At 38.1% G+C, this 72089-nt stretch overlaps 4 protein-coding genes across 7 annotated transcripts in view; 3 read left to right on the top strand and 1 right to left on the bottom strand.

Annotated features, from left to right (window-relative positions):
• LOC107816231 (ubiquitin-like-specific protease ESD4) overlaps nucleotides 1-5802 on the top strand; it is an 11338-nt gene extending 5536 nt beyond the window's left edge. For 3 of the 4 annotated variants that reach the window (XR_012711568.1, XM_075257138.1, XM_075257136.1), the window contains 2 exons: nucleotides 4259-4331; nucleotides 5261-5802. Coding sequence is in view for 3 of the 4 variants with exons in the window: in XM_075257138.1 (XP_075113239.1) it covers nucleotides 4259-4331; nucleotides 5261-5323 (136 nt within the window). In the remaining variant the exon portion in view is untranslated. The remainder of the gene's footprint in view (nucleotides 1-4258; nucleotides 4332-5260) is intronic. The other variant, XM_075257137.1, reaches the window with a different exon arrangement.
• Nucleotides 5803-35709: 29907 nt separating this feature from the next.
• On the top strand, nucleotides 35710-37663 carry LOC107793454 (small ribosomal subunit protein eS21). Its single transcript, XM_016615817.2, has 4 exons — nucleotides 35710-35847; nucleotides 36354-36445; nucleotides 36550-36685; nucleotides 37450-37663. The coding sequence occupies exons 2-4, from the start codon at nucleotides 36396-36398 to the stop codon at nucleotides 37513-37515; spliced, it is 252 nt and encodes an 83-aa protein (XP_016471303.1). The 5' UTR covers nucleotides 35710-35847; nucleotides 36354-36395; the 3' UTR covers nucleotides 37516-37663.
• Nucleotides 37664-41688: 4025 nt separating this feature from the next.
• LOC107793440 (WAT1-related protein At3g30340-like) lies at nucleotides 41689-43918 on the top strand. The gene is made up of 6 exons (XM_016615795.2): nucleotides 41689-41998; nucleotides 42099-42161; nucleotides 42279-42395; nucleotides 42504-42912; nucleotides 43393-43544; nucleotides 43649-43918. The coding sequence occupies exons 1-6, from the start codon at nucleotides 41817-41819 to the stop codon at nucleotides 43803-43805; spliced, it is 1080 nt and encodes a 359-aa protein (XP_016471281.2). The 5' UTR covers nucleotides 41689-41816; the 3' UTR covers nucleotides 43806-43918.
• A 637-nt stretch (nucleotides 43919-44555) lies between these two features.
• On the bottom strand, nucleotides 44556-45032 carry LOC107793446 (uncharacterized). Its single transcript, XM_016615807.2, has one exon. The coding sequence runs from the start codon at nucleotides 45030-45032 to the stop codon at nucleotides 44556-44558; it is 477 nt and encodes a 158-aa protein (XP_016471293.2).
• Between the last annotated feature and the right edge of the window lie 27057 nt (nucleotides 45033-72089).

The raw sequence follows: 72089 nt of genomic DNA, 5'->3' as shown, positions 1-72089 counted from the left end.
AAACTGGTAGTGAAGAAGGTATGGGAAAATAGTAAGGAAAGCATAGCAAAGCATTTGAAAAAAAGGGAGCAGTAACAACAAAATAATAAGATAACCGAAGCACATGAAACAATAGGTAGTAATAGGAATTGAAGAATAAGACAATACGAAAATAGTACTAGTACTACTGGTATGAAAGGAGAAGCAAAAGATGAGCTCCAAACTAGCACCAAGCCTCTCCCACTGTAAAGTGAGACAACGCTCGACTACCTACTAACCTTATACCCTAATTCGCGAAGTCCATCTCCTCCTATCTAAGGTCATTTACTCAGTAAGCTGGAGATGCACCATGTCCTGCCTAATCACCTCTCCCCTATACTTCGGCCTACCTCTACCTCCCGGTAGACCCACCATTGTCAACCTCTCACACCTCCTCACTGGTGCATTTGTGCTTCTCCTCTTTCACATGCCCGGATCATCTTAGTCTCGCTTCCCGTATCTTGTCCACCACGGAGGCCACTCCCACTTTGTCCCAGATATCTTCATTCCTAATCATATCTCTCCTAGTATGCCCACACATCCATCTCAACATTCTCATTTCTGCAACTTTCATCTTCTGAACATGAGAGTTCTTGACTGGACAACACTCCGTCCCACACAACATAGGTCTAACAACCACTCTGTAAAACTTACCTTTAAGTCTTGGTGGCACATTCTTATCACACAAGACACCGGATGCGAGCCTCTACTTCACCCACCTGCTCCAGTACGATGTGTAACATCATCGTCAATCTCTCCACTTCCTTGAAATAGACCCAAGATACTGGAAACTTCCTCTCTTGGGGATAACTCGTGTATCAAGCCTCACTTACACATCAGCCTCATGTATTTTGTCCTGCTAAGCTTGAAACCCTTAGATTCAAGAGCTTGTCTCCAAACCTCCAGCTTCTCGTTAACACCGGTTCGCGTCTCATCAATTAGAATTATGTCATCAGCGAATAGCATACACCATGGCACATCCCCTTGAATGTGATGTGTTAACGCATCCATCACCAGGGCGAATAGGAACGGACTGAGCGCAGAACCTTGGTGTAACCCCATACCCTTAGATTCTACTGATAGCTATTTGAACTTTGTTAGCTCCCTAGTACTAAGCTGATTTTTTTGCCTTTTTGTATTGGAGCTGGCAATTTTCATTACTTTTGTAACTATTTTGCATCTTCTTGATGCCATCAATGAAACCAATTACTTCATCAAAAAAAGAGCTGATTCCTGGTGCAACCCCATTACGACTGAAAAGCGTTCCGAGTCTTCTCCCACTGTTCTTACTCGGGTCTTGGCTCCATTGTACATTTCCTTAATCGTCCTAATGTATGCCACCTGACATATGTTGAAAATGTGCTTATTGAACACATGCTTGGCAGTCAATCAAAATACTTAAACCTACGAGTTTCACACATTTGACATAAAAAATGTAGCCAATATGAAATAGACATGTTGGAAAAAGGAGTGATGTGTCAACTGAGTCCCATTCTACCCCATCCCCTTCTGTTCTCGTTCCATCCCACCGTCATTTTCTTCTCCCCGTCTCTTTCTCTCTCTCCAGACACTCCAATTGCTCATCTTCTCCGATCCTTCAATCTTTTTTCCCTTTTCACATTTGTCTCTGGAAAACCATAAGCTTCGTGGGAGGAGGGTTATCGGAAGTTGGTAGGGAAACTAAGTGACAGAAAGTTAAAAGAACTTGATCGGGAAAATTCAACTCACAGGCGGAATCTCTTTTACAAAGAGAAACTTTAGGATTGTTTTGATTCTTTTATTGCGCTTGATGGCGTGAAAGATTGCGAGTACTCCGAGGCGGGCATGATTTTGTGTCTTTGGATGAAATGGGTGATCGCAATTTTGTGGTGGTGGTAGTGAAGGAAGCTGTGGTGATGTTGGTGATGGTGGATTGCAGCAATTATTCATTAGTTCTACTTTTTTTTGGCCTTTATGGACGTCTGTTGGCCATGGAGAACAGCAGTGTTTTGAGTGCAATAACAATTGTGGTCGTGGTGGTGGATTCTATTCTATTAACCGCAGATGATAAACTTTTGAGCTAATTGAGTTTAGTTCCTTTCGGCACTTCAATCGGCCCTTTTCTCTATCTACATAGGTGAGCCAGGCGTTTTAATTCTATAGCCCAGACTTGAGACCTATGAGATGTTGACCCGACAAAAATTGCAAAAAGTTCTTTTATCTTTGCAATGTGCACACTCAATTTTATCATCTATGGATCTTGCATGTAGATTGAGTTTCGGCCATATTTCTGGCAAGATAACTCTTTTCTATTTCCGGTCAAAATTGTCTCTCCATATTTAGGTTTTCAGTAGTGATATTTTTTTGTTCCTATATAGAGGCTCATTTGAAGGCGACGGGGGATGATGTTGTGGAGGTGGTGCGGTGGTAGTAGGAGGATGGAGTTGCAGCGGGAGAGTTGAGAGGTTGATTTGTGTGGAAACATGAAATTTCTCATTCGTTCTCAAGCTCGATTTTGGAAGTGAAACAAGCTCTATGCCATGTCAGCACTACATGTTTAATATGCACATTTTCAACATAGGTCAGGTGTTCAATAGGTCACACCTTTAGTTGACGTGTCTAAATATAATTTCTTGGCAAGTTCAAGGGGCCATCAAAGTGTTCAGCCTTTAAGTAAAGATGGTCCTTGTATTTCTATTAGAATAACATGTTATTTATGGCAGATTGGTTTTATTTTTTATGCTATTGAGTGGACTTCCTATTGATAGCCCGTAGCCGTATTTGTGATGTCTCTTTTAAAGTCATGAATAGTTCTCGTTCTGCTAATACTTCTTTTTTTGGGGATGAAATCTCATTCGGCTAATACTTTGCGACTCCTTTATCCCAAGTAAGCATCACAATGATGCCCGTCTAAGTAAAGATGGTCATTTGGCTTAAGCCTGCTTTAGATGAAACTTAACTTGTCCAAAGTATGAATAGTTTGTGCTACAAAGGTGCTTCTTTGTAGCAGTAGCTGTATTCTACACTTAAGACACTTGGATGAGAAATGTACCATGTCTTGTCTGGTGTAAATATACATAAGAAGTTCTATGCTATAACACTAGTGGTTCTTCTGGCGTAATTAGTTTTAGTGGATTTGATGCACTTTAGAGTGCATGACTTTAAATAAAATTTTCTTCATTTGCTCATTATTTTTCATATAGATCAGATACACCATTTTATTCTGTGCCCTATATTTTATTAACAGTTCCTTATTTATTGAAGTCGAACATATTTCTTTTCTTAGCTCATGTTCCAAACAGTTCCCAGTTAATAGTATACAGACTTAACCCGAGTGGTTCCTTTAATTTTTTTTCTCTATGGCATGATGTGGTTTGAGATGACCACAATATCTTTGCTGCTAGTACAAATTGTTGCTTCTTGCCCTGTTCTGCTTTGTGCAGTAATCCTCTTTGAATCTCGTTATGCTAACTGAGTTGCTTTTTCTTGTGCATAATTTTGCAACCAACCAGAAAATATTTCGAAGTATCTGAATTTAAATTTTAGGGTCAATTACCTAGACATCTTTAACAATATTCGATGGACCTCCCTTTTCCAGTTTGAGAATTAACTAACACCGTCCTCCTTAATGGATAAGTTGATGGTGTCAAATTGTTAGTAATTTGACCAAAATATGCTCCTTAAAAATGTTAATGCACCAACAAAAAAGAAAAAGGAAAAAGAAAAGGAAAATAAGGAGAGGAGCAGGCCTATGGGGCTGTGGGATGTATATTTAGCCTTTACATAAACCATATCTCTCACGACGAGTGTTCTTTCTGATGTGTGTCTATCAGCAAAGCTAGGGAAGGGAGAGGCTACGCTCGAAGGGGAACGAGCATGGCCATGAAAAACTCTCTCTCTCTCTCTCTAATATAGCTCTATGTTTTTTGTTAAATACGCTACTGTTAGAGGGCAAATGGTTGAGAACTTAAATTTTTGTGCTTTTAATGTTCTAATAGCAGAGGCTAATGGAAAGAGAAAGGATCTAATGAAACATCAAACTAGAGGGGTAGATGTATTAAGTTTTGTTAAACTAGTGTGAAGGTCTAATTAACTGACTCTAAATTTCATTTCCATGGTTTTGCCAAACTAGTTTTCAGCTGGTTCGGGTTACCAGAAATATGAATCAACTTTTGATTTCTATCAGTGCTTAATTTATTACTGCTTTCTGTTCATTAAGTTTGTTTTCTGGTCATACTGATAAAAACTGCACTATGAACAGGTTTGATTGTGGTATGTTCATGATCAAATATGCTGATTTCTACAGCAGAGATATAGGACTCCGTTTTAGTCAGGTAAACTGATGTGCTGCAATACTCATGGCAGCTTTGGATGAAATTATGAAAAGTGACGAGGCCAACCGGTTTCTGAGTAGGAAGGGAATATAATATTATCATTATGTATACGCACACACACAGAGAAAAACACATTATGTGTGTGCAGAGGCGGAGCTAGAATTTCAAGCTTATGGGTTCAATATTCTAAGCCTTTTAAGTTACTGAGTTCTAAATTATTAATTTATAACTAATTAATGAATTTTTCAAGACAAATACAGGGCTTGAACCAAAGCTACTGGGCTCGCCGAATCCGGAGCCCCAATGCTGGCTCCGCCCCTGTGTGTGTGAGTATTGGGGGTTGTTATACTAAAACTTGTCACTTAGGGTTTCATGATAGAAAAAATGTGACTTTTGATCTTCCTGTGCTATCTGTGTTAGAATGCAAAAAACTCTCCAGGAACTGTGTATTGTTCACTGCTTCTCTTCTCTATCTCTTTTATCCCCCTGAAAACCTTCTATGTTTGTTTCCATGTTTTTGAAGTTCACCAATTTCTTGGCCATGAACAACTCTGTAGCTTGCCTATTCCGTCCTACATGTTAGTACTTCTTTTCGGTTATAAAGAATTCCATCTCTACCATTCAGATGAAGGGGGCTGTATTTTTTTCCTGGCAAGTGTTTGCAAAAAGCAGTTGGAATGTCCTAGTTTTTTGAAGCTTAGTTTTCTTACTTTTGGAATCTGATATCTTTGTTTTTCTAGTATTTATTTGAAAGATATCTGGGGACCTGGATTGTTACCTTTCTCAACAAAAAAAAAAAGATTCCACCTGGGTGGGGCTGCGGGTGGGGGTGGGGGTGGGGGAGTTTAATATACTAGCTATTGTGACACATTTTCTGCAAGAAAACATGCACGTTGAAACTGTAAACAAATCTTGTCCTTTTCTTGTAGGAACATATGCCGTATTTTAGGTTAAGGACTGCCAAGGAGATCTTAAGGTTGAAAGCAGAGTAAAAAGTCCTGAACATGCTCTTTGCTGCAATGTTAAATATCCTGTGTCAGCAAAGGACGACTACGTAATTCGTTGGATTGATTGATGCATTGCTAACAATTCCTTGAAGGCCTTGTCCGATTTGTTTATTTGGTGGTTTGAGATCCTAGCAAGCTAGTTACTGTCTGATGAAGGCGCGATTTTGTAGGTTGAGGTTGAAAGTGCTTTAGTTTTTTTTTCCCCTTTCCTTTTTGTGTAGGTCTTTACAGTTCTCACATATAGTATCTGAAATCAACTTTCTTTTGGAGAAGTCTCAGAAGTTGTAATCATGAGATTTTATCTATTTTCATTAAAGAAATGAAAATTCAAGATTTCGTTTTCATCTGTTATTTAGGTATGTATAGGCATGTCCAGCACGCGTTTGGTTTGCATTGTATTTGCTCTGACAAAAAATTCTTGTCATCTGAAATCAACTGGTGTTAATTTTGTACTTGGCACTCAAGTTTTGGTGTCTACAAATGTGCTTATTCAGTTGATGTTTCGGGTTAGCCTGTAACTATGCCAAGGGCCGGAACTAGCAAGCCTGCATTCTTGGTTAGGATCACTTTCTAGGTGTTCGGCCTTTTAGAGATTTATATGTTTAGCAAACACAATAAAATTTAATACTTTTTATTTGTACATTTGTAAAGGTTACAACATTAATGTATTTTCTTTCCTCACGAATGCAAAGATGCATATTCTTCAATTGATCAATTAATTATATTCTTTTCGCTAGGAATTGACATACTTCAATATTAGCAGCGAGTGGGTTGCTCAGACACTCTGAAAATGTTAGTGCGTGTTGGATCCTCCAAAAGTAGTGCACTTTTTGAGGATCCGACACGAGGTACGACAGCAGTTTTGAAGAGTCCACACAACATAACCTGCCACCATGATGCCGTGCTATTATAAAGGATCATAGAGCAGTTGAAGTGATTGATAAACTACAGGACTGCTAATATTGTACATGCGGCAGCATACAGAACTATGAAATGAAATTGGATCTGTCGAAAGTCAAAACTCAAGGGAAGACAAACAGTATGGAAATGCTAAGCTCACAGTAGATATTAATCACAGCTGTTTTATACACAGTATTCAACTCCATTGTTGTAAGAAACATTTCAAGCTTTTCCTTTCAGTTGCAATAAACATCTAATATCCCACAAAACCACTAAAACTTTGGGCAATATAGCACAAGTTGGAATAATACATTCTTGATAATTTGCAGTAGCATATGCGGATCAGTGTCCAATTCTCAGCCAAGTCCATGTCTGACCACAACCATTTACAACTCAAAACTGCTCCGTCGCCAGACTGCCAGAGAATAAAAAAAGTCTCTTTAACCCGTAATAGGAGCAGCATGGTACAAAAGCAATGTTATATCTGTTGTTTTGTTAGTGCAAGCTCGGAAGAGGCCATCAGTTTTTTTCTCTTTAAGTGAACTTGCTCAATGATACTTCTGCTTGATGGTTTATGTACACAATTTGGGCAAGAGAGGAATAAGATATATCTTGAAAGAATCACAAAAGGGCAAGTAAAAACAAGGTAGAAAATGTTGCCAGTCTGATTGTAGCCATGAACTTGTTGCCTAGCGTGGTATCCTCTTTCTACTGAGTATTTCCTGCTCTTTCAGATGATGCTGGAACCTGGCAGGCGCGCCTGGAGGCTGACCAGACTTGCTGCTTTGCGAGAGAGCATAAAGCTCAGTTGTGTCACATAATTGTCGATTAGAGTACCAGGTTGATCAACTTCAGCTAACAGTTTCATTTCCTATAACAAAAGGTAAAATACGTTAATCATCTCAAGCACATAGCTAACAGTCTCTGTTTTTGCTTTCCCAGGTCTAAACATTTTCTTTTTTTGATTGTTTTTGTCAATAGGTAATTCAGGAGGGCATAATAGAACATTCATAAAGTATAACTATCTCCTCTGAAAATATCACTCCCAGACAAAGAGAGAGAAGAAAAAGTTAAGATGGATGAGAATTTGAGAATATGGACATTCAAGATCAATGTTAAAGAATCTCTGAATTTCTATTTGCGACAAGTAGAACTAAAAAGGAGAACTAATAAGTGAAATATTCCTACTACTATCTTCTTCATATGCACTAATAAAGCATAGCACAAAAAAAACATGGGAAGTTTGTAGTAATACTCAGAAAAATGGGCGAGAAAGGATTTTAACATTTCAACCAAGCACGGAATTCATATAGACATGGGTGTGTTCTGTGTTGTTTCACAGAAGCATCAAACTCTTAGCTAAATGGGTATTGCCATGTAAGGGAATTACCAAAGGAGATTCTCCATTGTATCTTCAATTTCATTTCTATGGGCAGCTATCAGAGTCTCTTCTTCCTTCACACAGAATGAGAGAGTTTCTTTTCTGTTGGATTGGGCCGTCGACCTCGGCATAATGTGCACATTATATCTATGTGAAATCTTATTCATGACTTGCTTTGTTAAATGTTTTGAAATGTAAATGGCTAAATGTGATGTTATTAAAGACATGACTTATTACTTCTTGCTACAAACTGTTATTTATTTGTGACTTCCATGCTTAGCATAACACTTTATTATATTATTTGATTCTAGTAAGTATCAAGTCGACCTCTCGTCTCTACTTCTTCGAGATTAGACGGGATACTTACTAGGTACATATTGTTTATGTACTCATACTACGCTTCTGTACTTAATTGTACAGGATCTGAGATAGGTACATCTGGCTATCAGTCTGGTGCGCATCCCTAATCATAGTCCGAGACTTCCACGGTGAGCTGCTCCCTTCCCGTGTCGTTCTGCAGCTTGATGGAATCTCTCTCTATTTTTGGTTGTCTATTCTATTTCGGACAGTAGGATAGATTTATTCTTTTGTATATTCTACTAGTTGCCCACAACTTGTGACACCGGGTCTTGGCATACATATTAGTAGATTATTCTTTTGGGAACTGTATAATTATTTTGGGTACATTACTGATTATCACTTGTTTTAACTTCAAGTTTAGAAATTGTAGTACTTATTTTGGTAAAGTAAAATGAATACTTATTTATATTTCCGCGTTGGCTTGCCTGACAATGGTGTTGTGCGACATCATAACCTACAATGGAAATGGATCGTGACAATTCCCTTCATTAGTAGTCTTATAATATGATTTGTATCAACTTAAAAAATAGTTTTACTTCTCTGATAAATTTTAAAAAAAATTAAATGTATCTGTGAGTTATTCAATTCAAATATTTAATTATTTGTTCTTAGTATTTAAACAAAATAATTTATTATTTGTTGATTTAAATTCTTAATATTCACTTATACCAAATTTTAAACATGTAAATAAAATTTACTTTTATTCAATAAAAAATTTATGTTTTTAAAGAATTGAAATTTGTATTTTATTTTTGTAGAAGCTATCAATTTGGTTGAGAGACAATGTAACACTCTTTGACTATTAATATGATTATATCACGGAAGCTAAAGCCCTCGATGGGAACTATCTTACTACTATTAGTTTATCCGTATCTTGGATGCAAAATAAGACACAAGAGAGTAAGATTTATATTAGGTAGATTCTTTATGATTCCAAAATTTTAAGTATTAGGAGTTTCATATACTTAAAACAAGGAAATATTTAATAATTAAAATTTTAATCGATTTCAAACTCCTAAATAATAGAACTATAATTAAATGACTATCATGTCCTCTATTTTTAAAGGTAGAATTGGGATTCGCCCGGAGCTCGCTCCGAGGTGGAGCACTCGTAAACGCCATTGGGCTTATGTGTGAGGCTTATATCCGTGAGACTTATGCCTCGGACATGCCTAATAGAACTTTATGCAATTCTATGTAACTAACCTTTTAAATCCTCAAATTTTCTTAATAAATCGTTGACTATTCAAATTACTTTTTTCTTAATCATAAATCATTAAGTTGAGAGTATTTTATGTTATAATTAAAATAAAAATCATTGCACGTTATCCACTAAGACTGCTATGATCGTTGTTTTTAAATAAATCTTTCATTTAAAAGATATTTATTTATTAACTTTTGTTATGTCTTTATTATATAATAGTCCATAATTTTTTATAATTATTTTTTTTAAATATTTTTTTCACATTTACGAGATACAATATTTATTAATTTAATAGCTCAATATTAGCGAGTTTAAATATTTATGAATAATTAGTTATCATGGTATTGTATGGTACATTATGTATCATTTTATTAACTTGTTGAAACTTAAAAATAAATGATGCTAGAGAATCATATTTAAATTGTGAATACGTTTTTATATAAACTCTCTTTCAAATAGAAAGCATATTAAATAAAAGGAGTATTTTAAGAAAAATATCAAATTATAATATCGAAATTCTTTCAAAATTCATTACTCCTTAAGAGATACATATAAGATTTCGTATCGAATACATTACTTTTGATGTTTGAGTTGTAACGACGTTGCAACTAATTTGCATATTATGATATATGACATACTTTTCGTATTATTCATAGTTGAATTATAATTTATAAATATTTTAAATAGATTATTTATTATAATTTTGTGATTTTAATGTAATTTTTTATAATTATTTTTTTATTTTATACTATCTTAAAATTCTTGAAATTAGTAAAATTTAAAGATCTGTGGGACTTACGCCCCATGTCTCAGGGCTTACGCACCATGTCTCAGGGCTTACGCCTTGCCTCGTCAGAGATAAAACGCTTCGCCTCACGCTCCTGCCTTTTAAAACATTTATCATGTCTAATGTGAACTCTATTTTCAAAAGATAAAAAAGGCGAACAATATTTCGCTAAGAAGCTTCATGCGTTTAATATAGTATAGATAATAGATTAGATAATAAAGTATGATGGAAAATATTTTTTAGTTTAATAATTTGACAATGACATGCATTTAGCAAGTAACAAGATGAAGCTCTCAGAGAAATTGATTGTCAAAATGTAGTTACAAACACCTATTTATCTTTTTGATTTACCATTTTTTCATACATAAATAGAAGTTGTGTAATCATTTGAGTTTTGTCCTAATGGATCAATATTACATCTTAACTAGCATTAGGCTCCAGGGAAATGATATCAAAGTTGTAAACATGTAATTTTTGACCCGCGCATTAGAATTATCTTTAATAGTTCTAGTATTTTTAGAATATTACTTGAGCTTATTTCTATATGATTTCACTTTGTTATTAATTTTTATTCTATTTTTAAAGGCACAAAAATACAAAAATATTTTCATCTTTTTTATTTAATTCAGGTATTAGGTATTTTTAGAAAGATGATTACTTTTAACTTATTTTATTTTTAATATAATCATTAACAAATACAAAAAAATAGTTTCCACTTTGGTTTTTAGTTTTATTTTAATATAATAGTTTATTAAAATCAATTAAGAGTTATTTTATATATTTTATATATAGGTATTTTATATTACTTTAGAAGTAAATTAATTTTTCAATTTTTCTTAGCCTAATTTTTATAGAATTTTAAAGCCTAATTTAAATCTAGCCCAAAAATTAACAACCCAATTCCCTAGCCCAAATCGGACCACCCTTGAGCCCAATCCCACTAACCCATCATCCCTTTAAAATAAGGATTAAATCTCAGCCATTCACCTTCCTTAATCCAATGACCCAGATCTTTTTCCCTAACCAAATATAAACCATATTATAACTCCCAAAATCCTAAAGACTTAACTAACCAAACGCTCCCCCCCCCCTTCACATCTGCCCGCCGCTAAGCCGCCCAAGACCCACCGGAAAAGTCATTTTTCCGGCCTTTCACGTCATCACTGGCCCCCTATGGTCCCCTCTTCTCTTCTCTCCTTCTTTCACGTCACACACTCCGTACAAAACCTCATTATTTTCACGCATTTTCTTGCTCTCCAAGTTCAAATCGAATCAATGGGGGTCGTAGATTTAATGAATGTCAATCTAGACCCTCCATTTGTTTGATTTCGAACTATAAAGGAGAGAAATCGGAGTATTTTCGGGAGAGAAAAAATCGGAAAAAAAGAGAGGATTTTCGGACAGGAATTTTAGGAAATTGAAAAATTTAATGAAAAAAAACTAGGGTTTGATTTTCAGAGATCTTCTTTTCCTTTTCTTGGTTTTCTTCTGTTTTTTTTTTTGCTTTCATTTCAAAAAGTCAAGAAAAAAATCAAAAAAAAATTTATAAAATATTTCTGTTGCTTTTTTCTGTTTCGATATTTTATTTCAATATGGAGTTCGATTGAGGTCTGATTGGGCTCAAGCTTTCTGGTGTCGTTTGTGTTTTCGGTGATGGTTCGCTGTCTTCTTTTGAGGCCCTGTATTTGCTTCATCCTTTTAACAATATACTGAAAAACATCTATTTCGGGTTTACTCCTTCTCTTTTACTCGATGTTTGGTGGTCGAAATATGATAAGAGCCGTAGGGAATTCACTTCTATAGTGGTAGATATTTGATCAAATTTTAGGAGAGTTTGTGTTTGAAATCGGCTTCTAGTTGCGGTTCATGCTCTAAAGAAATATTCGTTGATCTGTTCTAGTTGCCTGATGCGCTATCTTGTTGTTCAATGTGTTTGAATACGAGTAATTGAAAAATAAAACGTTTAGATTATATTTGAGTTTCCAGATTAGATCCGTTTGTCTTTGGCTTATTGACATGTGATCCATTCACATTTCTTCTTGATAATTTGTACTTTGCTTTAAAGTTGATTGACGACCGGTGGAATTTAGAGTTTAAATTTAAGCGTCGCGAATTCTGTTTCGGTCATTCTTTAAGTTCAACTTGGTTTTATTTTGCAGTCGTGAAATTTGTTCTGATCAAGTGGTTTAAAGCTCTCAAAATAGAATACCTAACTTGACATCTCTTTTCCTTAATCGTATTTTAAATGTTTCTTTTCTCATAATGATTAGTTGAAGAAATCCCCTGTTCCTTCAAATACATGTTAATCCTAGGTCGTATGTTTTGAAAGAATATTTCCGTTGTTAAATTTCAGCAAATGCATTATTCTTTCATGACTAATAATCTAGTGCGGTAATTATGTGAGTAAGAATCCAGCTTCTTTACGGTTAATCTACTGAATTGGTATGTCAAATCTTTCTGATTTGCGGCAAGATTTTCCATGTCTTAAACTTTAATTAAATGGAATTAAAATTATTTAGTGTGTGACGGGGTACTTTGTTCATTTGAAAACTGATTTGTTGTTGTTTGTTTCTGAAGTCGATAGCTTCAGTTTGTCTTATTTTTCGTATTGTCGCCTCATTTGATTTATGTTTGTTCTATTTGCTTGGTTATCTATTTTACATGTTATGTGTGAATGATTGGATTGAAATATTTTTGATGACTGAGTCGAGCCGCGTGGGTGGGGAAAAAGTCAAAGCCCATTAGTAATTAATTTATTTCCATGCTTTAGGTATATAGCTTGGTATAATAAAAATGAAAGGTTAGAAACAAAACATGAGTACGAATTAAATTGTTCTTTTATTTAGTTCTTTTCTTTATTTTCTTTATCGATCATATTATTCGTTAGGAGCATGTTTAGGCCGATCGTACTTGGGTAGGCAATATTAGGACGTTTTGTTAACTTTAGGTGAGAGGTTGCCCCCTTAAGTTAAATTCATCCGGGGAATACCTCATAAACTCTGTAAATATTTTTATCAGGAGAATACCCCGAAGTGAAAGTAAAAGAAGATCGTGGTATCATCATTGGAGTCGTAATATAGGATAGTTAAATTTATTTATTTTCATTTAGGTGGGGACGACCTCGAGCCTCTTTTGTGTTTATTTTTCTTTTATGTGTGTTTTTACCTCAACTTGAATATTTTAAAAGCCAACTAGATCGGGTACGCAAGCGTACTAGTTATGGAACTTGGGGAGTGCCTAATACTTTCTTCCCGAGTCAAATAAACCCTCTTACCCGAATCTCTGGTGCAGACTTAGTTTTAGAGTTCAAAGTGTTTTAAAAGAAAAAATTATTTTTAAAAAAACGGTGACTTAGCACACCGAAACCAATGTTAGGTGGCGACTCTGAATAAATCCTTTTGAACACAATTCTTTGTCACTTTTGAATTTGAAAACCCTTTTTGAACTTCAAAATCTTTTTGTTTATTTAAGAGGGTTCAGTGAGGTAAAAAAAAGAGGTGTGACAGTTTTGGCGACTCTGCTGGGGAGTTGCAGGTTCGACTTGTACTTGATCTTGTTAGCTTTTTAGAATATTCGGTTGATGTTTTATTTTATTTGTTTGCTTTGTTTGATCTTTATTTTGTTTATTTGTTTTATTATTTGCTAGTTGTTTATGTTTCCCTTTATGTTTTACCGCTTTATAACTGTCATCATTTGCATAACCATGGGTCTTCTTTCTGCAACAAGTCTCGGAGTACGCATCGCATACACGAACTCTTTGTAGAGTCATACTCATTTTAGGAGGGGGGCCGTCGGACGTATGGAGTGGGTGGAAAGCTTGAGCAGCCACTATCGACCATACGCTCCCCGAATTGCCTTGTTAGTGAACCCCAAGCTTAGGTCAGCCTTTAGGCCATTCTTATTTGCATCATGTCATTTAGACCTAGTAGGGCTCGGTCCCAGGTACCGTGTCCTTTTGTAGGAGGCCTATCCAAATTTTGTCAAAATGTGCCCGTGGCCTAAAAAGACATTCAATCATTCCTATGTGATACATGTTGCATCTTTGAGGGTAGAAAGATCATTTGGCAGACTGATGCTCGGGAAAGAGGGTGAAGTATAAAGAAGAAGCAAGTAGGGCCCAATTATATTTTTCTTTCACAACTTTTTCAACAAAAGACAAAAAAAATGAAAATAAAAAATCCAAAAAGATTTTGCACTTTCCCATCATTTTCCAGGAAAATTAAAAAAGAGAGAGAAAAAAGAAAATCCAAAAAGATTTTACATTTTCCATCATTTTTCAAAAAGACAAAAATACAGTTTTTCTAAAATTAGTTGCATTTTTTTAAAAGGCTTTCTCCCATGTCCAATCTGCCCGAACTACGCATACCTGATTCTCGTCTTTCGGGGCGTGATACGTAGGTAGCCCACATAGGGTCCGGTCTTCCTCCTCTTCCTAGTAAGTCTTAGGTTTTTGGATTCGCGGGGTCTTAGCCAAATCTTGCATATATAGCCACTTTTGGGCCACGCAGGCCGTTTTGCCAAAATAGCCTCAATCATGTCTTGCATCGCCCAATTGGAAGTATTATGATCTCACATGTGTCTTGAGTCACTAACTCTATTTGATCTTATTTTTCCCATGAAGGTATGGATCAATTTGCTAGAGTTTGAGCATGACAGATACCCCAGCACCATTCTAGTCAAGACCATTGCATACACGAGCTGCTTGAGGAAACTTTTTATTTTTTAGTCTATTTTATGTTATCTTTTAATTTTTAGTCTTATACAGTAGTATCGAGTCTGTCCATCTAGTTAAAATTGTCGAGTCTTTTGTTATAGTACTTCCTGTTTTATATCTGAAAAACCAAAAAAAAAGTTATAAATGGAAAATCCAAAAAGATTTGTTTTAGTTTATTTTGCCCATTATTTTTTCAGAACTACACTTGATCTGATTCATGAGGGACATGATACGTAGGCAACCTATATAGAGTTCGATTGAATTATTTTTAAATTAAAAGAAAAAAAGAAAAAAGAAAAGAAGAAGAAGATGAAATTATGGGATGTGAGAAATGAGAGGAAAGAAAAGAGTGATAATTAGAAAAAAAGAGGAAGGAAAATGAAGAGGAAAACGGCGCAAGAAGAGTGAAATTGGGATGATGCCACATGACCTTCGTACCCTCAAAGTCATTTTAGAATCGATAACTGTGACTGGATGCATTGCACATAAAGTGAGCTTATCTTATGTTAAATGCCCTAACGCTAACATGATGACTTCATTTTGTTCCTCTTTGTTATCTTCATTATAGCAGAAGGATGGTTGATTTGTGGTTCTTAAAATGGTAACTCTTCTTTACAATATAAAGTCGAAAGGCAATGGCAGACAACAACAGAATTGAGTTGGTTGATACAGGTGCCCAAAAACAATTGGTTGAACAGGACAATGGGTTGGTTGAAGAGGTAAGGATGTTAAGACAACACATGACGGACATGTATCGGTCTTGGATGACTGGGAAGGCACCACCCCCGCCACCACCTAGCTTCCTAGATGCTACCCTTATCCAAACTCCGGTCATAGTGCCAGATGATCCACCATACTCTCCAGATTTTCCCGCTCATCACAACTTTCCCAACCACCCTAGTAGCTCCATCACTCGTCCTCCAACTACCTTTCCTAAAAGTTGCCCTCCTGTCATATCCACTATCCTCACGATCACAACTTCTCAGCAATATTTCCTTCATAGATCCAACAACGAACACCCACTCAAAATCCATGATGCCCAATACTATCCCTCAGAGGTTGCCCACAAGGTACTTGACTCATACAATCATAGCTTTCGGAATGAGCCTCATGTTGAAAATGAAAAGTTCACAGGAAAAGAAGGGCAAGATGAGATATCTAGGAAGCTGAAAGGTATAGAACAGTCCTTAAAGAGCATGCAAGGGATGTGAAATCAGATTAATATGTATTACAATGACTTGTGTATGTTCACTGATGTTCATCTACCTGCGAGGTTTAAAATGCCAAAGTTTAACTTGTATGATGGGCGTGGAGATCTAGTAGCCCATCTGAGGGGTTATTGCAGTGAAATGAGAAGTGTTGGCGGGAAAGATGATTTGTTGATGGCGTATTTCAGTGAGGGCTTGACTGGGGCAGCCTTGGAATGGTATACTCGTCAAGATGTCAATAAGTTGTATGCATGGGATGACATGGCTCAAGATTTTGTTCGACATTTTCAGTACAATCTAGACATTATCCCAGACCGCTCCTCCCTATCTAAGATGAAAAAGAAACCCGAGGAAAATTTTAGGGAGTTTGGGCTCAGATGGAGGGAACACGCTGCTCGGGTCAGTCCCACGATTGGTGAAGAAGAAATGGTTGAGCTTTTCCTACAAGCCCAGGGTCCCACCTACTTCAGTCATTTGATCCCGGCCTTGGGTAAACCTTTCAACGATGTGGTAAAAATGGGGGAAATGGTAGAGAAAGGAATCAAGTCAGGCAAAATCATGAGTTATTCTGCATTAAAAGATACTACAGAAGACATGCACAACATCTCAGTAAGTTTGGGTGGAAGAAAGATAAATAGAAAAGATGTTGTTGAGTCCCGCCAACGACAGGATCCAGTGGACATTCCTGCTCAACGCTTTCAGCCTCAATATCGACCCCATGAATATCCTCGTACTCCAGATAATCCTCCCCAATGCTACTTCTCTCCACAAAATCTCCAAAGTCATATTTCAACTTCCCAGTACTCTATCCACAATGCACAACCATATGTTCCACACCCGCAAGACCCACAATGGCCTGCACTGCCTCCACAAATGTCTTACCTGCCTCATCAAGCATATCAACCACCTACCCACAAAAGGTTCCAACCGAGGCCAGAGTACAAAATGAAAAGGCAACAGGAAAAAGAAAAAACTTTCACTCCTATTGGAGAATCATATGCTAGTTTGTTTCAAAGGTTGAGGCAATTGGACATGTTAAAGCCGATTCAGATAAAAATGTCGAACCCTCTTCCAAAGAATTTTGATTATTCTCAAAGGTGTGCATATTGCTTTAATGCCCCGGGTCACAACATAGAAAAGTGTTGGCATCTGAAAAGAGCAGTTCAGAAGCTTATTGATGCAGGTGACATTGTCGTGCAAAATAAAGATATAGTAGACACTAGCCAAAGTTCATTGCTTGTTCATAATGAGACGCATATGGTGGGTATGATTTGTGTTGAAAAGGAATATGAGAACTCTTCTGAGATACTCAGAGGGCCACTTGTCGCAAAGCTTTTAGCACTATTAGTCTCGGTTCCGAAAGTTGATCTTAAGAACGAGCTGGCAAAAGGGACCCAAAAGCAATTTGCTAAGGTCAATGTGATGGCGACTTGTGAAGGTCCTAGTAATATTGATGCGGAACTCAGTGGCTAAGATGTTGAGCCTGGTGATTGGAAAGATGCTCCTTTCTTGGCTAGCCGGGAAGGAGTCTTGGTGGTTTATTTTGTAATCATTTCTGTTGTTCGGGTTATTTCAAGGTTGTAATTCGAATATTGTTTTGTGACTCAAACCCTTCTATCCTTTTATTTTTCCTAGTTCGTTTAGTCGTAGTAACTTGTCTAGTGTTATCTAAGATTGTTCCAAGGTTGTAACCCAAGTTTTGTTATGCGTGTTTCACTGTTCAAACCCTTTCACCTTATGTCTAGTGCAATTTCCTATTTTCTGTTATTTCTAATCCATATTTGTTTAGTTCTCTTTTCTTTTATAGTTCTTTTCATCCTGACTCTAGTGACATGACTTGCACGTGCAATTCTCAGCCTGGTCTTGAAATTTAGTCTAATCATGAAATAATGAAACAAGTTATGTAGATGACATAGACATTTGAGGGAAATAAGTAAAGATCTGGACATTTTGAGATCATTTAAAGCCCAAATTGTGTGAAACTGGGGCAGAGGGTTTGGGAAGTTAATAGGACGCCTAGAGTTTGTTACAAGAGAGTACGTCCCAAACAACTTCAAACAAGCAACTTTGAGTTCAAGTGCATCTCAAGTTACAAGATAAAGCTAAAAGAGTTTGCTCCAAACTGGCGAAGCACATCCATTTTGAAGAAGAAATCACCCAACAAGAGCTCTGTACTTGACAAGGCACTAAAGAAAGGTGGAAGGCGTATCTGTGATACCAATGCTGATGCTGCAAAAGAAATGTTATGCATGATATTCATTTTTCATCTTCAAGTTGCATGTGTTATACTTGGTATTCTTAGAGATTGGGAGGCCCTCTTTCAGCTACCCAAACACTTTGTACCCTTTGGTACCCTTTTGAGCATGTGCTAATTTCCTTGACCTCCCCTCTTTTGGAATCAAGTTAGAAAAAATGTTCATGTCTGCATAGGTTTGTTTTAGAAAGTTCATTCCAAAAACAATAGCAATAAAGAATTGGTACGAACTACGTTCGACCTAATTCTTGTCACCACAAGATACATAGGCAGCCTTACGGTTCGGTCGCACCAAATAAAATATTTCACAATCCTACAAAGTCAAGAGTGGGGCAGTTTTTCTTAGAAATTCCATCTAAAAAAAAGTGAGAGAATCAAATTCTCTTGTTTTATAAATTGGGGCAAAGTTTTGAAATGGATTCCAAAAGTTGTAAATAAATTAACCCTATTATCTTAGTTATTTTGAGCCTTTATGATATCCTTTCTTTTTAACCCTGTCCAAAAGCCACATTACAGTCCCAAAAAGACCTCCCAGATAATCTTTGAGAGTGCTGAGTTAGCCATGGCCGGAGCATATGATATTTTTACCAGGGTTAATGCCTTGTCATCTGCCGAATCAGAGGAAATAAGAAGAAAAGAACAAAATGAGAGAGTCTTATTGGTGAAAACCTTCACAGGTACCATAAGACGACGATGACTTGAGAGAAAGAACAAAATGAGAGAGGCTTGATAGTGAAAACCCTTTGGGCACTATAAGTCGAACAAGGACCATGAATCAGATAGAATAATCAGAGCATTGAAGCATAGTTTCACGGCTTAGAGATATAACAAGAGTTGAACATTAGACTTGCTTGACAAATTAGGCCACTTAATCCAAAATGCATATCACGATCATTAGAGTTGGTATCCACATATGATAAGTTTCTACTCGGTGATTCTCTTGTTAGATATCATCTCTTTCCGTTGTCCCCTTAACTCTGTTCTTCTTGCTTTGTTTAAGTCCTCTTGAGTCTGTTTTGCCAGAACAAGTAAGAAATGGCTTCAAAATTTACTACCAGCTTTCCAATTGCACAAAACGAAGTCTGGCTAGTACATCAAAGTGGTTTAAGTCAGGAAAGAGTAGTATACACACTGGGTTGGTGACAATTGATGTGCTTTGGGATTCATGTGAAATGCAAAAGTTCGGTATATGTCAATTCATGAGCACAATGCAACAGATAGAGGGTATTGGGTTTGAACGGATCAGAGGTATTTTCTGTGATAAGGGTGATAAAGAAAGTGGTTAGTCAATAAACAAGCAAGGTCTTTCAAGTTGAAATCAAAGTTATCATGGCAAGTGAAGGAGCAATCACCATCAACGTCAAGGCCAAAAATCAACCACCATGTTTAAACTCACAAGTTTTCTTTGTTTGAAACAGGGACGAAGACTATGTCCAAATCAAAGCTTGGAAGCTTGAATTTTCAAGTGCAGTGCCCAAATTTTTCAGCACAAAGGTTGTTTGAGAAGGTTTTTACCTCCTACACATTTTTCCTAGGTGAGAAGAACTGTACCTCATTGGCATTCTCCCTAGCCGGAAGAGTTTTTAGTTTTTCCTTAAGTTCAGGAGTTCCTCCTGCAGAATAGGGTTAGTTTTAGTTTCCTTAAATTATTAATATTTAGCATTCCTTGAGTTCAGAGGTACCGCCTGGAGAATAGGGTTAGTTTTTAATTTCCTTAAATTGTTAGTATTTAGTTTTCCTTTAGTTTAGGTGTCCCTCGTGGAGAATAGGGTCAACTTTTAGTTTTCTTAAGTCGTTAATCTTTAGCATTCCTTTAGTTCAGGGGTCCCGCCTGGAGAATAGGGTCAGCTTTTAGTTTGCTTAAGTTATTAGTCTTTAGTGTTACTTGAGTTTAGGGGTTCCTCCTGTAAAATAGGGTCAATTCTAGTTTTCTTAAATTGTTAATCTTTAGTTTTCCTAGAGTTTAGGGGTCTCCCCTGGAGAATAGAGACAGTTTTTAGTTTAATCAAGCTCAGTTTATAGTTTTCCATAAGCTCAATATTATAGGAGACACACATCCTAGTCGAGTCTTTAAATTTACTCTCATCATTGCATCTTTTATCAATAGCATAGTTGATTTACAGTTTTGCTAACAACTCACAGATCCTCCTAGTGCAAACTGAGGTAGGAAATTTTGTTTGTTTTGCTGTCATTGATTGCATGCACCCACATGGAGAACAAGGGGCAATGTTTTAAAAATAAGTTTACAATTCCAAGTCAGAGAGGCATCAGGAGCTGCCTGAAGAACAAGGTAAACTTTCAATTTTCAAGTTCAAGAAGCATCAGGAGAATCCCGCCTGAAGAACATGGTCAACTTTCGGTTTACAAGTTCAAGTCAAAGAGGCATCAGGAGCCCACCTGAAGAACAGGGTCAGTGTTCAGGTTTCAATTTCAAGTTCAAGAGGCATCAGGAGAATCCCGCCTGAAGAACAGGGTCAACTTTCAGTTTACAATTTCAAGTCAGAGAGGCACCAGGAGCCCGCCTGAAGAACAAGGTCAACTTTCAATTTCCAAGTTCAAGAAGCATCAGGAGGATCCCGCCTGAAGAACATGGTCAATTTCAGTTTAAAGTTTTAAGTCAGAAGCAGCAGGAATCCGCCTGAAGAATAGGGTCAACCTCCAGTCTTTAAGACAAATCGGAAGGAGCACGAGCTGCTTGAAGGACAAGGTTTGCAAGCTCAAGTCTACTCCAAGTTCAAGCTTATTTCAAGTGCAAGCAGCAGGATGCCCGGCTGAAGAACATGGTCAACTTCCAGTTTTCTTCAAATTCAAGTCAGCAGGATGCCCACCTGAAGAATAGGGTGAATTTTCAGTTTTATGTTGAAGGAGCAAGTGGAGATTCAAAGAAGATTCAAGACAAGAAGTAGATAGGATCTTGTATTTTTCTTTTATTTTTGCTGTAATTTTTCCTGTTATTTTGATGTAATGGCAGGAACCATGGACCGGAACCTCGACGGCACTTCACTCAACTATCCACCTCGGTACTTCATCGCTTTTCCTACTTCTGAACTACATGTGGTCTGATTCCTTTAAGCCAAGGATATGTAGGCAGCTCAGATACCAGGGCTCGGTTACATTCTCTTTTCTTTTAGTTTTGGTCTCTCTAAATAAGGGTCGGTCAAAAACATGTCTTGTTGTTCTTTGTCTGGAAACACTTCGTGCTTCCCGTCAAAGAGGGGCAGATGTAGACATGTAATTTTTGACTCGCGTATTAGAATTACCCTTAATAGTCCTATAATTTTTAGAATATTACTTGAGCTTATTTCTATATGATTTCACTTTGTTATTAATTTTAATTCTATTTTTAAAGACAAAAAATAATAATAAAAATAATAAAAAAAATTTAATCTTTTCTATTTAATTTAGGTATTAGGTATTTTTAGAAAGATGTATTACTTTTAACTTATTTTTATTTTAATATAATCTTTAAAAAATACAAAAAATAGTTTCAACTATGATTTTTAGTTTTATTTTAATATAATATTTTATTAAAATCAATTAAGAGTTATTTCATATATTTTATATATAGGTATTTTATATTACTTTAGAAGTAAATTAAACTTTCAGTGTTTCTTAGCCCAATTTTTATAGAATTTTAAAGCCTAATTCAAATCTGGCCCAAAATTTAACAACCCAATTCCCTAGCCCAAATCGGACCACCCTTGAGCCCAATCCCACTAACCCATCAGCCCTTTAAAATAAGGATTAAATCTCCCTATTCATCTTCCTTAATCCAATGGCCCAGATCTTTTTCCCTAACCAAATATAAACCATATTATAACTCCCAAAACCCTAAAGACTTAACTAACCAAACGGCACCCCCCCCCCCCCTCTTCACCTGTGCCCGCCGCTAAGCCGCCCAAGATCCTCCGAAAAAGTCATTTTTCCGGCCTTCCACGTCATCACTGGTCCCCTATGGTCCCCTCTTCTCTTCTCTCCTTCTTCCACGTCATACACTCCGTACAAAGCCTCATCATTTCCATGTGTTTTCTTGCTCTCCAAGTTTAAATCGAATCAATGGGGGTCATAGATTGAATGAATGTCAATCTAGACCCTCCATTTGTTCGATTTCGAACTATAAAAGAGAGAAATCGGAGGATTTTTGGGAGAGAAAAAATTGGAGAAAAAGAGAGAGGATTTTCGGACAACAATTTTGGGAAATTGGAAAATTTAGTGAAAAAAACTGGGATTTGATTTTCAGAGATCTTCTTTTCCTTTTCTTGGTTTTCTTCTGTTTTTTTTTTGCTTTCATTTCAAAAAGTCAGGAAAAAAATCAGAAAAAAATATACAAAATATTTCTATTGCTTCTTTCCGTTTCGATTTTTGATTTCAATATGGAGTTCGATTGAGGTCTGATTGGGCTCGATCTTTCTGTTGTCATTCGTGTTTCCGGTGGTGGTTTGTTGTCTTCGTTTGAGGCCCTGTATCTACTTCATCCTTTTAACAATATACTGAAGAACATCTATTTCAGGTTTATTCCTTCTCTTTCACTCTATGTTTGATGGTCGAAATATGATAAGAGCCGTAAGGAATTCACTTCTATAGTGGTAGATATTCGATCAAATTTTAGGAGAGTTTGTATTTGGAATCGGCTTCTAGTTGTAGTTCGTGCTCAAAAGAAATATTCGTTGATCAGTTCTTGTTGCCCGATGCGCTATCTTGTTGTTCGATGTGTTTGAATACGAGTAATTGAAAAATGAAACGTTTAGATTATATTTGATTTTCCAGATTAGATTCATTTGTCTTTGGTTTATTGACATGTGATCCATTCACATCTGTTGATTTCTTCTTGATGAGTAATATGTACTTTGCTTGAAAGTTGATTGACGGCCGGTGGAATTTAGAGTTTAAATTTAAGCGCCGTGAATTCTATTTCGGTCATTCTTTAAGTTCAACTTGGTTTTATTTTGCAGTCGTGAAATTTTCTGATCAAGTGGTTTAAAGCTCTCAAAATAGAATACCTAGCTTGACATCTCTTTTCCTTAATCGTGTTTTAAATGTTTCTTTTCTCATAATGATTAGTTGAAGAAATCCCTGTTCCTTCAACTACATGTTAATCCTAGGTCGTATGTTCTGAAAGAATATTTCCGTTGTTAAATTCCAACAAATGCATTATTCTTTCATGACTAATAATCTAGTGCAGTAATTATGTGAGTAAGAATTCGGCTTCTTTGCGGTTAATCTACTGAATTGGTATGTCAAATCTTTTTGATCTGCGACAAGATTTTCCATGTTTTAAGCTTTAATTAAATGGAATTAAAATTATTTAGTGTGTGATGGGGTACTTTGTTCATTTGAAAACTGATTTGTTGTTGTTTGTTTCTGAAGTCGATAGCTTCATTTTGTCTTATTTTTCGTACTGTCGCCTCCTTTGAATTATGTTTGTTTTATTTGCTTGGTTGTCTATTTTACACGTTATGTGTGAATGATTGGATTGAAATATTTCTGATGACTAAGTCGAGCCGCGGGGGTGGGGAAAAGCCAAAGTCCATTAGTAATTAATTTATTTTCATGCTTTAGGTATATAGCTTGGTATAATAAAAATGAAAGGTTAGAAACAAAACATGAGTACGAATTGAATTGTTCTTTTATTTAGTTCTTTTCTTTATTGATCATATTATTCGTTAGGAGCATGTTTAGGCCGACCGCATGTCACAACCCGGATTTTCCACCCTTAGGAGTCGTGACGGCGCCTACTAGTGAAAGCTAGACAAGCCAACCTTTTGAATTATTTACCTTTTTCCCATTTTTAATCCTTTAACAATTTGGAACCAACATTATATAAACAGTGAAAATTTAAAAGCGGAAGACTGAAACGTAATATATTAATAAAGGTGCCAATATCAATCCATACATAAACTACCCAAGACTGGTGTCACAATTTCACAGACTGTCTAGGAGTACTACAAATAATGGTCCGAAAGAATTATTACAACATTGTCTCTGAAATACATGAAATAAATAGAATAAAAGGATAGAAGGAGACGCCAAGGCCTTCGGACGCCGGCAGGACTACCGCGGATCTCTGGATGGATTGAAGGCAGCAACCCCAAAGCTAAGGTCAAAAAGCTGCTACACGGGGATCTGCACACAGCGCAAAGTATAGTATTAGCACAACCGACCACATGTGCTGGTAAGTACCTAGCTTAACCTCGGCGAAGTAGTGACGAGGTTAGGACTAGACTACCAAATAAACCTGTGCAATTAAATCATATACAGCAGAAAATAAAAGCAGGAATGTATAGTTAAGAATGGGAGGGGGAAACATGCTATGGGAAAAACATCAAATGATAACAGAAGGATAGCAGGTAAATATAAGGAGCACCATAACTCAATTATCAACAGGAATCAGAAATCAAACAAGTGCACGGCATCACCCTTTGTGCTTTTACTCTTGTCCTCACCATAAAAATTAATATAATCGGCACAGAATTGTACATCGTGCGGCACGGCATCACCTTTTGTGCTTTTACACTCTTCCTCACAAAATTATACACGACATCACCCTTTGTGCATTAACACTCTTCCTCACCCAAACAACAATCACAAGCAATAAGGGGCAAGGAAATAAATAAAATCACAATGAAATCCCGACAAGGGAACAATAGTACAACAATCAAATTCCGGCAAGGGAACAATGTCGAAGGCATCAACATCCCGGTAAGGGAGATATCATTAAAAGCAATAACATCCCGGCAAGGAAGACAATATAATAACCCTCTTCTCTTTTTCACATTTGCTTCACAACTTGAGCCAATGCTCTATAAGGTTCAATTACCAATTATACTTCCACAACTCATTTTACAACTTGAGCCAACACTCTTCAATATTCAAATACCAATAGTACTTCCCCAAGCTTTGCTCGACAATAAAATCATCACATAAGGCATGAACAATACAAACGAAGTCACATTAATCATAGTATAAGACTCACGAGGATGCTTGACACCAACGTATAGATACTCGTCACCATACCTATACGTCGTACTCAACAAATAACACATAGCAAATAGGACACAACTCCTAATCCCTCAAGCTAAGGTTAGACCAAACACTTACCTCGATGTCACGAACACAATTCAAGTCTCAACTATCGCTTTACCTCTTGATTCTACCACCAATTCGCTTGTATCTAGCCACAAGTTACTTAATTATATCAATAAATGCTAAATGAGTCAATTCTAATGCATGAAAATAAGTTTTTCAATGTTTTTCCCAAAAAGTCAAAAATCGATCCCGGGCCCACATGGTCAAAACCCAAGTTCGAACCAAAACCCGATTACCCATTCCCCCACGAATGCAAATATATAATTTGTTTTGAAATCGGACCTCAAATCGAGGTCCAAATCCCCAAAATTTGAAAAACCTAGGTTCTACCCAAAACACTTAATTTTCCCATGAAAACCCTTGATTTTGAGTTGAAATCATGCGAAAAGATGTTAAAGATTGAAGAAATCGAGTTAGAAATGACTTACAATTGATTTGGAGAAGAACTTTTCTTTGGAAAATCGCCCAAGAGAGTTTATATTTTGAAAGGGTTTGAAAAATGAAAGATTTTCGGCTAAGTCATGAATTTGCAGGTCGTAGATGTCGCAATTGCGAACCCTTTAGAACCTGGTAATCTCGCATTTGCGATCACTGTTCGCAATTGCGAACTCGCATTTGTGATCACTGTTCGCAATTGCGAACTCGCATTGCGATGGGAGAGTCGCATTTGCGACAATGGGGATTTCTGGGCCTTTTCGCATTTGCGAAGAAATGATCCTATTTGCGATCAGGCCTTCTCTCGCATTTGCGATGGTTTATTCACATTTGCGATCTCGTATTTGCGATGCGAAGCCTGCAGACCTGCAACATACCAGTAATTCCTAAGTGCAAATTTCACTCCAAGGCCTATCCAAAATACACCCGAGCCCTCGGGGCTCTAAACCAAACATGCACACTAACCTAAAAATATCATACAGACTTGCTCATGTAATCAAATCACCAAAATAACATCAACAACTATGAATTTAGCATCAAAATCAAGGAAAATCTCAAGAACTTTTAAAGTTTCAAATTTTACAACTAAAGTTTCGAATCACGTCATATGACCTCCGTTTCTTACTAAATTTTACAGGCTCGACTTAAATCACATATAAGGCCTGTACTGGGCTCCGGAACCAAAATACGGGCCCGATACATCAAATTTCAAATACATTTCATTTCCAATAACTTATATATATATATTCCAGAAAACAATTTTCTTTAAAATTTTATTTCTCGGGCTTGGGACCTCGGAACTCGATTCCGGACATCCGCCCAAGTCCCATATTTTCCTATGGACCCTCCGGGACCATCAAATCACGAGTTCGGCTTCGTTTACCCAAAATATTGATCGAAGTCAACTTAAATTTATTTTAAAGGCAAAATTTATCATTTTTCACAGATTTTCACGTAATAGCTTTTTGGATACATGCCTGGACTGCGCACGCAAATCGAGGTGAGACAGAAAGAGGTTTTTAAGGCCTTGGAACATAGAATTTATTTCTAAAACAAGTGATGATCTTTTGGGTCATCACATTCTCCACCTCTAAAACAACCGTTCGTCCTCGAACGGACATAAGAAGGAAGTACCTGAGTCGGAGAAAAAATGGGGATAACGGTTCCGCATATCGGACTCAGACTCCAAGGTCGATGCCTCAATAGGCTGACCGCTCCACTGAACACGAACAGAAGGGAAACTCTTCGATCTCAACTGACGAACCTGTCGGTCTAGAATAGCTACCGGCTCTTCCTCATAGGACAAGTCCTTGTCCAACTGGATAGTGCTGAAATCTAACACGTGGGATGGATCGACGTGATACTTTCGAAGCATGGACACATGAAACACTGGATGCACAGCTGATAAGCTCGGCGGCAATGCAAGTCTTTAAGCCACCTCTCCCACTCGATCAAGAATCTCAAATGGGCCAATAAACCTAGGGCTAAGCTTGCCCCTCTTCCCAAATCTCATCACGCCCTTCATAGGCGAAACCCCAAGTAACACCCGCTCGCCGACCATGAATGCCAAATCACGAACCTTACGGTTAGCATAACTCTTTTGCCTGGATTGAGCTGTACGAAGCCTATCCTGAATGATCCTGACCTTGTCCAAGGCATCGTGTACTAGATCTGTACCTAACAACCGAGCCTCTCCTGGCTCAAACCATCCAACCGGCGACCGATATCGCCTACCATATAAAGCCTCATGAGGAGCCATCTGGATTCTCGACTGGTAGCTGTTGTTGTAGGCAAACTCTTCTAAAGGCAAAAACTGATCCCACGGGCCTCCAAAGTCAATGACCCAAGCTCGGAGCATATCCTCCAAAATCTGAATAGTCCGCTCGGACTGCCCGTCCGTCTGAGGATGAAATGCTATGCTCAACTCAACCCATGGCCCAACTCCCACTAAACTGCTCTCTAGAAATGCGAGGTAAAGTGCATACCTTGGTCCGAAATGATAGACACTGGCACACCATGAAGACGAACAATCTCCCAGATATAGATCTCAGCTAACCTCTTGGAAGAATAGGAACTGCTACCAGAATGAAATGTGCTAACTTGGTCAGCCTATAAACAATAACCCACACTACGTCGAACTTCCTCTGAGTCCGTGGGAGTCCAATAACAAAGTCCATAGTGATACGCTCCCACTTCCACTCAGGAATCTCAATCTTGTGGAACAAACCACCAGGTCTCTGATGCTCGTACTTAACCTGCTGACAATTCAAACACCGAGCCACATATGCAATAATATCCTTCTTCATTCTCCTCCACCAATAATGCTACCGCAAATCCTGATACATCTTAGCGGTGCCCGGATGAATAGAGTACCGGGAACTATGGGCCTCCTCTAAAATCAACTCTCGAAGCCCATCTACATTAGGCATACAACTCTACCCTGCAGCCTCAAAACTCTATCATCTCCCAATGTTACATGCGTGGCACCACCATGTTGCACCGTGTCCCTAAGGACACATAAATGAGGATCATCATACTGCCGATCTTGGATACGCTCCAATAAAGAAGAACGGGCGACTGTGCAAGTTAATACACGGATGGGCTCAGAAATATCCAACCTCACAAACTGATTGGCCAAAGCCTGAACATCCAAAGCAAGCGGTCTCAAACCAACCGGAATATATGCTAAACTGCCCATACTGGCTGACTTCCTACTCAAAGTATCGGCTACCACATTGGCCTTTCCCGGATGATATAAGATGGTGATATCATAGTCTTTCAACAGATCCAACCACCTTCTTTGCCTTAAATTTAGCTCCTTCTGCTTGAACAAGTACTGCAGACTCTTGTGATCCGTAAACACCTCACATGGCACGCCATATAGATAATGCCTCCAAATCTTCAGTGCGTGAACAATGCCTGCTAACTCCAAATCATGAACCAGATAGTTCTTCTCATGAATCTTCAACTGATGCGAAGCATAAGCAATGACCTTGCCATCCTGCATCAACACTGCACCTAGTCCAATACAAGATGCATCACAATAAACTGTATATGGCCCTAAACCTGTGGGCAGAACCAACACCAGCACCGTAGTCAAAGCTGTCTTGAGCTTCTGAAAGCTCGCCTCACATTCGTCCGACCACCTGAACTGGGCACCCTTCTGGGTCAACCTAGTCATCGGGGCTGCAATAGATGAAACCCCCTCCACAAACCGACGATAATAGCCTGCCAGACCCAAGAAACTCCGGATCTCTATAGCTGATGCTGGTCTAGGCTAGTTCTTGACTGCCTCTATCTTCTTCGGATCCACCTGAATACCCTTTGCTGATACAACATGACCCAAGAATGAAACTGAACTCAACCAGAACTCACACTTCGAAAACTTAGCATACAACTGACTGTCTCTCAAAGTCTGAAGAACCACTCTCAAATGCTGCTCATGCTCCTCCCGGCTGCCGGAATAGATCAAAATATCATCAATGAAGACTATCACGAACAAATCCAAGTAAGGCCTGAACACTCGGTTCATCAAAGCCATAAAAGTTGTTGGGGCATTTGTCAACCCAAATGGCATCACCAAGAACTCATAATGCCTGTACCGAGTGCGAAAAGCTGTCTTAGGGACATCGGATGCCCTAATCCTTAATTGATGGTAGCCAGATCTCAAGTCAATCTTCAAAAATATCTTGGCACCCTGAAGCTGATCAAACAAATCATCAATCCTCGATAATGGATACTTATTCTTGATTGTAACCTTGTTCAACTGCCAGTAATCTATACATATCCTCATCGATCCGTCATTCTTCTTAACAAACAACACCGACGCACCCCAAGGCGAGACACTGGGTCTAATGAAGCCTTTTTCAAGTAAGTCTTACAACTTCTCTTTCAACTCTTTCAACTCAGGCGGGGCCATACGATACAGCGGGATAGAAATGGGTTGGGTGCCCGGAGCCAAATCAATGCAAAAGTCAATATCCCTGTCGGGTGGCACACCCGGCAGGTCTAAAGGAAATACCTCAGGAAACTCACGAACAACAGGCATGGAATCCATAGAAGGAACCTCAGCACTAGAATCACGAACATATGCTAAATAGGCCAAACACCCTTTCTCGACCATACGCCGAGCCTTCACATATGAGATAACACTACGGGTAGAATGACTAGGAGTCCCTCTCCACTCTAAATGAGGTAAACCCGGCAAGGCTAAGGTCACAGTCTTGGCATGTCAGTCCAATATAGCGTGGTAAGGTGATAACCAGTCCATCCCCAATATGACATCAAAATCAACCATGTCCAAAAGTAACAAATCTACACGAGTCTCAAGACCCCCAATCACAACTACATGAACGATGGACACGATCTACCACAATAGAATCACCCACCGGTGTAGACACATATATAGGAGCACTCAAAGAATCACTAGGCATGACTAGATATGGTGCAAAATAAGATGACACATAGGAGTACGTAGATCTTGGATCAAATAGAACTGAAGCATCTCTACTACAAACCAGAACAGTACCTGTGATAACTGCATCGGAAGCCTCAGCCTCAGGCCTAGCTGGAAGAGCATAATATCGGGGCTGGGGCCCACCACTCTGAACTACATCTCTAGGATGGCCTACTGCTGGCTGGCCTCCACCTCTAGTGGCCTGACCTCCACCTCTAATACCTCTACCTCCACCTCTAGCACCTCTACCTCCGCCTCTAGTTGGATGAACAAGCTATGGAACACTCGGTGCCTGAACCATGGCATGGGAACCCTGATGCTGAGAGCTGCTCGATGCTCGAGGGCAAAATCTAGCAATGTGCCCCATATCGCCACAAGTATAACAAGCCCTCGGCTATTAAGACTGCTGACCCTGACGACCTGAATGACCACCCCGAGAACTCTAGAGTGGTGGTGCACTGTATGACTGTTGATCAGAATACTGTATATGAGAACCACGACTACCTGAAGCACCGTGAGAAACTTGAAATGCCGACTGAAAAAGCCTAAGAGGATGGCCTCTACCATACGAATCCCTACCTCCAGATGAGGCGCCACTGAATCTGCCTGAATGACGAGGCCTCTTGTCAGACCCCTGACCACCTCCCTGCGATAGAACCATCTCAACTCTCTTAGCCACATTGGCCGCCTCCTGAAAAGAAATCTCACTCCCCGCCTCCTTAGCCATTTGAAGTCGAATAGGCTGAATGAGTCCCTCAATGAACCTCATCACTCTCTCTCTCTCTCAGTGGGAAGTATAAGTAGAGCATGACGGGCCAAATAAATAAATCTGGTCTTGTATTGAGTAACAGTAATAGAACCCTGCTGAAGACGCTCAAACTATCTCCGATAGATCTCTCTCTGAGTGACAGGAAGAAACTTCTCCAAAAACAACTGAGAAAACTGATCCCAAGTCAAAGCTGGTGACCCAAGTGGTCTGGCCAAACAATAATCCCTCCACCAAGTCTTGGCGGATCCAGATAAGTGAAAAGTAGCAAAGTTGACCCCATTCGTCTCCACTATCCCTATGTTCCTGAGAACCTCATGACAGCTGTCTAAATAATCATAGGGATCCTCAGAAGATGCACCGCTGAAAGTGGTAGGGAAGGGCTTGGTAAACCTGTCCAATCTCCACAAGGCATCGGCAGACATAGATGCTCCCTCACCGGGCTGAGCTACCACACCGGCTGAATTGCTCCAAATGGCTGAGCTGCTGGAGTCTGAAACTGGGGAGCCATCTTCTTCGGAGTGCGAGTAGCAGGAGTCTGGGCTCCTCTTTCAGCCTGATAGATGGTTGGTAATACGGGAAACAAGCCTGCCCGGGTGACACTCTCCATAAGGCCCACTAGATGGATCAGAGCATCCTGGAGTACTAGGGTAGAAATGAACCCCTCTGGGACCTAACTGGGCACACCGGAACTGCCTAGGCCGGAACCTCATCATCAGACTCAACCTGAGGCTCCGCCACTGGTGCTGCTGCTCTGGGATGAGCTCTGCCCCTGCCTCGGCCTCTAACACGGCCTTGGCCTCGCCCTCTGCCCCTCGTGAGAGCTGCTGCTGGGGGCTCGGGCTGCTGATCAGTGGATGAGAAAGCGCGTGTTCTCGCCATCTGCGAAAGAACAGAGTAGAAATTCAATAAGCATTGAGAAACCAAACCGCATGACAGGAAAGAATAGATGTGAAGTTTTTCCTAACTTTGTAGCCTCTAGGGATAAATACAGATGTCTCTGTACCGATCCCTTAGACTCTACTAAGCTTGTCTGTGAATTGTGAGACTTAAGTAACCTAGAGCTCTAATACCAACTTGTCACGACCCGGATTTCCCATCCTCGGGAGTCGTGATGGCGCCTACTAGTGAAAGCTAGGCAAGCCGACCTTTTGAATTATTTACCTTTTTCCCATTTTTAATCATTTAACAATTTGGAGCCAACATTATATAAACAGCGGAAATTTAAAAGCGGAAGACTGAAACATAATATATTAATAAAGGTGCCAATATCAATCCATACATAAACTACCCAAGACTGGTGTCACAATTTCACAAACTGTCTAAGAGTACTACAAATAATGGTCAGAAAGAATTATTACAAACAATGTCTTGAAATACATGAAAGAAACAGAATAAAAGGATAGAAGCAGGCGCCAAGTCCTGCAGACGCCGGCAGGACTACCTCGGATCTCCGAATGGACTGAAGGCAGCAACCCCAAAGCTAAGGTCCAAAAGTTGCTGCACCGGGATCTACACACAGTGCATAGTGTAGTATCAGCACATCCGACCATATGTATTGGTAAGTACCTAGCCTAACCTCGGCGAAGTAGTGACGAGACTAGGACCAGACTACCAAATAAACCTATGCCGATAAATCATATACAGCAGAAAATAAAAGCAGGAATGTATAGTTAAGAATGGGATGGGGAAACATGCTACGGGAAAAACATCAAATGATAATAGAAGGATAGCATGTAAATATAAGGAGCACCATAACTCAATTATCAACAAGAATCAGAAATCAAACAAGTACACGGCATCACCCGTCGTGCTTTTACTCTCGTCCTTACCATAAAAATCAATATAATCGGCACGGAATTGTACATCGTGCGGCACAACATCACCTTTCGTGCTTTTACACTCTTCCTCACAAAATTATACATGACATCACCCTTTATGCTTTAACACCCTTCCTCACCCAAACAACAATCACAAGCAATAAGGGGCAAGGAAATAAATAAAATCACAATGAAATCCCGGCAAGGGAACAATAGTACAACAATCAAATTCCGGCAAGGGAACAATGTCGAAGGCATCAACATCCCGGTAAGGGAGATATCATTAAAAGCAATAACATCCCGGCAAGGAAGACAATATAATAACCCTCTTCTCTTTTTCACATTTGCTTCACAACTTGAGCCAATGCTCTATAAGGTTCAATTACCAATTATACTTCCACAACTCATTTTACAACTTGAGCCAACACTCTTCAATATTCAAATACCAATAGTACTTCCCCAAGCTTTGCTCAACAATAAAATCATCACATAAGGCATGAACAATACAAACGGAGTCACATTAATCATAGTATAAGACTCACGGGGATGCTTGACACCAACGTATAGATACTCGTCACCATGTCTATACGTCGTACTCAACAAATAACACATAGCAAATAGGACACAACTCCTAATCCCTCAAGCTAAGGTTAGACCAAACACTTACCTCGATGCCACGAACACAATTCGAGTCTCAACTATCGCTTTACCTCTTGATTCCACTACCAATTCGCTTGTATCTAGCCACAAGTTACTTAATTATATCAATAAATGCTAAATGAGTCAATTCTAATGCATGAAAATAAGTTTTTCAATGTTTTTCCCAAAAAGTCAAAAATCGATCCCGGGCCCACATGGTCAAAACCCAAGTTCGAACCAAAACCCGATTACCCATTCCCCCACGAATGCAAATATATAATTTGTTTTGAAATCGGACCTCAAATCGAGGTCCAAATCCCCAAAATTTGAAAAACCTAGGTTCTACCCAAAACACTTAATTTTCCCATGAAAACCCTTGATTTTGAGTTGAAATCATGCGAAAAGATGTTAAAGATTGAAGAAATCGAGTTAGAAATGACTTACAATTGATTTGGAGAAGAACTTTTCTTTGGAAAATCGCCCAAGAAAGTTTATGTTTTGAAAGGGTTTGAAAAATGAAAGATTTTCGGCTAAGTCATGAATTTGCAGGTCGCAGATGTCGCATTTGCGATCACTATTCGCAATTGCGAACTTGCATTTGCGATGGTAGAGTCGCATTTGCGACAATGGGGATTTCTGGGCCTCTTCGCATTTGCGAAGAAATGATCGCATTTGCGATCAGGCTTGCCCAGGCCTTCTCTCGCATTTGCTATGCGAAGCCTGCAGACCTGCAACATACCAACAATTCCTAAGTGCAAAATTCACTCTGTGGCCTATGCAAAACTCACCCGAGCCCTCGGGGCTCCAAACCAAACATGCACACTAACCTAAAAACATCATACGAACTTGCTCGTGCAATCAAATCACCAAAATAACATCAACAACTATGAATTTAGCATCAAATTCAAGGAAAATCTCAAGAACTTTCAAAGTTTCAAATTTTACAACTAAAGTTCCGAATCACGCCATATGACCTTTGTTTCTTACCAAATTTTACAGGCTCGACTTAAATCATATATAAGACCTGTACCGGGCTCCGGAACCAAAATACGAGCCCGATACCATCAAATTCCAAACACATTTCATTTCCAAAAACTTACATATATTCCAGAAAATAATTTTCTTTAAAAATTCATTTCTCGGGCTTGGGACCTCGAAATTCGATTTCGGGTATACGCCCAAGTCCCATATTTTCCTACGGACCCTCCGGGACTGTCAAATCACGGGTCCGGGTGCGTTTACCCAAAATGTTGACCAAAGTCGACTTAAATTCATTTTAAAGGCAAAGTTTATCATTTTTCACAGATTTTCACATAATGGCTTTTCGGATACGCGTCCGGACTCATGCAAATCGAGATGAGGTAGAAAGAGGTTTTTAAGGCCTCAGAACACAGAATTTATTTCTAAAACAAGTGATGACCTTTTGTGTCATCACACCGCACTTGGGTAGGCAATATTATGACGTTTTGTTAACTTTGAGGTGAGAGGTTGCCCCCTTTAGTTAAATTCATCCGGGGAATGCCCCATAAAATCTGTAAATATTTTTATCAGGGGAATGCCCCGAAGTGAATGTAAAAGAAGACCGTGGTATCATCATTGGAGTCGTAATATAGGATAGTTACATTTATTTATTTTCGTTTATGTAGGGACGACCTCGAGCCTCTTTGTGTTTATTTTTCTTTTATGTGTGTTTTTACCTCAACTTGAATATTTTAAAAGCCAACTAGATCGGGTATGCAACCGTACTAGTTACGGGACTTGGGGAGTGCCTAACACCTTCTCCCCGAGTCAAATGAACCCCCTTACCCGAATCTCTAGTGCAAACTTAGTTTTAGAGTTCAAAGTGTTTTAAATGGAAAAATCATTTTTAAAAAAAATGGTGACCTGGCACACCGAAACAAGGTGACGACTCTAAATAAATCCTTTTAAACACAATTTTTTGTCACTTTCGAATTTGAAAACCCTTTTTGAACTTCAATTTTTTTTTATTTAATAGGGTTAAGTGAGGTAAAAAAAAAGGGGTGTGACATCAACAAGACTTAAGATAGTGATTTCTAACTTGCCAGCGTCAAAACTATATATAATGGATAATTTTAATTCGATTTATATTAATTAATTAAAAAGTACTTCTAGGAAGAGTGCATATGCATAAGTAGGGTGAGGGTTCAAATTTTAGTACTCGATCACAAGTGAGGGCAGGGTGAATATTTTATAAAGAATTGACAATAAATAAATAAATAAATAAATAAATAAATAATTAGTAGTAGAAATATCAATCGTTCTATTCAGTTGGTTATGTTATATCCTACTATTTTCATTTTTAACAATTCTGATTTCGATCATTCTTTTCTTGGCCTCCCACAGGGTCATTGGGCCTATAAGCCCAATAAGTAAGCCCATTAGGGTAACGCTCACATTAGGGTTTCTCATCTGCTTAAATCGTGGCTTTGTGTCACTTCTTCACACTTTGCCCCTTGAAGAGCTCTCCCTTCATCTCAGGTATGATACTTATCGTTTCTTTTCTCATGTTAGTTCTACAAGATTCGTGGGTCTGTTCATCAGTTTAACTTCTGTAAATTCTCTCATAGAAATGGTCAAAAAGAAAAGAAAAAAAGAAGAAGGGTTGAACGTGTTTCGTTTTGGGTAACAGAATTCTTGCCTTTTTGGATATAGACAACTCTAATTCTTATGGGTTTAGAAAAATGTGTTCTTGTTAATCGCTATGACCTTTTTATGTGACAAATGTGATTTAAGTTATTGAAGCTGAATACTGTAATTTTGTAGAACAGTAATTGAGGATTTTTCTGTTTTAACCTGAAAGATTCTATTTTGTTGTGAAATTTTTTGTTCATGCTAATGTCAACGGCTATTTTATTTTATGAATGTGCATTTTTGTAGAAGCTGAATCATGTAGAATAGAAAAAAAGTGTTTGATATTAGATTTGTCAAAACCAGAAAGGTATTAAACTTGTTTAATGCTGATTTGGTTTTGTGGGTTAAAAAAGGTTGTTAAAGCTTGATCGGAGTATTCAGAAACACTAGCCAAGATGCAGAACGAAGAGGGACAAAACGTTGATCTTTACATCCCCAGGAAATGGTATGCCCTAATTCTTTGCTTTTATTTTGGTTTCACATTGATTTTACTTAGTGTTTGTATGTCTGAATGTTGTAATAATAGCTAACATGTGCCCTCAATTGCAGCTCTGCTACCAACAGGGTGATCACTTCAAAGGATCATGCCTCTGTTCAACTTAATGTTGGCCATTTGGATGATAAGGGCTTGTATATCCCTGGCAGTTTCACCACTTTTGCTCTCTGTGGTTTCATCCGTGCTCAGGTACTCTTTCCTTTGATAGTACCTGTTTAACGTTTGCGGGTGAAATTGATGGCGCTGTCTGTTTTCCCATGACATCTTAGAGGTTTTAGTTTTAATAATTCATTTGATGAACTTGTACAATAGGGATATTGCGTAGATTGTTAATTTTTGGAGGTTTGATGTTAATCTATACCTTATAAGTGATACCATCTGGGCGTATCATCTATAAATATTTTGAGCTACCTAGAAAAGGTCAAATGCAGTTTCCATGCAAATTAATATGGGGGGAGTTGGGTAGAGTCACCATGTGCAAAAGTAGTCTAGTGTAGATTGGTTTATCACTTCTATTTCTGTTATCGATCTGCCAAGAAATAGATGTGAGAGCCATACCAAAAGTGTAATGCTGAAGCTAGTTTCATTAACAGAAATATAAAATTTTGTAACCTTTTAGTAGCTTACAGAAGTTAAAATGCCCAAAGCAGAGTAAGAACCTCAACTATATGCCTGAGACGAAGCCTAAAGATTTAGAATACTCAATTAAACTTCAGAAAATCAAGAATAACACATCTTTCTGCTGTTTTCTCTATGTGATGGAGGTATTATTATGTGCCGGGGGAGTTTTGGTTCATATCCAGAAAGCTTGGGATGTTCAATTTTAACCAGTCTTTTCTGCATCCAAGTTCATTTTTAGTATTTGAATAGGCCATTTAGCTTCCCTTTGTGTTTTGGCGTTGCTGATAGTTTAAGTTTAAACAAGTTCAATTTTGTTCTTTTCATCTTCGTAGGGTGATGCTGACAGCGCACTGGATCGCCTCTGGCAGAAGAAGAAAGTTGAAGCGAGACAACAGTAGAAAGATAGATTTGCAATTTGAGATTATTATCTTATGATGGAGGATTTATGATAACTATTTGAATTTCATCTGAGTTTGACACTGTTTTCCCTGCTACGTATGGGATAGCTTATCTTTGGATATTTCACTTGGCTTCATGGTTTTGATCTCCTTTTCTGTTAAGTTTTAAAATGACTTGTTATATTCCTGTGCTTGTGTTGCTGAATCTTATTTCCCAACTGCGGAGAGGGGTGAGTGTTAATGTTAGTTCAAGATCTAATGTGAGAATAAACTATTCATTAGAGTAGTATGTCCCATCAAGTTGCTTCCTTTATCCCATAGTACTGCTATTATGAGGCATGGAAGCTGAATCCGGAGTTTATGATTTTCTGTTCGCTTATTGTTTTAATAGAATAGAGTTTACTCTACAAATATGTCTTGAGCTTTATTTACAGGTTTTGCTATTCTTTTTGCTAATCTTCAATGAAAAGGGATTATATAATTATAGAAACATATGCAAGGGACTGTAAGATCAAGTTTCTTCTGCTCTAACTATAGACTGTGGAGAATGCCAAAATGAGACCTCATCTAATACTCAATGTTATCTCCAAGTTTTTCCAAGAAGTCGATTAGTCTTGTGTGGAGTATGTACAAAGCAAAACGCTAAGTGAACTTTTGAAACAGCAAAAAAGATGTTCCTCTCCCTGTAATGTTCTAAATAGGATAGCACTGGATCATGCTTCTGGCTAATGTTAGTGTATGCCCTGAAGATTAATCTAAAGGAAATAGTAAATAGGAAAAAGACAACATTATAATCAAAGAAATACCGTTTTTTCTCCTTTCTGGTCAGTCATCACAGACACATTCAAGCATATGTTGTAATTGCTACAGGTGTGTTGGTTCAATATGTTTACTCTAGCTTTTGGGTACTTCACAGAGAAGTACACCACATTATAATCTTGGACACCACATTTTCACCGGACAAGATGGAGGTCAACCTGAAGTGATAATGGTCTCTTTACCCACCCTGATATACTCCATTACCTTAGTTTTTGTTGGAAAACGACCCGAAAATATTCTTAACATGGTGTGATATTGTCTGCTTTGGGTTACGCTCCCACGATTTCCGCAAAGGACCTCACACCATTAAAAGTATTCAACTCCTTACAAGTAGCTTCCTTTTTCTTTTCTACTTTCCAGTGGGACAATTGGATAATACCAAGAGGGTAAGACTTTTTTTCAGTCGCCTTCTTTATTTGTTTCAGATTTCTCAAATCCATGCAAAGAGGGGAATGATTAAAATTTTTTCCACAAGGGGGACATAATGTTAAACCTTCATACTCGCATAGTTCATTGCATAAGGATATAGTAGTTCGCTGTGGCATAATGCCACAAGCACCAAGTAGTAGCACTAGATAACTGTAAGCAAAGATTTCGTAAAGTCAGCAGATTGATATGAAAAGGATATTGGGGTTCACTGTGGCAGATGCCTTAAGCAGTAGCACTAGAAAACAGTTAGGATATTGTGTTTCCTTGTTGCCTTGTGTATTATGTATCATCAAGAATGCATTTGATGCAGGATTGAAGTTCATCTTTCGATTAAAAGAAAGCTAAAATTGGTGTGTTGATATATCTGTGTACATTTTAATATACCTTGTACAGTGAATTTTGACGAGATCATGTTCATATAAACCCATTAACATGTTTCAACAAGAAGAAACTATAATGAACATTACAAGCAAAGGATGTGGTGGGCGATGGGTGAGATCCTTTTACTCTTAACTAGAGGTCTCATGTTGGGGCATGGAAATGGAAAACCTATCGGTATAAAGCATTTTACTCTCCTTTGCTAGCAACCTGACACGAATTCAGATTAGTCGGGCTAGTGGGCTACAGGTACTGGATGGTTAAACCGATAAAAACAGAACTATATTGAACATCACATAGAGCTGTGTGGCATCTGAGCCATTGCAGCTGCAAGATTTTGGTGTGCTTTTAGGCATGGAAAGCCCATAATAGAATGGGTAGGGGTAGGCTATATAGATCATCCGCATCCATTCTGGTCTATTCATATCTAATATTCAGATGATACATAATAGTTAGTTTTACATTGATGCTTAACCTGCCGCAATTCTCCTCCTTTTTATGGTTTAGGAACGGGTTATGCTTTCACGTGGACAGTTAATAAACCATGAAAAAATGCCTAAATTAATATAAGCCTCAAGAGTAGTTGTTAAGCTCTTACCAGATAGATGGACCTAAAAAAACAAGAATCTCTATTATGAGGCATTTGATGATTCGCTGTTTGTGCTTACTCAATAAGTTGCATGTTGCAGAAGACTTGTGTGGATGGAAAAATAATTGCCTATAAGATGCCAATAAGAGTACTGATGAGATTTGATTTCTGTATAAAAGGTTATGCTTTACCACGTTGAATATGAGCATCGAGAAATTCTGATATCTGGGACATGGAACAAAAATGGAAATAGAGAATCTCATCACATTTAACATCAGTATGCCAATAGAGGCAAGCGCAGGGTTCTCTCGCTCTACTTTACTGGTTCCGTGCCTCTAATGCAAAGAACAGTTGTTAGAAAATAATTCTGTGGTTCGTACTGTTACTAAAGGAGAAGAAAGGATTCCAGCTCAATACCTTAGATATGGAACAAAAGAATAAGGAGTAAGATAACAGACATGAAAGCAGTGTCTATTGTCCATCCCCTTACTTTCCATTGAAAAGAATGTGATGTTACTGGTTAAAAAGCACTGCTGTGACTTATAGCCAATATAACTATCCCCTGTAGTGGTGGCCCTCATATCTTGCAACCCAAGTGGGATAATTTCTTTCTTTGATGTTTTAAAACTGTACAAGAAAGTTAAGATTTGATCCATCCTTTTAGCTCTTTCATGTGGAAAATCCTTTTCTTGGTCCGCAGGAATAGACCTTTCGAAGGTGAAATTGTTACATAGTTCCAGTCCTTCCGGTTCGCTATTCCTTGAGCTGAGGGTCTGTCGGAAACAACCTTTCAACCTTTATAAGGTAGAGAAACAAACTCTATCAGAAATAACCTCCGCACCTTATATAAGGTCTACGTACACACTGCCTTCTAAACTACCTCCGTACCTTATATAAGGTCTGCGTACACACTACCTTACGTACCGGTGTAAGGTACGGAGACCTTAATCTTAATTTGCTTTCTGAACTAGTTTTAACAAGTTTGTAGTAGATCTTTCGCAATTAAAGCTTATGCTAACTATCTTTTTAACGTCATTTGAAGCGAGTTTTTATTCAGCCAGTTGGTTACTTAAAGACTATTTTCCTCTTTTCCCTCTATGAGTTTGTATGGCAAGGAAAATACCTGGTCCCATATCAGGTAGTATGCTCTGCTAACTAAAGAATATTGAAAAAGGAATAGTAATAGTATTCTTATATGAATAAGATGAATTATTCTGTGTCCCCATATTGTTCTCTGAAGATGCTTGGATACAAGTTTCTAAAAGCAGCATTAGATGCCATCAACACTAAACAGTTAGGCTCAAAGAGTGAAAAAATGAATTAGATGACAATGCTGCAGGAAGGGGAATCATTTCTGTTTGACCCCCATCCACAAGATGCTCACCACACTACTTTTTATATACTAAAATGGAAAGTTTGCCTAGATTAGTGGGTTGACTCACATGTTAAATGTTCTAAAGACAAGTTAATAAGCCAAGGAATATTAAATGGATAAATATTCTTAATATGCTTAGGAGTGGAGAATAGGAGTCTTGTCGTAACTGGTAAAGTTGCTTCCATGTGACCAGGAGGTCATGAGTTTGAGCCGTGGAAACAGCCTCTTGCAATACAGGGTAAGACTTCGTACAATAGACCCCTGTGGTACGGACTTCCCCGGACTCCGCACATAGTGGGAGCTTAGTGCACCAGGCTGCCCTTATGCTTAGGAGTGGAGATACAAAGGTTGATCCCTTAGCTCATTGGTATCGATGAATTTGTTAATCCCGAAACTAATTCACAATGAGTTTGTTATGCTGGAAAGGATCAGTCAAAAGGAAGGAAATAGTGTAGTCTTTCAAACAAAGAAAAGGAGAAAATGATAGAGTATATGATGTTAAATAAAATGTCAACTTTTTAGGTAGATTAAAAGCATTGATGTGATTGCAGGAATTAATCCCTTCTCTGTATACACTTTTCACTCCACTAAAGTTTATGTGAAACTTTAAATGTCTATCTCAGCTTCAGGTTTAAAAACACATGATAATTCAAAGAAGAGGCAGTTCAGGAGAAGTAAGTTAAAGGGTCCATTGAAAGGGAAAAGGCTCAGATGAAGAGCTATGTGGAATGGTACCCTATTTTTATTATGTTGGCAATTGATTTTGCTTTTGCCATTAGTAATATACTTCTCAAGAAGATTATATTGGATGGAATGAGCCATTTGGTCTTCATTACTTATCGACAGTCCATTTCGACCATATTTTTAGCCCCAATTGCCTTCTTTCTGGAAAGGTATGAAGATTGTCTCCCAGTTCTTGGAAAAATTTCCATCTCAGATATATGAAAACCTTTGTCTCCTTTGAAAATGCAACTTTTTAATTTCTTCTTGCAGGAATACTAGACCAAAACTCACCCCTCAAATCTTGTGTAACCTTTTCTTGAGTGCTATTGTTGGGTAAGTCTGAACGATCTCTATAGTGTTCACTATATTCTTCTAAGTTTAATGGCTCTTTTGCATGGCTATGTTTTCTTGCTAAACATTTTTGACCATATGTTACATCTTTTGTTGTAGGGCATCTCTTACGCAATACTTATTCCTTCTTGGAATAGAATACACATCTGCAACTTTCTCATGTGCTTTTGTCAACATGGTTCCTGTGATCACATTCCTTATGGCGTTACCTTTTGGGTCCGAAAGCTCAGTTTGCTTATGTCAATGAAAAAATAGCTTTAGACTGTCCTATTTTCTTATTCTACCGATAATGGTTTAACTCCATTATGCATGAATGTGATGCAGGTTAGAGACTATCAACATCAAACACGGAAGTGGAATAGCCAAATTGATTGGTACATTAATATGCGTTGGAGGTGCCTTCATACTGACTTTTTACAAAGGCATCCCTTTGATTCATTTTTCAGACCTACAATATGTATCTCCATCCTCGGATGCTGCTATTAGTTCCTCGAAAATAAAGGAAAGATGGATTCTTGGTTCTCTGGCGTTGTTTGCTGGGACGTTTTTGTGGTCATCGTGGTTCCTTCTTCAATCCTTTATTGGAAATCGATATCCATGCAAGTACTCTAGCACTGTTATCATGACCTTCTTTAGTGCCATACAATCGGCTATCTTAACTTTGTCTATCGATAGAAGACTATCCATGTGGATTCCAAGGGAAAAGATCGATATGTTGACTATCATCTATGCTGTAAGTACTCTCTATGCTGGTTTTTTTCTTCCTAAGTAGGAGTAGCAGATATAGATATTTTCCTGTCCCTCACGTGGAAATTATTTCTCTCTTTATCGCTCATTGTATTTTCCTTTTTGCAAAGTTCTGATGCACCACAGATCGAGTTAGTACTGTATGTGCTTGAAATACTAAGAATTTAAAGAGAACTTTCACGGATTCGTTAGACATCCTGAATGTTTGTGACAATCAACGTCGATTTGGGAATATGACAAGTACAGATAAAAGAAAAGCCAAGTCTGCTATGAACCAAATAATGTCCTTTCCTTTAGTTTGTTAAAGGAACATACGAGACAAAAAGTAGTAAACGCCCTTCTGTGTTGTTTAATTTAACGACGAACATAATCATGGAGAGGCCTCTAAACACAAGATGGAAACTTAATTATCTCATTATTATTTAAGTTTAAAACTTCCTAAGTTAACAAAAGTATACTTTTCCAGGGATTAATAGGTTCAGGAATGTGCTATGTGGGAATGTCATGGTGTGTGAAGAAGAGGGGTCCAGTCTTCACTGCAGCATTCAGTCCTCTTGTCCAAATTATGGCAGCCATGTTCGACGTTCCCATTCTACACGAACAACTACATCTTGGAAGGTGATTTCAACAGTTTAAAAACTTCTAAATTCTTTTTTAACCATTTTCCAAATATTCACCTTAGCACTGACTAACTAATTTCCTTCATAAACGATCATGATCAGTGTAATTGGATCAGCTATTGTAATTGCCGGTCTATACTTTCTGCTTTGGGGCAAGAACAGAGAAATGCAAAAAGTTGTCCATGAAACTGAAGAGAAAAAGGACAAGGAGCTAACCTTTAAAGATTTAGAAACCAATTCTGAATCCAGGATCCCTTAATGTCAACTTTGTCAACTTTCTCTAGAAGTATTTCAATATGTATTCCATATGAACCGAGGTTTCTTTGTTAACCTTAGATTTTGTAATAAAAAACTGCACCTTTACCATTAAAATTTTTGTTCTTCAAGGAATGAGTGCAAGAATCAATTAGGAAAGAGCCTGCCAAAACTTTCAATTGCAAGAATAAAGTGTGTATCCAAAGAAGGGAAGCTTTGGTGTAACTGGTAAAGTTGCTGCCATGTGACCAGGAGATCACAGGTTCTAGCCGTGGAAACAACCTCTTGCTGCAATGCAGGGTAAGACTGCATACAGTAAGCCCTTATGGTCCAGCCCTTTCCCAGACCCCATGCATAGCGGGAGCTTAGTGCACCGGGCCGCCCGTTTCTTTTTAAGTATGTACCCAAAATGGCTTGAGATAACTTTATTGTGCTACCAAAGGAAAATGAGAAGTAGCACAGCAGAAAGATCTGAAAAAATGTTATGATTATTTAAAGTAACAGAAATGTAACATTTGCCTTTCTGATATATCATAAGCATATTGAACCTCAAACAAGCATCACTTACTATAGGTTTTAAGCCGAATGGTAAACACAGTAAACTTCAGACAAGACAAGTTGAAAAGAGAAGGAAATACAAAGAACTAAAAAAACAAGACTCAACTAAGCTCTGGTACTTTATTCATATAGAGTAAAGGTCTGAATTTTTTAGCAGTTTCTTGACCATTGAGCTTATCTTGATTATTGTACAAGCCTATTCTGAGTGTTGAGAATGGGGGTAATGTTTGGAGCTTCCCCTTTCCTTCTTTTTTCCATGTCCTTTTGGTGTTGGGGTTTCTTGATCCACATAATCAGAGATGTCCAAATGAACACCAGGGTCATTAGTACAATAGCTACCACCCAACATGATTGAATTGTTGATGGACTGGAAATTGCTATTCACATATGTTTTTAAAGCCTCTTTCTCCCCTGGTGAAACGCCGTCGAGGCCAGGTTTCTCATCCATCTCACCGCGCATGCTGGCTCCAACATTGGTTCCAGCTAGAGTGATGATTCTTGTGCCATGATCATCTTCATCATCGCCTTGAAGATTCTGATCCGAGTCTCCTGATGCTGCCTTGTGCACGCGTTGGAGGCTGGTCAGTCGTTTCGTTAGAGTAGAGATCATGTCCTTGATATCATTATCTGCTTGCTTTTGCTTCTCCCTGTCAACAAAATTAGAGTCAGCCATGATCAAGAAGGGAAAATATATAAGAATTTTGTATATAATGGATACAATATGAAGTTTGGCTTGGTTTTAAAGAGGAGGAAAACACAGTTGTGTTTGATTAAAGTTGAGGGACAGAACTAAAATTCTTTCCCTACTTAGCAATGCAAGAATTTCATTCAAATATTCTCAAAATGGAAAAATCAAGAAAAGCATTGCTTGTTGAAGGGTTTTATCATCTTCTTCATGATTACATTTTATTGTCTTGTGTCTTTCAAGTTTTTCTTTAAACTTAAATAGATGCAAGGCAAAGTTAAAAAGACGAAAAAAGGCTATCTAATTTGATTCTGATTGCCCTTCAGCATGATTCATAGGAATGTACAGTTGCTTTTGAGTGATTTTATTTTTTATTTTTAAGGTAAGGGGGTCACGAATCGGGTTAATTTCACTTATGGTCATTCAACTATCTTTTAATTTCACTAAAGTCACTTAACTATTTTTTGTCACTTAAAAGTAACTAAACTTTATCATTGTCACTTAAAAGTTATTTTGCCTCAAACCCTTACCATAAATATAACCTGGCATAAAATTTAATGAAAAAAAATCCAAAATTAAATGCCACGTAAGCTTAAATGGACCATACCCACTTTAGATCTATTTCTCTCTTAATGTGATTCGACCCATAACCCAAATGGATTTCAATAGGGGGGAAAACGCACATCCCTAATATAATTAGGTCTTGTGATTTTTTTATGGGGTTTTTATCGTACAGATAAAATCTTTCTTTTGTCTAAACAATTGCAATAGGTTGTCTGTAATTGTATGTTCATTGTGAAAATAGACTCTTATTAGCCTTATTATTCTTGTATGCTTATGATACATTAATATGTTATACAATCTTTCTTTTGCCTAAACAATTACAATAGATTTTGTGTAATTGTATGTTCATTGTGAAAATACTCTTATTAGCCTTATTATTCTTGTATGCTTATGATACATTAATATGTTATGTGAGATGGATACAATACTATTTTAACTTCACTAGAAAATTATAAATATGTTATGTGAGTTAGATACAGTAGTATTTTTACTTCAGTAGAGTTATAAAGCGAATCGGATGGGGCACACAAACAAGATAATTTTTTTAGTATAGAATAATTATAAATGGGCATTATGTAACAAAAAAGGCAAGAATTTTGTAGTATAGGATAATCATTTTAAACTAATGTGAAATTTAATATTAGAGTTATAAAACGACTCTGATGGGGCATACACACACAAGATAATTTTTTAGTATAGAATAATTATGAATGGCATTATGTAACAGAAAATGCAAAAATTTTGTAGTATAGGATAATCATTTTAAACTAATATGGAATTTAATATCTTTTTTATCGAAACCATTTGGGTTATGGGTCAAATCACATTAAGGAAGAAATAGATTTAAAGTGGGTATGGTCTATTTAAGCTTATGTGTCATTTATTTTTGAATTTTTCATTAAATTTTATGGCATGTCATATTTATGGTAGGGGTTTTAGTCAAAATGACTTTTAAGTGACAATGATAAAGTTTAGTTATTTTTAAATGACACAAAATAGTTGAGTGATTTTAGTGAAATTAAAAGATAGTTGAATAACCATCGGTGAAATTAATCCTCACGAATCGAGAAGAGAAATGTCAACAATAAATAAATAAATTTATCTAGTTGAGACATTCTTGATTGATTGCATTTTTTCCGGTTGAGGCATTCTTCGTTGTTGTTGGCACCTGGCTTTCTATACTTAGTTTCGTTCCGTTTAATGACTTGAATTTTAGCTTGTAAGTAAAGAAAAAAGAAACTTTTATAATTAGAATTAGATAATTGGAACTCAAAACCCCTTCCAATCTAGTCCACACAAAAGGAGTCATAGTCCAATTTTTTTACTCCTGTTAGATTTAGATTTGGATTCTTGTTGCCACCCCTAATTAGAGGCCCAATATTGACTAGCTCATTATGCATGCCTCGGGGTGTCAAACCGGTGGTTCAAGTCGGATATGGGCGGGTCAAAAATGGATAATTATCCGACCTAAACCCGTGTTTGAGACGGATAAAAAATAGGTTATCCGATAGATAATATGAGATATCCATATTATCCATGGCTTCTTGAATGTGATCACTTATGGGAGAATTCCTAGTCTCCCAAACATGAAAAACTCTCAATTTGAAGTTTTACAAATGTAAAAGTTAAATACATTAGTTATTCATTTGGTTAATCACTTTCTAAGTGGATAATATAGTTCATATCCATATTCGACCCGCTTTTAAAAAATTTATTATCCAACCCATTTTTAATGAATAATATGGGTGGATAACTATTTTTTAAACCATTTTGCCAGCTCAGCATGCCCTTTCAAGAAAAGCTCTAAGTGGTATGTTAATAAACTGTTTATCAACTGTTTATCAACAACTCATTCAAATTATGGGATCAGAGTCGCAATCGCAGAGTGTAGAGTGATTTATTAGGTGAAATGACAAAAAGAGAATGACTTTTCTTTTAAAAAAAAAGAAAAAAAAAGTAACTTTGTAGGTGACATGAACACATGGTAAAAAAAAAAATTAGTGACTTTTGTATTACAAAATAAAGAAAAGTGACTTTCTTGCACAATTTTTATTACTTAAGTGATCTTTTGATAAATCTAACTCCTAAAAATCTCTCTTTTACCTTATCTTCCCCTATTATTTTCGGCTCCATGTCCACTCTAAAAAAAATCTATAAAACAACAAGTACAACTCATTCAATCTCTTTCACGTTATTAACCCAAATGACTGGAAAACTTATAAATAACAAGCTATTAACGTGATATTCTACCTTATTCAAGTCAGCAAATGATACTTTTTGCCAAATAAAATGAGGACAAAAAAGGGGAACCACATTTTTATGATAGAGTGTTATAAATAATGACCTTTAGTCAAGGCTGATTTTGACACGAGAAGTTGGTCAAAAACAGTACAATCTATGTATAGATTTTAAATGTGGTCAAGTGGAGATGGACCACCCAAAAAACTAGTGCCCAGAAACTAATAAAATGACAGCAGTAATCATCAAGTTGTTCCTCACTTTCACCAAAGTGATTGGTCATGAAACAAACTACTATTGTGGCTACATTTATAATAATACAAAATGTGGCTCCCACTTCTCTCCTTGCTCCCCAAAATCCCAGCTATCTTTTTTTTTGTCTCGTTAATAAATGATTAAATTCTAGTGGAGAGAGATGAAAGAGAAAGACCCTTAGACAAGTTTTAAACCATGCACAAGCAAGGTGTAGAGTGAAATTACAATCACTAATCTGCAATTCCGGCCAAAAAACAAGAATATAACGAAAACTAATCATGCGCTTTACTTTCCAATAATTAAAGTTACTAAAAAAAAGAACTTATTCTTGTTATTAGGTTCATTAATATTTCAACTGAATTAGTTACAATATTACTATATGACAAAAAAATCACCTAAATTAGCTAAAATTATTTAAAAAATGAAATTGATTTATTAAAGTATTTTAATTAAATTTAAAATAAAATAATTGGAACTACCTTCGACACAATGACAAATATCCCAAATTGCTTTAGATAGGAATATTTTGAATTGAATTAATGCACATCATACAAATATCAAGGATTTTAAAAATAATCTTTTTTTTTCTAGAAAAACTACTTGCCCACAAGCAACGACGAAGCCAAGAATTTATCCTCAAGGGTGTTCAAACTTAAAATAAATAAAAATTCCGACAAAAGGTGTTCAATATATGTTATGTACCTCTAAAACCTAATATTTTACCTATATACACAATTTAATTTTCCAACAAAGGATGGTCAATTAACTGCCCAAAGCAAAGCGTGGCTACACCCGTGCCCACAAGTCTAGTTAGTGAAGAATTTTGTGAGGTAGTTCATATTCATGAAATTAAACATATTAAGACGTTGTCCAGTTAAAGATTTTAGTGAAAGCAATCTTTTACCATCATTTCGTTCATTATCACCTCACAATCACCATCATTAATCACTATCACCCATCTTTATTGCAAAACCACAACTGGCTTCACTATAACCAAACACATCCACCCCTTATATATATATATATATATATATATATATATACTTTGTATATATACTGTAATTTTTTACGAAAGAGATTTGGATCTCATCGGAAATGTTTGATGCTTCTTGGGGCTTCTTTGATGACCGTGAAGTCACCGGATGAATTGCCGAGTAAATAGATCAGATCCGGACGCGGTTGTTGCTCCGCGGCGACTCCATTGAGTCCGCTATGAACAATCCACCCTTTTCTGGATTATTGCCTATGTAATCATAAAAAGCACATTAAAGAAAGCCAAAAATCCAGGTAGTCGCTAAGAAATGAAGTAAAGAAAGCGGCTTCAAAAGAAAAGTCTCAATTTCTTTCCTCTATCTATGTCATACTTGGGATTCACTGACAGCCAATTCCAAGTAGATCCTCCCTCCCCCTCGCTCCACTTCGTTTCGCTCGTTTTCTCTTTCCTTCTGCCTGCAAAAAAAGTTATGATATTGGTTTTGTGTGCGTTAGCGATCATCAAACCTGTGACATAGATAAGATTTACGTTCATGCAGTTGGAATGCCTGAGACCACTTTTTGCCTTGCTGTTCTTGCTTCTCTGGCTACTGCTCCGGCTAAGGCTTTCTTTCCGCTTTGACTTGCCTTCCTTATCTTTCAATCTGGACTTGCATGTGTTCCGCATATGACTATTTCGAGTGATTGCTGCTATCTGGCTTGAGTTAGACAAGCAGAGAAGGATCTTATGCCACCGGTGACCGGCCTGTCTATCTAGTATCTAGTACTAGGACTAGTAGAGTAGAGGCACTACTGGGCGGGGCTTCCTCGATCACAGCTTCTCGCTTAGCTAACTGCCAGACAAGGGGTAGGGAGTTTTTCCTATTTAAGTGATATTAATCGAAATGAGATTATTTACTTATTTAAGAGTCATCATTCGAAATTAATTATTTATAGTATTCCGAGTTACCATTTATTTTAAAATCCCAAATCCAGGAAATTTTGACTCCGTTAAAGTTTGCGAACACCAGAAGAACGGGTAAGGAATTCTGTTAACATGGGAGAAGGTGTTAGACACTCCCGAGTTCCGTGGTTTTAGCACGGTCACTTTAATCACACTTGGCTTAATTAAATTATTCAATTACTTGTTTTAAGAACCTATGTATATTTACCCTTTTTACCGCTTTTAATTACTTGATTATTCGTAATTTATAGAATTATCTGGAAATGAGTCATGCGTATGTGTACTCTTTTGGTTTGGTGCGTCAAGAATCATGTTACGCGTACGTGTACACAATTTACAACACTTAATTATTTAAGAAAACTTGGCCAAAGTCGCGCGAACGCGTACCTTGATTTATTTTGAGAATCGTAATTATGTCATGCGAACGTGTACACAATCACGATGATAGATTAAGTCGCGCCTAAAATATTTTCTATGAATATTCATTTTTAAGTCGTACTCATGTCACGCGAACGTGTACACAATTAATAATATTTTATTATTATTAAGATTGTTTCGCCCAACATTACGCGAACGCATACGTTGGTCTTAATTTTGGAGCCAACAATTATATTATGTGAATGTCGACAACCCTAAAGATTGCCTACCTGAGTATTGACGGCCTAAACATGCTACTAGCGATCCAAACAAATAAAGTAAAATAATTAACATGATAAATTTATTTTTTCATTCTTGATGTCCATCCCACATTCAAAACAACGAAAATGCTAATTTTCTTTACCTATGCATGATGCTATATCCTTTTGACAGTTATTAGAGCCACAAAATGTCCAAGTCAAATAATAAACCATATAAAAAACAGAAAAGCCTAAAATAAAAGGCTTAGTAATAGACTAATAATTCAACAATCACAAAAATCCATAGTCTTTAAACTAACGAGAGCTGAAAAAATTACGAACACCATCCAAACAAATATACGTATAATCTCAAACGCATACGCATTAGATGGATTCAATTCGTTAAAAATCAATTATAAGAGCAAACATAATTGAAGAAGAGATGAATAAGAAATGGACCTCAAATAATTTTTGCTGAAGAAACTCTGCTAGTTGCCTTCCTAATCATTAAGCTACGAACAGGGATTTTAAACCGAAAAGTTCGTCGGTGACCTCTGACCTCGGAACGGACGATGTCGCTACCAAATCCTCAAATAATTCTTGCCAAAGAAACTTTGCTAGTTGCCTTCCTAATAATTAAGTTACAAACAGGGATTTTGAACTGAAAAGTTCGCCGACGACCTCTAACCTCGGAACGGACGGCGTCACTACCAAATCTAAGTAGCCAAGACCTTATGCTCACTGAAAATTTCCTCGATTATTTTCCAATCAGCCGAGATTTTGAGACTGAAGGAATTCATTTCTGTTTGTGGAAAGGCCGGAGATAGAGTTATGCAACTAAAGAGGTGATGGGTTTGGGGCTTTGTTTCTGGTCAGGAAGATAGGGTGGCTAATCCTTCTCCTTCAAGATTGCGACTGAAGTTTCAGTCTTAGCTAGGGTGGGCAACTCATTTTTTGTATGAGATTAAGGGTGCTTTTTTTTGGATGAATTTGATGCTTGGGGAGAAGAAGATGATGGCTTCGGGTTTTTCCAATTCACTGCCTTCCCCTCTTTTCTCGTCACTCTCTTTTTGTGCATTTTTGTGAGTGTGTGTGCATTTGATATTTTTGAGAAGGGGGTTGGAGGAGTTGTTGTGTGTTGAAGGATCCAGGAATGAGCGTCGCTCCTTGGGTTTCCAAACAAGGGGTTTTTTTGTCTTGCTCCCGTTAGTGAAGATAGGATGAGCTCTTTTCTCTTAACTTAAGTACTGTGTGAGTTTAAAGGGTATTGGGCTTGGGTAGGTGAAAGAAGATTGGGCCGATTTGGCAATTGAGCCACTTTAAACAATTGTGTTCTTAGCCTAGTTTCAACAAAGACTAACCTCTTTCGCTTTATTTAATTTTTGCAATATTAGCCACTCTAACTCAAATTTTAATTTAAATTCTATTTTTTGTGTGGCTAGGCTATTTATTTACTAAAATTATTTTTGAATATTTTTTAGGAGTAATTTTCATTTAGGGTAAAAATTAGGTGCTCACAGCTGCCCCTCTTTGCTCGAGAACATGAAGAGTTTTCGGGCAAAGCCAAAGTGAGCGATCATGAACAATTTTGCCTGTTTGATACTCCATGGGAAGCATTTTTGAAAAAGCTTGACCGAACCTTACTTCAAAGGTTGCCTATATATCCTTGGCAATAAAGGAATCAGATCAGTGTAATTCTAGGAGAATGATGGAATAATGAGTTGTAGAGTCGAGTGAGGTCCCGTAGAAGCTCCGGTGCGTGATCCTACTATTATAGCAAAATCAAAATAAAAAAGACTAACTAAGTCTATCAGCTACGAGTTACAAGATTTCTATCTATGAGTCTTTTGAAGCTTGATTTTGAGTCTTGACTGATTCTTCATATGGACTCTGATCTGAATCTTGATGCTTGTTAGCTGCAGGTGTTGGTTCATTCTTTTTCAGCTTCTCGAATCAAGGCAGGACATGCAAAGCTTGTGACTTCAATCATGTCTTGAGCAGTCCATATCTTTTCTTCGCTTCTGCACTTTGAGTTCACTTCTTTTTATTTTTCTTCTTTTTCTTTTATTCTGGATTGAGACTCCTTCTTTTGGTAATCTCGAACCCTCTGCCTCGTGGTATAACTTGCTCAAGCACTAAAACAAACGAACAAACAAAAATTTTTTGCCTAAGTTTTCACTAGGAAAATTTCATGAGTTATTGTAACAAAACTCTATGCTACTTCATTATTGAAAGCAATAAAAGGGCGGGAATGATGTATCTTGGAAAAAAGACTAGGGAGTGGTGATCCTATGTTTAGAATAAAATCAACTAGGGAATGGATACCTTATGTTGGAAAACCAACTAAGGAGTGGAGACCTTATGTCTAAAATAAAATCAACTAGGGATTGGAGACTCTATGCTAACATCAACTAGGGAGTGGAGACTCTATGTTAGCATCAAGTTATGTTAGAATCAACTAGGGAGTGGGACCCTATGTTGGCATCAACTAGGGAGTGGTGACCCTATGTTGGCATCAGGTTATGCTGGCATCAACTAGGGAGTGAGACCCTATGTTAGCATCAACTAGGAGTGAAGACCCTATGTTGGCATCGTGTTATGCTATCATCAACTAAGGAATGAGAACCCTATGTTGGCATCAACTAAGGAGTGCTGACCCTATGTTGGCATCAGGTTATGCTGGCATCAACTAGGGAGTGGAGACCCTATGTTAGCATCAACTAAGGGGTGGAGACCCTATGTTGGCATCAGGTTATGCTGGTATCAACTAGGGAGTAGAGACCTTATGTAGGCATCAACTAGGAAGTGGTGACTGTATGTTGACATCAGGTTATGCTAGCATCAACAAGGGAGTGGAGACCCTATGTTGGCATCAACTAGGGAATGAAAACCCTATATCTAAAATAAAACCAACTAGGGATTGGAGATTCTATGTTGGAAAATCATCAGGTTATGGTGGCATCAACTAGGGAGTGGGACCCTATGTTGGCATCAACTAGGGAGTGGTGACCCTATGTTGGCATCAGATTATGCAGGCATCAACTAGGGAGTGAAGACCCTATGTTGGCATCAACTAGGGAGTGGTGACCCTATGTTGGCATCAGGTTATGTTGGCATCAACTAGGGAGTGGAGACCCTGTGTTGGCGTCAGGTTATGCTGGTATCAACTAGGGAGCGAAGACCCTATGTTGGCATCAACTAGGGAGTGGAGGCCCTATGTTGGCATCAACTAGAGAGTGATGACCATATGTTGGCATCAACTAGGGAGTGGTGACCCTATGTTAGCATCAGTTTTACTGGCATCAACCAGGGAGTGGGGACCCTATGTTAGCATCAACTAGGGAATGGAGACCTTATGTTGGCATCAGGTTATGCTGGCATTAACTAGGGAGCGGGGGCCCTATGTTGGCATCAATTAGGGAGTGGTGACCCTATGTTGGCATCAAGTTATGCTGGCATCAAGTAGGGAGTGGGGACCCTATATTGGCATGAACTAGGGAGTGGTGACCTATATTGGCATCAGGTTATGCTGGCATCAACTAGGGAGTGAGGATCCTATATTGGCATCAACTAGGGAGTGGGGACACTATATTGGCGTCAACTAGGGAATACAAACCCTATGTTGGCTTCAGGTTATGCTGGCATCAACTAGGGAGTGGTGACCCTACGTTGGCATCAACTAGGGAGTGGTGACCCTATGTTAGCATCAGGTTATGCTGGCATCAACTAGGGAGTGGAGACCCTATGTTGGCATCAACTAGGGAGTGGTGACCCTATGCTGGTATCAGGTTATGCTAGCATCAACTAGGGAGTAGGGACCCTATGTTGGCATCAACTAGGGAATAAAGACCCTATGTTGGAAAAACATAGCTAGGGATTGGAGACCCTATACTACCATGATTTGAACTTTTTTTTAATCATTTTCATCATCATTTTTTTCTCTATTTTTATTTATTTTAGAGAATGAGTAAATGCAGGAAAGAATTTTGGAGGAGACTTCCCTTTTTGGGTTGTTGCTGCAAAGCTGTTTCTAGTCCTTGCGCCGTTTCTTTTTGGTCGCACCTGCTTCTTGCAAGGTTGCTTTTGGATTGCACTCGTTTTCTGTTTTTTCAGACAAAGAAAAAAATTTGTCAGTTTGAAACGGTGGTTGGTTTTATAGCCTTGATTATTTCAACTACTTGTTCTCAGCCCTTTCAACTGCAACTGATTGCTTCCTGAATACCGATTGCATTTCTGACCCTGAAGAACCTCTGGTTTTTTCAACTTTTCCATGACGGTTGGTCGCATGGGATTCAACCTTTTAGACTTAATTTGCCTTTGTAGGCCTTTCACTTCTGACTTGTTTTGTTGTTTTTTTTTCTTTTTTTTTTCAATTTTTAACTTCGGAGCATTGGGGAACATTTGGCTCCTCAAACTTTTTTGCAACGGCTAGTCGCGTGAGACCTAACCTTTTCCAACTTTATTTCGCCTTCATAGGCCTTTCATTTCTGTCTTCTTTCTTCCAACTTTAATTTCAAAGAATTTGGGGTATCTTGTTTTTTCAAACCTTGTCGAGACGGTTAGCCACGTGGGACTCAATCTTTTCAACTTCATTTGCCTTTATAGGCACTTCAATCAGATTTTCTTCTTCCAAGAGTTTTGAGTTTGAAGCATCGCCGCCATAGCCAGTCGACTTGATGCCCTTGCCGAGGATGGGTGACCTTTTTACATATTAGATTGTATCAAACGAGAGCCCTGTAAATCAATCTTGCTATCCTTTCTTCGTCTTAGTTTCGAAACAAAGTTAGATCGAAATGGATTCAAAGAAAAACAAACAATGGAAAGGACAATGAAATTAAACAAAAGGTATCCCTTTCGGGGAAAGTATAGAAGGACTTATCTGGAGTACATGCGGACTTCAATGAACATGACATGCCTTTTAGACTGGATGCTTGATCTGTGCAAACCGTCCGACTCTCAGAAATTCATTAAAACTTTTGCCTCGAAACTGAGAAGCCTTGCCTAGGATTATGTCGATGTCAGTGACTGAAGATCCTCTTTTTTGATCAGTGGTGCACTTTGCGGGTTTTCATGAGCTGACCTCTCTCATTTCTCTTCTCACCATCACCTTATAGTGCTTTTTGTGAGTTTTCACTAACAAGACCTCTTATTTTAGTTTTTCTACTTACCATTATCTTACGGTGCCCGTGGGGGTTTTCACCGATAACTCTCTCATTTTATTTCTCTCATTTGGTTGTATCAGATCCAAGTAACTGTATCCTCCAATTTTGAACATCTTTACCGATTGATCGGAAGGACTTGAACAAGATTTGGGGTAAAAAGAATTTAGATTGAATTACAACTTTGGAACCTTTCAGGCGAAACCATCGCCAAACCATTATAACTTCTGCCCTAGTTTCAACTTTTGGGGGAATTTGGATTTTTATTTTGGTATGACTGAACCCCAGAGAGAGGCGGCCTACGTATCATTTCGAAATCAAGTCGAACGTAGTTCAGGGAACTTTTATTTTTGATTTTTGTCCTTTTATTTCTGTTCTTTTTTTATATTTCATTTTCTTTGTCTTTTCTTCCTTTTCTTTGTATTTTTCTTTTTCTTCTCTTTTTTCTCATTTTTTTCTCATTTTTCATTTCATTTTTTCAATCAATTTTTTTCAATAACACTTTCAGGTTCCAAAGAGGATAATCAAAGAAGAGTAACCGAATCAAATAGTTTACAAAAGGGTTAATGGTATTTGGGTAGCGAGAATGAAAGCTTTCGTCATCCCAACCGTAGAATATTACTATATGGAGGATCAAACATAGTACCTTTTGGTTGCATTTGTATTGACAGTTGTTACAGGGACATTTTCTTTGATGTTTCCCAGATACAATGCTTTCTTTGGCAGTACTCTTGTTACCATGTATGGATCTTTCCAATCTGGAGCCAATTTTCCTTTAGATGTTCCGATTCTTTATTTTATTTCCTTAGACTTATCTTCATTGCATTTTGATTCTTGATTTATTATTTCAAAGTCTGATAGCTTTCTAGTATCCGGGCATGAAGTCCGCAAGCGTGTCATGTTATTAAAATCTGCATTAACAGAACTGAAAGAGAATAAGAAAAGTGATAAGATTAAGAAAAGAGACATTCCTCGAATAATTTCATTTGATTTTTTTTTTGAATTTTAAATATAGAAGGGTTTACATCGGAAAGTAAGACAATAAAGTAAAACATCCGGATCACACCCTGAGATAATCCGGGGGTAGAAATGATAGCAAGATTGGCTACCGAGACTCCCACCTAATGGGGAACTTTCAATCTTGGCAATCATTTTTTGGCTTTTCCTCCGTCTCGGCAATGGCTACAATGGCCTTCAGTTCCGGATCAAATTCCTCATCTTCACAAACCATTCTGAGTATTAGCCCTGTAACAACCCGATCGGTCATTTTGAGAATTTGCACTTCGCTCGGTTGGTTGAGGGCATGAGTAGCTCAGCATGATGTATTATGACTCATGTAAATCATCGTTTTTTGTTTTTCAGGTTAATCGGAATAGATTTGGAAGAATGTTTCTCAGCTTGAAACTTTAAATTTGAAAGGTTTGACCAAGTTTTTGACTTTTTAATATTTGACCTCGGATTGGATTTTTTATGGTTTTATTAGCTCCGTAGGCTAATTTTAGGCTTGGGAGAGCATCCGAAATGAGATTTGGAGGTCCGTGGTAGAATTAGGCTTGAATTGGCGAAATTGGAAATTTGGCGATTTTCGGTCGGTAGCGGAAATTTTGATATCGGGGTCGGAATGGAATTTTGGAAGTTGGAGTAGGTTTGTAGTATCATTTGTGATGTGTGTGCAAAATTTCAGGTCATTCGAACGAGGTTTGGTAGGTTTCGACATTATTTGCGGAATTTGAAAGTTTAGAAGTTTTCAGGCTTGAATCCGAGGGTAATTTGGTGTTTTGATGTTGTTTTGAGTGTTCCGAAGGTTCGACTAAGTTTATATGTTGATATGTGACTTGTTTGTATTTTTGGTTGAGGTCCCAAGGGCCTCGGGATGAATTCGGATAGTTAATGGAAGGTTTGGAAATAGAATTGTGCAACTAAAGTTACTGCTTCTGATGTAACCGCACCTGCAGAGTAGGAACCCCAGGTGCGAGGTTGTAGATACGACAAGGAAGCCACAAATGTGGAATTGGAGGACTTAGAGAGGAGCCGCAGATACGGTGAGTTTGACACATATGCGGGCCCGCAGGTGTGATGCCTGGGGCACAGATGCAGTCCTTGGACTTTAAGTGACTTCTGCAGATGCAGAAATTTGGGCGCAGAAGCGGCATATCAGGTGCGCTATTTTGACTGCAGGTGCGGAAATGCCTGGGCAGAAGGTATAAATTAAACCCTTCACGAATTTTGGTCATTCATCACCATTTCTATTCGGGTTTTGAAGCTTTTGGAGAGTTTTGAAGAGGGAATGAAGGGGGGTTTCATTGAGGCAAGTTACTTGAGCCTAATACTCGTGATTTTGGTGATTTTTAGTTGTTTAAAGCATGTAATTAGTGTAGACATGTGATTTTTGACCCTCCCCAAGATTTTTCATATTTTAACACGTAAATATTTAATTTAGGCATAATATAGCTATTTTAACTAATTTTAATCTTTTACTTTTATTTTATTACAAGAAAATGAAAATTACAAAAATAGGTTCATTAATGTTTTGTAGTCATTTTTAATCTTGAAAAATACCAAAAAATAGTTTTGTTTTAACAGTCAGTCTTATTTTAATAATTATTTTTACTTAAGTAGGGCTAATTAATAGTTTTAATATTTCTATATGGATAGATTTTTAGTTAATTAAGCTAATTTTAAGCATATCTAGTCATAAAGGCCCAAGTTTCTAGCCCATTCCTTAAGCCCAATACCCAATACCCATTAAGCTAATCCTAGGGACACTTCTAGACTCTTCTTTGGAACAAAAATAAATAAATAAAAAGACCCTAAGGAACTAAGAGCAAATACACAAAATATAAACCTAGACTCTAGGACCTACATATATATAGGCTAACACCTAACGCTTGAGAAAAGGGGAAAAAAACTGAAATAGCAAAAAAAAATACACCTAGACCTAAGAGACAAAACAGATCCGCCGCAGCCATAAACGACCCCACCCCTCTGACTTCGTCTTCTCCAAATGACCCCCCCTTTCCTCATCTCCAGCGGAGCCCACACCAGTAGTCTTGCTTTGCCGAAAACCAACCCCCTCAAAGAACCCAGTCGCGCCTCACTGTCGTCGAGCTCTTCCACCACCATAGCAGCCCCCCTCTCGTCGCCACTCCCTTTTCTTCCATGGAATCGACGGGATTCGATTGAGTTCGTTCTGATGCTAATTCGAGTTTTCGTTTGAGGCTCGTGGTTTGGCTCGCGTTTCTTCTCGATTGCGTTGTTCTCAGTTTAAATTTGGGAGCAAAACATTATATATGCTCATTCCTCTACTGTTACTAAGAAGAATTTCAGTCCAGGTTCATTGTCGATTCCCTATTATTCTATTTTTGATATGATTTTAGCATGAAAATGATATGTGAAAACCTTAAGCACGGTGATTTGTTGCTCGTCTTTATTCTAGTTAGAATGTGAAATCAATGCATACTTCATCATTATGTGTATTAATCTGCAATAGTTAGCTTTCCCTTGTTGGTTTGATTATGACGATGCGGATTTCTATGATTAAAGTGGATTGAATTTTAATAAGTTTTGTTCCTATCTCTCTGTTGAAATTTCCAGAAACCATACATTTGCTTGGATGAAATTCGTTTGAATTAATACACTAGGTCAACTGGGGTTTGATGTCTTATAACCATTTCGTTTCGTTTGGTCTACTAGGATTGGATGCTTCGCTTCAATTGAATGGGTTGTATTGGTTTAGAAGAACTTTTAATAATATGTGGCCACGAGATTTGTCATTAAATGAAAGAAAGTTGGAATTTATTACTTTTATTCTCTTAATTGGTCATAAGAGCATACTTAGGCCACCACATCCGGGTAGGCGAACCTTTAGACACGAAAATAAATCATCATCGTGATTACGGGTACGCTTCCCGTGACGTGGTCGTGATATTTAATTTTAAATTAGATTAAAGTAGGAGTATCTTTAGTTTACCTTAGTGAAATATTCTTTTCTTTTAAAATAATTGAGGTATGCCATACATAAACAAAATCCATAATATATGGCCCTCACATAAATACAAAAACTAGTATAAAAAAATGCCTTGAACTTTCATAGTTTGCTTTAGGCACGTTAATTAACTAATTTGCATAGCTACGGGTATGGTTCCCGTGACGTAGTTGTGATTTTTAATTACAAAATCCGGGTGTGCATTTTATGTGATCCGATTCTAATTTCCAACAAGGTTAAATAGAACGTGTCATGAACCGCGGGTGCATTTTATGTAGCGTGGCCTACGATGTATTTTAAATAACCTTGAATTTTCCTGAAATACTAAAAGCGGTTAGAAAGTTAAAAAATACACATAGGCTTAAAAGTATTTTAAAATCAGATAATTAGGTTAATAATAACAGTTGAGCGACCGTGCTAGAACTACGGAATCCGGGAATGCCTAACACCTTCTCCCGGGTTAACAGAATTCTGTACCCGGATTTCTGTGTTCGTGGATTGTAAAACAGAGTCAATCTTTTCTCAATTCGGGATTAAAACCGGTGACTTGGGACACCATAAATATTCCAAGTGGCGACCCTGATTTCTAAATAAAATAATCCTGTTTCGATTGTCACTTAAATTGAAAAAACTCCCTTATACCCTTCCCGGAGGTAGGAAAAAGGAGATGTGACAATTAGTAGGAATTAAGGATGAAAATGAGGGGTTAGGGCTTGAAAATTGGAGAGTTTGATTTGGGGATTTGAGGGACTATTTTATGTCAGATTTTGATGAATTTGGTATGTATAAACTCGTGAGTGTAAGGGCTTTCTTGTTTTTGTGATTTTTGTCGAATTTCGAGACGTGTGCCCCGAGGCCGGGTTTGGATGAATTTTGGATTTTGACTGTAACTTGAGCACTAATGTGTTGATTGTGTGAGCACGTGCTTTTAGATTTATATGTCCGGTAGCATTACTATTAGTGGAGTTTGTGGCTGGATGGCTACGTGATGGGTATGAATTGATTGTGAAATGTGTTCCGATTGTTCGAATGTGGCAAGAAGAGTGTGCTGGGGATGTAGCAAGGACTATTGGGTGTTGACTTCTGTCTTGAATTGGCGTATGTCCTCGAGCTATGGGTGTGTTGAAAGACCTCTCGTGTAGTTTAGTTATGGAGTGGAGTAGATCTTCATGTTGTGTTATGAGTTCGGATCCAGGGGGACTAAGTGATTGTGTAATTGTTATGATTATGGAGTAGTATAGAGAGAGATACCAGTTTGATGCAAAACAGGTAGGTTATCTCCTGCGGAATGTTCTGAGATTGGTGTGATCCTTATGTTGTTTGTTGGGAGTTCTCTTTTACCAGAGAAATATATGTGTGGCAATTTGAGTTGGATCGCTTAGGAGATTGGGCTTGTCTGTTACGAGGGTGAACGCGAGATTTGCTGAAGATTTGAAATACTAGGTGGATTGTGTTGCATGAGCTTATGAAAGGATTTAGCTGAATCTCACTATGGTAATATGACGGTAATAAAGTGTGGGCATTGTGAGCTATTGTGTATTTTAGATCTATGGCTTTGAGCCAAGTGGGGGAGTCCACTATTGATCAGTTAATTGCACGGTTACGTGTTGTATTGGTTTCAGTTTGAGGTATACTGGTGGATCAGTTATGGCTTACAGAGGTTGAGATCGAGGATGACTTGTGTAAAGAAAATTTTGGATAAGGGTTGTGTTATACTTTATGGGTATACGAGAAAACATTGGATGATTTAGTTGTTGTTTGTAAAGGATGTAACGTGCATAGAGTAGGAAATCGCTCGGCGGATTAGAAGAATAGGTTACTTACTTAGGTGTTGTTGTAGTAATGGGACACAAGTTGTTCGACTCATTTGATCAGTTAATTGAGACATGAGTAGAGCGGATAACTCTCGAGAATGGTTCTAATAGATTCAAGATTTATATGTAACAAATGGGGATCTTCAGGATGTATAATTGGTTAGAAACTGAGGTTTACATTGGATAGTGTCAAGACTTATGGCTTTCCTATATCATTATGGATTCTACATATCAGTATCAGGAAGGTAATGGCTTTAGATTCGCATGAAGTCTTTTTCCAGGTAGGTATTTTTAATGTGGTACTTTTGGGGATATTTAAGAGAGTATTTAGTGGCTTATGAGCCTTAAGGTGGTGTGGTTTTATGCTTGGGTCCAGTGGGATGAGTTTGGGTTGGAGGTTGTGGTGTTATGGAGAGGAGGAGTACCAATTTGAAGGTAATTCAGAAGGAACTCGAATAAATAGGACAGCTTGGTAGTAGGTTGGATCGGCATAGTAAGGAATATGATTAGTTCTTTGGGTGCTTATGAGGTAATGAGTTTCTATAGGTGTTTCATGGCAACGCTCTTGGGTTTTTGGTGACGTGCGTAGCTGGGTTGAGTTAGAAGGATTCAGTCCTGACGGTTTGGTTTTGTGCAAAGGGGATGCGGATAGTTCTTGATGATTCCTACCAAGGTTGGAGATGTATATTTTCTAAGGGCGTGAGGAGCATGTGATGTATAGTGATTTTATCCTAGATGGGATCAAATGGAAAGTACTTGGCTAGTTGAGTACGTAGTTGCTTGTGACTCGGAGTGGATTATGAAGTTCTCATATTTATCATAGGATGGCATGGTATATGCGATATGTTGTGTAGGGTTGAGATTTGTATGTGTAAGGTCACGGTTCAGTTTTGAAAAGAAGGTCATAAATTCTTAGGCAGTGTGGACAATTTCAGATGACTAGGTAAATGATATCACTAATTGGTATGGCTGGATGAGGGTATACATTTCAGAAAGGGCAATGTGTTTGGGCTAAGGATACTTCATTGGTATTGCGGCACTCTCTTATTTGATCGACTGCTGATATTCAAGTTTGCTTGGTGGCACAGAAGAATTATAGGAGTATCCCTCATTGAATGATTGAGTATTAGAGGTGTGTTAGATATTCAGGCAGTGGAGTTGGGATCAAATATGGTGATTCGTGTGCTTTATGGATTTCGAGACTGGAAGTTTTCATAAATAAGTTATTTTGTAGTTGTGCAATGTAAAGACGTGGGCAAAGCTAGTCAGATATTGTACGTGCCATGATTCAGTCATTGTGAACTTTTGGAAAGTTATTCATCTATTGTGGGTGACCATAGTTGATTTGGGGTTCATTGGTAGGCCCAATATGGATGTGTGTTATGCATCGAGTCGGGTATGTTGACTCCGAATTGATATTGTTGAGGTAGGTGCCATTTGGTTTTTGATAAGCTTATGGTGTCCCGAGATTTGTTTGTGAGTTACTCTTGTGAGCTATGCGGGATTGTGATTCTTTGATTTTATGCACAAATTGTCATGACCCAAACCGATGGGCTGCGACGGGTGCCTGAGTCCTACCTATCAAACACCCCTAAATATGCATCTAAGATATGAGTCTGGATAACATCTACTGAGTTACGAAAATAACATACAAGAAAGAAACTTGCCTTCAAGGCATATGTACGTATACAGGCAGAATACAGTGGGCGAGCCGGAAAGGCTGCTATAGACAACTATACATCCAAAACTGAAAGCTGACAAGGCCATATACAACCCAACTAGACATACTATCTACAGACCTCTAATAGAAACATAACTGTACAAAGATGGGACTGAGCCATGTCATACCCATATACATATATATGTACAAATATAAATATATATATATATACAAACGTATCATACCAAAATCAAAAGCAGCTCTGAATCAAGTGGAGCACGCCAACTCTCGCTGATCAGGGATCCTAAGAAGAGAGAACGTCAACTTGCCTACCTGCACCTGGGGGCATGAAACGCAAGCCCCATGAAATAGCGCGTTAGTACGAAAAATGTACTGAGTATGTAAGTCATGAAAATTAGTACGTAAAAGACATAGATGAAACATGGAATAAGGAAACACATCTTTAAATCTGAATAACTTTGTAAATTCTGAAACGTTTATAATGTCATGCACGTGTGTATAAATGTCGTGCCATGCATAGGTATGGGTGTACATAATGTCATCAAGCCACTAAGGTAACCCATCATATCGTCTCGGCCACTACGGGCAACATAATTAACATATACCAGTTGATCAGGTGGTGGTGCGTATATAACACCAAAACCTCTTCCCATATCTCATATACATATACATATATATATACGCGTATATAACGCCGTTTGAGCCATATTTCAGCCACTGTGGGCAACATCATCATTATATACCAACTGATCAGATGGTAGTGCGTATATAATGCCGTAGCCTTTTTCCCGTATCTCATATAAATATAATATACATATATACGCGTATATAACGCTATCTGGTCATGGGTCAATGCACATGAGTGAAATGCATGAAAAATATGTAATAATCTCAATATTCCTTCCGGATAAACTTTTCCAACTGCGTATTATTCCGAGACTCATGAACCGAAAATAATAATAATTTTCATAGGGAATCAAGAATATAGACATCCCTAATAATTCTATGAATAGAGTAATTTATTGAAACTGTGTATTTGCTCGTTTTTTCAATATAATTTGGACCGTGCCCAATGAATGAAGGGAGGACCTTAACATATATGTTCATGGAATTATTGGAATGAATCTGCTTTTGCATAATTTACACTGGATTTCCTTGAAATTGGAACGAACTTGGCTTGGTTTTGAAATTTTTGGACGAAATAGTTCTATTCATATTCTTGGTTTCAAACCAAGAACAGATTGAGGCTAAAGAGACGAAATGAAATGAAGTTAAAGACACAAAATGAAGCTTGTTTCTGTTCCTTGCTTTTGAATGGATTTGATACTAATTTGTTGTATTACATTTGTGAGTTTATCAGATTCCTACAAGGAGTTAAGATTTAGACACCTATTTACAATTGTTTATGAGTCATATTCTTAAATTGGTGACCTTGTGCCACGTGGAGAGTGGTGTATTTTAGTTAATTTTTATCCACTTATTAGTTAACTGGGTAATGTCCCGTTACCCGATAATTAAGCAATTACCCGCATAATTTAAAAATTACCACAAATTACTTAAAATTCTATTTATTTTTAAAATACTTCATATATACTTTATATATTATACTACCGTGGTCATATGGTACCTTGCATGGTACTATCATAATTATCAGGTATTATCGCTCGACCCGTATTTTATTCTAAATTGACCACTTTCAACAAAACTCATTTTCTTTAATCCGTGTACCCCTTTATCCTTCATAACACTTATTTACCGCCTATTATAAATAGCGTACGTACATTAATGTCAAGATAATCTCATCCCCGAGTCTACGTCAGTTAACTGAAAAGAGGAGTTGTGATTGTTGGTTATATGCACATATGGTGCGGTTCTATTTGGGCTTTATAGCGGAATTTGAGTGAGACGGGTATTTGGGTGTTGCATGATTGATTGCGCATTGGATATGTTCTTTCAAGCTGGCATGGAATTGCGTCATTTGCCTCTCCGTGGTTATGGTGATTCACTTTTGGTACTAGACATCAAATTGCGCGTGGTTGTTGATTTTGAGCATAGTGACTTGAGGTGTTTCATGTGGACCAGTATTTGGATAGGGTCGTGCATTGCAACAATGTATGGAGGTATGATCCTTTGGGTTAGATTCGTGTGTTCTGGTTCTACGGTGTGTGATGGGTTCTTAGCATCATGTTGTCGTGGTACTGGTGAGCTTGCAGTATAACTCTCTCATTTGAGTCATTTTCCATGCTTTGAGTACATTTGGACTGTGCTTATTGGTGCCACGAGTTGTGGCTTTAGATTGTATTGATGTGTTATGTCACTAGAGTAGTCGTGTTGGATAAGATGAGGTCATTGGGATCTTGAATGAATACTATCAGATTCGATTTCAGCATGTTGGAAGGATAATATTGAAATTCGGCTTAGAAATTTACTAGGGTCTTTGCCGAAGGAGAGGGAGCTCCATGACTGGTTGATCTGAGAAATGGTTATGACTTTCTGCGTGTTTCTTTCATCATCGGCAGTATACGAAAGTGTTGGAATGAGGCTTTGTTTGATAAGAGGTTTATTACTGGTATTGGGTTGTTTTGAGCAGCTACTGTGATTAGAAGTTATCGCTACGAGTGTTTGAGTTATGTGGTATATCATGTAATGACATCTTGGGTTACAGATATGGCTTGTTACAACTTTTTCGGACTTATTCAGAGTGTACATGCGAGATTGTGATCTTATAGAAAATTTTGGATGATGGAAATTGGGTTCTAAGACTTATGGGCTAGGTTGGATTAAGAAATTTCAGTCATGTTGCGTTATTAGACCTATATGGGATAGGGTGACATGGGATCACCCTCGGGTATGTGCATGGTAAGGTTATACATCGATTTGTTGGCTTTTGTAACAACTTTGGGCACGTTCGAGAACGAATGTATGTTTAAGTGGGGGAAAATGTAACGATCTGATCGGTCGTTTTGAGCATTTGCACTTCGCTCTGTAGTTTGAGGGCATGAGTAGCTTTGCATGATATATTATGACTCATGTAAATCATCAATTTTGGTTTTTCAGGTTAATCGGAATAGATTTGGAAGAATGATTCTCAGCTTGAGGCTTTAAATTTAAAAGATTTGACCAAATTTTTGGCTTTTTAATATTTGACCTCGGATTGGATTTCTCATGGTTCTGTTAGCTCCGTTGGGTGATTTAGACTTGGGAGCGCGTCCGGAATGAGATTTAGAGGTCCGTGATAGAATTAGGCTTGAATTGGCGAAATTGAAAATTTGGCGATTTTCGGTCGGTAGTGGAAATTTTGATATTGGGGTCGGAATGGAATTTCGGAAGTTGGAGTAGGTTTACAGTATCAATTGTGATGTGTGTGCAAAGTTTCAGGTCATTCGGACGAGGTTTGGTAGGTTTCAGCATCGTTTGCGGAATTTGGAAGTTTAGAAGTTCTTAGGCTTGAATCCAAAGGTAATTTGGCGTTTTGATGTTGTTTAGAATGTTTCGAAGGTTCGACTAAGTTCGTATGTTGATATGTGACTTGTTGGTATTTTTGGTTGAGGTCCCGAGGGACTCGGGATGAATTTGGATGGTTAATGGAAGGTTTGGAAATAGAATTATGCAACTGAAGTTGCTGTTTCTGATGTAACCGCACCTGCGGAGTGGGAACCGCAGGTTCGAGGTCGCATATGCGGTGGGGAAGCCACATATGCAGAATTGGAGGACTCAGAGAGGATCCGCAGATGCGGTGAGTTTGACGTATCTGCGGGCCCACAGGTGTGATGCCTAGGGCACAGATGCGGTCCTTGGACTTTAAGTGACTTCCGCATATGTGGACATTTGGGCGCAAAAGCGGCACCGCAAGTATGCTATTTTGACCATAGGTGCGGATATGCCTGGGCAGAAGGTATAAATTAAACCATTCGTGAATTTTGGTCATTCATCACCATTTCTATTCGGACTTTGAAGCTTTTGGAGAGTTTTGAAGAGGGAATTAAGGGAGTTTTCATTGAGGTAAGTTACTTGAGTCTAATACTCTTGATTTTGGTTATTTCTAGTTGTTTAAAGCATGTAATTATTAGGAATTAGGGATGAAAATGAGGGGTTAGGGCTTGAAAATTAGAGTTTGATTTGGGGATTTGAGGGATCATTTGATGTCGGATTTTGATGAATTTGGTATGTATAGACTCGTGAGTGTAAGGGCTTTCTAGTTTTGTGATTTTTGTCGGAATCCGAGACGTGGGCCCGAGGGCCGGGTTTGGATGAATTTCGGGATTTTGGTTTAATTGATAGTTTTTCATATGGAATTGGCTCCTTGGCCTATATTGATTGCATTATGTTGCTTTTGGTTATATTCGAGACATTTGGAGGCCGATTCCAGAGGCAAGGGCGTCACGGAGTAAGGATTCGACCGGTTTGAGATAAGTAATGATTGTAAATCTATTCCTGAGAGTATGAAACCCCGGATTTCACATCGTTTTACTATTTTGAGGTGATACACATGTTAGGTGACGGGCGTGTGGGCGTGCACCATTGGGAATTATGACGTGGTCCATCCCGTAGCAACTATAAAATTGCGTATTTGACTGAAACTATATGATACTTATGTGTTTTAGAAAGAGTTTCTATAAATTGGGTTGAATGCCATATTTGGGCCTTGTGCCAGAGCTGTTTGGACCCTTAGGGGCCTTTTTCTTATTATCCTCCCACTATTTTGATTGTAAATCTATACTCAGTCATGCTATATTTACTGATTTCATAGCTCAGTCTTTATCACTCTTATTTAATGCATATAAAATGTTAGTTTGGGCTGAGCATCCTATTTTTACTGATAGCCCGAATGGCTTGAGAAGTTTATGACTAAGTGAGGCCGATGGCCTATTTTTGAGAGGATATTATGGGATCGGGCTGCGCGCCGTAGCATGTTGTTACTGATCCATGATTATGTGAGGCCGAGGGCCTGATTGATTTATGCCACGAGGTGGCTTGTTATAGGGTTTGGGCTATAGGAGCCCCTCTAGAGTCTGCACACCCCCAGTGAGCGCGGGTACCCTGAGTGAGTGATATGATATTTTGCCCGAGGGACTATTCTTGATTCATATTGTGCCCGAGGGGCTATTTATGAGTGATCGTGAGGTATGCCCGAGGGGCTGTTCATGAGTGATGTTTTGCCCGAGGGCTGTTTATGATTCATGTTTGCCCGAGGGGCTATTCACGAGTGATGTTTTGCCCAAGGACTATTTATGTTTTTATTATTTTTACTCACTGTTTCATCACATTGTTTGAAAACTGTTGAAAGATATTTTAAAGGGTTTTACTGAAACTAGATTTTAATGAGCTGAGTTGATTCAAAACCCTGATTTTAAAAGCCTGTTGTATGATACTGAGATTTCATGATATGACTGTTTATGTTTTATTGCTCGTCACTACTGCTCAGTCTTTATTTACTTTTATTACTTACTGAGTTGGCGTACTCACATTACTCCCTGCACCGTGTGTGCAGATCCAGGGGTTGCTGGATGTGCTAGTCAGTGTTGATTTCATCCATCGCGGATCTGTTGGAGTTAGCAAGGTAGTTGCATGGAGATCGCAACCCTGCTCTTCTCCCTCCTATCTTCCTATAGATATTATTAGTTGGTTTCCAGACTGTATTAGTCTTAGTATTATCGAATAGTTCTTGGTAGATTCTCATGACAAGTGACACCTCGATGTCGGGCTTTTCTTTCCACACTTTGTTACTCAGATTTATCTTATAAAATTTTATTATTTAAATAGCATGAAGGAATCTTTAAATTGAAATATCGGGCTATTATGGTAAAAAAGTCGGCTTGCCTAGTTCGACGGTAGGCGCCATCACGACATGGTAGATTTGGGTCGTGACAGGCCTAGTGTTGTGAGCAGGCAACGGATTGTTCGTCACATCAGGAGCCTCTTTATCCCGAAGAACGATTCTTTCAGCTTCAATCAAGTCTTCAACTGTCCTTTTGAGGGTTCAACAGTTCTCTGTACTGTGTCCCACTGCTCCAGAGTGGTATTCATATCTAGCACAAGCTCGGTGCGAGGGGGACTCGGGGTTCGGCTAGTTTGGGGCCACTGGCTGTAGCAGACCTAGCCTAGTTAGCTTTTGGAACAAGCTTGAATACGATTCACCAATAATTGTAAACTGATTCTTTCTAAAAGGCTCTCTTGGGCGAGGATTATAATGGAAGGATGATAACTAGGGATTCTAGCCTATCTTATGCTCCTTTTTGCTTGAGTTTTGGATTAAAAATATGTACAAGTATTCCCGAAAGCTAACTTAATGTGCTTGTCTGTAGTGTTTGGTGAAAAAGAAACAAGAAAGTCAAAACCAGCTCATAAAGGAGTGAAACCTGCACAAGTTCAAAAGCTGAGTCAAAGGAACACTGACAACGAAAAATCAAGCGCGGACGCGGAGGGTCCACCACTGAGGCGGTCTTGTTTACGCTCTCAGTGGTGGTAAAGTTCAGAGAGCTGCATTTTGGGCCTAACAAGTCATCCCCGCGGTGAAATTGCACGGTAATAGTCATTTTATCGCCCTCAACGGAAGTCAAAGTTCAGAGAGCTAAAAGTAGAGCTAAAAGTTGAAGACCGCGGTCCGCGGTGGTTTTTGCGCAACCACAGTAGTCATAGCGCTGCAGCAGCCCATTTTCCATTGTCAGCTAAACCTCCGTAGGGGCAATTTTGTCCAGGAAAATTTAGTTGTGTATAAATAGTTCCTTTTTAGATTTTTAGGTCATCTGTTGTTTAGAGAGCACGTGAACCGCCATTTTTAGCCTTTTTGAGTAATTTTAGAGCTTTGTTAACCATTAATCTTAGATTCTTCTCTTGTAATTACTTTTTATGGGTTATATTTCATCTAAATCTTTAGTTTTTTCTTTGATTATGAGTAGCTAAACCCATTAGCTAGGGTTGTGGCTCAACCCTAGTATGGGTATTTAATGGGTCTTCAATTTTAGGGCTTAAATGTTTATGGGTGAATAATATTTGGCTTGATTTATGCTTTAAATGTTGAATTGGTGGTTGTAAACACTGATTTGTGCCTTTTTTACTTAGACTCTGCTTGAGAAAGAGAGACTAAGTTTAGGAAATTCAGGCCAACAAGGAATTGGGGTGCATTCAAGAGATTGATAGCTCAAATTAAAGGGTTAAACCTAGAGATAGTAATACCCGACTTGAGCCAATTTTCCTTGCATTGTTTGCACACCCAATTGAGCTTGAGAAAGTCAATTAAGGCAAAGTCACTCAAACTATCGAGAGGTATAGAGTGAGTAGTTATGTGCAATGACTATATCATGATCCCAGTTATAATAAGTTTGCCCTAAGTTTTAGATCCCGTTAGATACTCACCTAGGTAATGCCTTTTTATCAATTAAGAAAATCTCTACAAAAACATCATACTTAGTTTATTTTCCTGCATCATTAGTATTAAAGTAGGATAGTAAACAAACAAAGAATATTGGAAGTGAAATTAAGAACATCGCACACTACTAGATTAGATATAAAGTCAACTCCAAACATATCTTAGCTCTCTGTGGATTAGATCCCGACCTTTCGGGTAAAAGCTGCATCGACCGCTCCTTGCCACTCTATAGTGGTATAGGCTTGGCCCTGATCATTTTTGGCGCAGTTGCCGGGGATCTAAACGATTTTGGTTATCTATCTGACTAGTTTTATGTCTTATTTTTCTTTCCTTCTGTGTTACTAACTTGTATGTGTCATCAATTCAGGTACAAAATGGCGAACAACGATAATCTTGGAAATGCTATTTCGGGGGAGGAGGTAGATGATAATGGTGAAGATGAGGTACCTCTAGTACCTCAATCTCAAAGAAGAGGCCTCCAGGACAATGATAACATTCCAGACCCTCCCCCAGCTCCTCCAAGAGTTGCTCCTCGGGTGCTTCCAAATGAAGGATACGCAAGTGCAATTATCTCACCCCGGATCTGGGCAGGCAATTTCCAAATTACAAATGTGATGTTGACTTTATTGGAGGAGCGAGGGTACTTCACAGGAGCTTCCCATCAGAATGCATATAAACATCTTAAAGGCTTTGTGGATACCTACTGGGGAAGCAAACAAACAAATGTGTCGGAGGATGCATTGAGATTGAGATTGTTCCCTTTCTCACTTAGAGGGAAAGCTTTGGACTGGCTCGAGAGGCTCCCCAACCATTCCATCACTACATGGGATGAGTTGGCCGATAAGTTTATAGCCAAGTGTTTCTCACAGGGACATATGGATGCATTGAGGGATGAAATCTTAGCATTCAAACAGGAACCAAATGAGCCCCTTCATGAAATATGGGATCGATATAGAACTATGGTCAAAGAATGCCCCAAAAATGATATGACTGAAGCAATAATTTAACAAACATTTTATCAGGGTATAAACACGACCAATCAATGTGTGGTGAACCAGCTAGCATGGGGTAATTTCATGAAGCTACGTTATGCTAAGACCTGTGATATTCTTGATGAGATGGCTCATACTTCCTCAGCTTGGCAAAATCGAGCTAATGTGCCACAGGGTGACCCCACTATCATTCACTTGCACAAAGAGCTCCATGATTATGGCCAAGCAATAGCAGAGTTGACTACAACAATGAACCAGTTGGCTAAATCTCAATTGCAACAAGTTCAAGCACCGAGACAAGTCAATGCTATGGAAGGTGTAAACATGTTGGTAAACAAGAGGCGACAAAGAGGTCAACAAAGTCAAGGATATCCGGATCAATATGAGCAAGGTAGCAGTGGTTTCAATCAAGATGAAGGGTATGATGAGCAAAGT

The sequence above is a fragment of the Nicotiana tabacum genome, chromosome 7 (genome assembly GCF_000715075.1).
Source record: "Nicotiana tabacum cultivar K326 chromosome 7, ASM71507v2, whole genome shotgun sequence".
Lineage (NCBI taxonomy): Eukaryota > Viridiplantae > Streptophyta > Magnoliopsida > Solanales > Solanaceae > Nicotiana > Nicotiana tabacum.
The sequence above is the reverse complement of the archived record's forward strand: the minus strand, read 5'-3'. Positions and strand labels throughout refer to the sequence as shown.

Bases quoted from the DNA above. Each gene is read 5' to 3' on its own strand.
- LOC107793454 (XM_016615817.2), top strand. From the start codon at position 36,396: ATGCAGAACGAAGAGGGACAAAACGTTGATCTTTACATCCCCAGGAAA. The intron at 36,446-36,549 runs GTATGCCCTAAT...CCTCAATTGCAG, and splicing joins CTTTACATCCCCAGGAAATG to CTCTGCTACCAACAGGGTGA. The intron at 36,686-37,449 runs GTACTCTTTCCT...TCATCTTCGTAG, and splicing joins GTGGTTTCATCCGTGCTCAG to GGTGATGCTGACAGCGCACT.
- LOC107793440 (XM_016615795.2), top strand. From the start codon at position 41,817: ATGAAGAGCTATGTGGAATGGTACCCTATTTTTATTATGTTGGCAATT. The intron at 41,999-42,098 runs GTATGAAGATTG...TTCTTCTTGCAG, and splicing joins ATTGCCTTCTTTCTGGAAAG to GAATACTAGACCAAAACTCA. The intron at 42,913-43,392 runs GTAAGTACTCTC...ATACTTTTCCAG, and splicing joins TGTTGACTATCATCTATGCT to GGATTAATAGGTTCAGGAAT.
- LOC107793446 (XM_016615807.2), bottom strand. From the start codon at position 45,032: ATGGCTGACTCTAATTTTGTTGACAGGGAGAAGCAAAAGCAAGCAGAT.